At 35.8% G+C, this 61,798-nt stretch overlaps 1 protein-coding gene across 5 annotated transcripts; it reads left to right on the top strand.

Annotated features, from left to right (window-relative positions):
* The first annotated feature begins 1,174 nt into the window (after positions 1 to 1,174).
* On the top strand, positions 1,175 to 51,809 carry LOC132544144 (transducin-like enhancer protein 4). 5 transcript variants are annotated; one of them, XM_060207717.1, is made up of 21 exons: positions 1,175 to 1,564; positions 1,773 to 1,870; positions 2,110 to 2,173; positions 3,076 to 3,120; positions 10,212 to 10,274; positions 13,970 to 14,044; positions 15,426 to 15,618; positions 17,938 to 17,948; positions 27,948 to 28,094; positions 29,036 to 29,086; positions 29,620 to 29,763; positions 30,524 to 30,641; positions 33,745 to 33,946; positions 35,012 to 35,192; positions 37,541 to 37,609; positions 40,252 to 40,353; positions 41,962 to 42,107; positions 42,312 to 42,423; positions 43,121 to 43,203; positions 43,381 to 43,561; positions 47,143 to 51,809. In XM_060207717.1, exons 1-21 carry the CDS (start codon positions 1,544 to 1,546, stop codon positions 47,248 to 47,250), a joined length of 2,214 nt encoding a protein of 737 aa, XP_060063700.1. In that variant the 5' UTR covers positions 1,175 to 1,543; the 3' UTR covers positions 47,251 to 51,809. The 5 variants fall into 5 exon arrangements, with proteins under 5 accessions (XP_060063700.1, XP_060063702.1, XP_060063699.1 ...); XM_060207719.1 differs by having other exon boundaries at positions 29,036 to 29,110; positions 30,524 to 30,620; positions 33,772 to 33,946; XM_060207716.1 differs by having other exon boundaries at positions 29,036 to 29,110; positions 30,524 to 30,620.
* The last annotated feature ends 9,989 nt before the right edge of the window (positions 51,810 to 61,798 follow it).

Here is a 61,798-nt window from a genome sequence, read left to right as displayed (position 1 = left end):
AATAATCTGTTTAAAATAGCGTCGTCTTGTTGTCAAGATGAACATCAAACTATCTGATATCAAAGAGCGCCTCCTATTTCTTTATTTTTGTTTACACACAGCATTATCTAATTTTAATTTAAGTTTTTCCCTCATACATTTAAAAATAAGAATACAATGGTTTCCATTGAATAACATTTATATATATATACATATCTCACTAGTATGGAAGAATGTACAAAGCATATATAATATTTAACAGGATACAATTAAATATCGTCTATTTATTGAACAATTTGGAATTGCCGCTGCCAGAAAAGTAACGCCTGTCTCGCTTGGCGTCTGCGTCGCACGCGAGACAAAAATCGTCTTTCTGACATAGGTTGCATGTCTATTACCAAGACGATCATTGACGTTTCCTAAACTACAAAGTGGCTTAGAAAATTTCTTTTATCCGAAATTAAACTCTTATTTAAAATGCCAGTTTCAATGAAAGATAATCAGTTAACTAGGCATTGACTATGCATGTGCATTTCTGTTACAATACAATTACACATTTGATTCCCCTGCGCACTTTCATAATGTTGTCGGCAAGAATTTTACATTTTTCTTTAAACTTGAAGTCCTGAAAGAATTAAATTCAAGTTATGAATTGTTTAATATTTTTTGTCAAATTGGTTACAGTCGAGTGCTTCCTTGCTAACTTCAAAGCAACTTTCTTGATAACATGCAATTCATTATGTAATTTCCAATAGAAAAGACGTGTCGATTTTAATGTCATAGAATCAATTAACTCTTCAAAGAAAAGTCTTTTATTCGTATATTTTTTGAAAAAATCTCTGAAATATGAACTCCGAAAAACACAAAATCGCATCCCTCGCAATTTCTCGTCATTCCACGCCCACTCAGTTGACAGACAGGTAATGTATGCACACTATGCTATTTACTATTCACACATTCTCATTACTTATGCACACTCAAGCAAATACTCGATGTTGATTGGTCAAGTGGCGTGTGAATTGTGCATAACTAATGACTCCACGTGGGGTTCTTGAGTCGATTGCCAGCTGTTGAGTTGACCAATCACTCGCGCCCAAATATGGCAAATGTATTTGCCTCCTGCTTTTGTTATTTGCGGAATAATAACGCGTGTTGAATTATACTGTGTGTGGCATTTTACAAGGCAGTTCACACGGGCACATACACATAGAGGTTCAGACTGTACACTCGGAAGGAATTTTACATCATATATCGTCAAAATACCCGGATTTTCATCGTCAAGTTGTGGTTCAAGTTGTTCTCAAGACTGTACCCGGTTTTAGGGTTCGTGTGGATGTTATACACTAAGGAATTATTTGATGGATTACCGATAAATGCAGATTCGCGGGTCGACCTCGAGCCGAGCTGTGCTGTAGCGACTGGTCGATGTACACACCATACACACCTCGTTTCCCTATGTTTTTGCTTGTGTAGATTGATTCTTGTGTGGAATTATATGAACAGTACAGTCTAAATGAAGACTGGTGTAATTTTTGGGATATAATTTATACAAACGAACCCAGCGATGTATCCTAATCGTCATCCGGTAAGTGGATCCACTGCGTTGTTAACACAGCGTAGCACGTTTTTCGCTTTCTGTTTACTTGCGTCTTCTCTTTGTTCATGAATGGCGGGTCTAGCCCTGCCTCGGCGCGCTCGAGGACCCTAGGCTGACTTCTTATATATATATTTCCTACCCATTGTGACCTCGTTTTTGTTTTCATTTTTCTTATTATCGTGTACTGTTGTTTCAGACGCCGCACCAACCCGGCCAACCGTTTAAATTTACGGTGGCGGAATCGTGCGATCGAATAAAAGAGGAATTCAGCTTTCTACAAGCCCAATATCACAGGTACCCCTACAATTTAATTTGTTATTGTCGATTTTGTAAGTTGGCGTATATCTCGTTTCTATGACTATGCGTTCTGCGTTTAACTGGGAATCAACAACATTATCACAGGCCATACATAAATGACACTTAGCCACGTAACAAAAATTAGGTCAAATTGAAAAAGTAATTTTAATGTTTGTAGATAGATCATCAGAAGGGGTCGGTGTAGCTTAATATTGTTGTTTTGTTTTCTCGTTCAGTTTAAAAATGGAATGCGAGAAACTGGCTCAGGAAAAGACAGAAATGCAACGACACTATGTTATGGTAAGTTCACACGCAGTCAGCCGTGACCCTGTTAAGAATATTTTAACGATTTCGCTTTGATCTAGACTAGAGAAAATCGCTACTCTGATGGCTGTAAAAAGTCTAGATAAGATTTTATACAAATTATCTAACAGCATTTTTAATAGTGTCTTTTAACACGGAGGAAGTATTCTACAACATAAATGACGAGGACATGACCAAGTATACAACCAGACGGTCGAAACGCCTGAAAAATAAAATTATTTTATGAAAGGTAACTTGTGTATTGTCCATGTAGATTGCGCGTGTAAAACTTGGCTGCATAGTGGAGGCACGTTTAGTAAATTGATTCGTTCTAATTGAATTAATTTTAGTCCCCTGTGATATCGCTAGGGTCATGCCCTGTTAACTGGCTGTAACCTGAAGTGATGTGAGTCATACACATTCTAGGAGTGATGTGTTTAATTTTACACACAGAAAAATCACTGTGGACCCGGCAAGCTAGACTTAAGCTGAATTACATACAATACAGGTACACAGGGGCTAGCTAATGTATCCCTTATAGCTAGCTCATGGTTATGTAATTGCTTGGTGCTAGCCGACTACCAGGATAGATAAATGTTTCAAGTTTCACTACCCTGTTTGTTATTATGGTATAATTTTTAAGATCAAGAGCAATTTCTGTTGGCAATGAAAAACAATGTAGAAAATTACCTGCACTAATTCTAATGTTTAGACAAAAACGCACCAGAACATTGGTTTGGCCTTATTCAAGAATTACAGCAAACATTAATATTGATCGTTAAATTCATCGCTATGTTGAACAGATCAATGATGTCCGCCTATTAAAAAACTTCTTTTTAATTGATCAATAAAATTTTAATGTATGCTAATTATAAAGTGTATTATTATTTATTTTGCAGTATTACGAGATGTCGTATGGATTAAATGTGGAAATGCATAAACAGGTGAGTTGTATGAAGATAACTAATCGGTAGAGGTTTCACAGGTGTAACGTACACAGGTAAACAGAGATACTAAGTTGCTGCATAAATAGACTGAATAACCAAAGGTGATACACATTTTTTTGCTGATAAGGGCTCCCCCATACAAACTAATCGTCATCTAGGTATGCAGTGGGTCACATGATCTAGGTATACACTTGATAACATTGTGGGGTAATGTGATCTCTAAATGACTGCACTTAGCGTTTTGTAACTAGTCGAGTTAGGGCTGTTTTATCAGTATTTGAGCACAGAGTTGAGGAAACCAGAGATTTTAACCCCCTCCGCTTCAAATCAAAAAAAGACTCGTTTAATCCCAAACAGGTTTATGGAGACTTCTAGAATTATTATAAATCAAAGAGATTTAGAACCCACCTATGAGGACTGAAAGTGTGATAAAATTTTCAGAGGGATTTTGCAGATGCTGTTGTGTAGGGGTCCCTAAGGGTTTCAAACGTTGGCTCCTCCCATATTTCAATACTGCCCTTTGTGTGTCTTGACAGGAGATCACACAATGGACTCTGTTCTCTTGGGGACAGACCTCGTTTTTTTGTGAGGGTGTGTCACTTTTTTTTTTATTTGTAAAGAGGTGATGAAACTCCTGCTGGCTTGCTGTGAGTCACATGTTTCAGAAAAATCTCCAGACAACATACACATGTATATATATATACCAGAGAAAGAGATAATTTTTCTCCTATCTTGCCTGTGATTACATGGAGGTATTTGTGTGTAATGGATAGGCCTGACTTCTGACTGTGGAATAGCTGTAGATCTCTTGTACAAGTGTAATTGGGCTGTGATAAGTTTTTCAATATCTTGAGGAGGTGTGGCCTAAACCACTGGGAGGCGGAGCTACAGTCTGAGTGCTTGATACAGGAAATTTGTACACAAACTTGCTATGCTGTCTTCATCAATCAATATACAGGGTCCAGGCAGCATAAAGCTGGACATTTGAGAGGGTAAGCTGGTAGATCTGTCTGTGAAGTGGGTTCTGAAACACAGCTGGTGCCCACATACCTCAGGATAACAGACACTTATTTACATGACTATTACTGTAGAAAATTTACAAGGGTGCTTACAGCGGAAACATCAATGCTTACAGAATATTTTTCTGTTGCCTTAAACTCATTTACAATAGAAGTTTACAAAAGACACCCACATGTGAACAGCAGTACTTATAGATATGATTCTGTAATTAACAACTATACTGTATACTGAATGATCAAACAATTTCATAAAACTGTTCTGCATATATAGAAATTTCTTTGCTTTGAAGGAAGACTTTTTAACTAGCTTGAGATCACTGCTTCTAGATCAGTCACTAATTTTAGTGACAAAAACTTGGAATTTCCCATTAACGTTACAGCTTCGTCATTAAAAATTTGTCAGGATTGTTATGAAAAAAGGAAAAAAATATGATTGTTAGTTCATCATCCTGATGGATAGTCACAATCATTTTATTGGGTAATGTTGTTTATTTCATTATTTATTGAGATAAAGTTGGATTGGAGGTATGTCTGTATATACCTTTATGTAGGAGTTTCTGGTTATTATACAAGATACAATCATGCATAGGCAACCAATAGCAAGACTTTTGAGGTCAAAGAGCCATATGTTATGAAAATGGGGGACAAAATTGCATCCATGTTTTTTTTTGCACTATGAACAAGTCCCACATATGGGGTAATATTCCAGAGAAATTTCTGATATTACTGGTAAGATCTTGGTACTTTGGATCAATAAAACTAATGCAGCTGGAGAGTGTTTAGTCAAAGTCATTCATTAAGCCAGCCTTGTTACTGGCAAGTGCGAACACATCAATTCATTGGCTGGTGTCGTGTCTACTGGGAATTGATGTAGTCAACTGGGCAGTTTCAGGCAGATTGTGCCTTTAATTGGATGTGGATTCATTTCTTAGTGACTTGCAGGAGACATTTGGTGTCAGAGTTGTTGATCAGCAGGGGGTATAGTCAGCTGGACACCTCAGCAGGATTGGACTGGCTAGGAAATTGGTCAGCAATGCCCATCCTGTCCTATTGGACACCCCAGCTGGATCGGGTTGATCTAGAAAGGGTCACTAATTCTTTCCTGTGCTGCTAGATATTCCAACTGGACTGGACTGACCTGAAAAGGGTCAACAATTTTATTGTCCTCCTGGACGCTCCTACTGGATTGGACCGACCAGGAAAGGGTCTGAATGTCAGTGCGCCGCCCCCCCCCCCCTCCTCCACCCCCCCCACCCCCCTCCCACTTTCTCTATACCATCAACCTCTGTCATGGATTGTAAGTAAAAGATATTAAGAGAACTTTATGTCAGTTCGTCATACTTATTCATGATAAATGAGAGACTTGCGATACAATAGACAGATTTTACCAGTCGCTTGAGATTTTCACAGTGGGATAAATATCGTTGTATCTCTTCCAAAAACTACTTCATTTGTTCAAGGACCCAAGGGCTGATCAGAGACGCCTTTTCTTTTAAAATTTTCAGGAAAACTGTATGAAATGATGGAAAAGTAAAAGGTAGACCATTTTACCATATCTACAACTGGCCAGAGATTTTCAATTGGTTTTTGATATCGCCTGAAATAGGGAACTTACTGGCTCTAACATATTGATTTTCGATGACATTTTGACAAGACACTGTGTCATATCCTGCTGAACTACAGGCAGGATAACTCTTAATATTGGAGATTGACATAGTGATGCTTGTACAAACATATTAAAAACTTGACCTTTTTCTGTACATTGAAATCGTTTAAAGCTTTTTTCTTCAACTTTATATTGATGAATTGGAGAAGGCATTTTGTTAGACAAGTATCATGAAACCATGCTCATAACTGTGTATGTTCCTGGTCTTTGAGCAATCAACGAAAACAATGTAGATCATTTGTGAAAAATGTTAAAAGAAATAAAACTTTATGAGTGAATCGATGAATGCTTACAAGTGAATGGCTCACAACAATAACTCGACAAGCCCAGACGGCCAAACCAAAGACCTAAAGTGTGATGGTGATAGGCCCATTGCAGGACAATGGAATAGCTTTTGTTGGCAAATTTGTTTAAATACTTATGGGTGGGCTTATTACCAAGCATGGGCTCATTGCTGAGTTGATACACTGAAGGCTGCGATGTAAGTAACAACTATAAATAAGAAGTACTCTGACATCCATACAAATTTTTTTCTGTAAAAAGAGCGTTGGAAATTTTAGGTACAGTATAGTGGAACTTTATTGTATTTGTTATCGGTAGATTCCACAGGGATTTCATTGTTCATCCATTTGTGTGTATTTAGATGGATCTACGTGGGCCCGATTTGTTTGTTCCTGCGCTGGATTAGCTGTATCAGTGTGCATAGTGTGTATAGCATTAGGATACATGTCAAAGTCATTCCATTAGGAGTATTGATTCTAGAGCATGGCTTCCATCCAACCTATTTCATTTTATTTCTGGAAAAAAAACACTTCTTACAGAATAAATCAACTGTTTTTGATTGAACAGGCATTAAAAACCCAATTCTCAAAGATCACATTTTCAACCACTGTTAGAAGAATGAGCTATATAAAACTTGTACGTTTCCACTGAAAGTCTTGACTTGATCAAAGCTACATCCATTTAACCATTACCCAAGGGTTAATGAAAATGTTTTGAAATTCAATGCAAGTAGCTTGTAGGTCTCCCTGAAGGAGGTAATGCAAACCATTCCAGTATTTGATTAAGATGGCTGACTGTGCTGTTAGTCCATTTAAGACATTGCAACCTAAACGTCGCTACGCATAAAGAAGAACATAAAAATCAATACAAGGAAATAGATTCCTCCATTTTACCGGAATTGATAATCTTTTAGAGCAAATACGATTTCCATGGAAACCTAGCCCCTAAGAGGTGGCTTGTATGACAGGTCGCTAGGCCATAGATTGCGAGCCAGCCAGCTTGCATTTTTTGGTCAATAACTTTATTTAATGAAAGTTGTAATGGAAAATCGATAAGAATTTTATAGCTAATATCTGAATAAACTAGCTCTCGGCCGACATGGCATTGTTGACTGGAATGTGGGCAAACACTCAAGGGGTAAGAAGGCCAGATAGACTGCAATCAATAGACTAAGAAAACAAAGGTGGCCCTCTTATCTGGTTGTAAACTTTCAGATCTAGTATGTGTGCTGTGTCAACATGGTGATGCAGACGCTACTAGTAATCCCCTTTAGGGCTCCGAGAGGAAATATAAGGGTGTCAATATAACACCCTTTCACTATTTACATTTCAACTGTTTGCTGAAAGATAATAACTTTTTTTTTTTTTTTTACAAATGTTTGGGTTTTTTTAATGTAAATATTTCTAGATGTAATCTCACTATTGCTTGAATCTGATAAATGGTTTAAAAGCAGATTTTAAGTCATTTGCCTGAAGCCTTTCCAAAAAAAGATAAACAGCCTTCAAGGACTGGCAGCAAGTCTGAATAAGGGAGGTTATGCTCACTGGTGGTATGGTTTAAATTGAAAATATTGAGAGAAGTTAGGTTTTTACTAAAGGTGATGAGTAGGGAGTGGTTGAAACAGTTTGAAATCTAGTTTTATTTCTTAATTACCTACTTACTGAACTCCGTTTTGTCAGTTACGAATTATAGTAGGGTAATATGGTAATTGAAAATGCACATACTGTAATCATGCATACTAAATACATATTTAGTCTTTTTTTTCTAATTACTTAATTACCGTAGTGTATATATATACTTGCTGTCTTACCTGAAGGATCCCATTACTTAACTATCAGCTTGGCATGCAGACTGACTTGAGTTAACGACCTTAATTACCCTGGAAATTTTAGAGGCCATACCAATCACATGATCTTATTTTCGGATGTTTAGACTGGGATTTGATTTCTGTTTCAGAATAAAATTTCAATCGGAATAAAATTTGGTAAATATTGAAGGCATTACTTAGAAGTTAATTTTTCAACGACGTCTTGTATAAATATACGGGAAAAAGGTAGGAAGTATGCAAATGAAATTATACAACTTGGGCTAATTTTTCATCTAACCAGTTTTGCATTGTTGCATATATGGAACTTAATTGCCATTAATCTTGGTCATAAATATGCATGTTTAATGGCTTCGTGATACGGTGATAATTCCTTGTGGTTAAGCCATGAATTATTACATACCATTAGTAATGCCAGTACTTCCTTATAGTTTCACCACACCAAACCAGGCATATATTGTTTTCCTTTTTGCTCTCGTCAAATTGGTATGTGCCACAAAAAGACCTAGACAGAATTAAGTACAGCCTGAATAATTCTTGACAGAACTGAGTACAGCCTTATCAAACCTTGATGGAAACAAGGGTAGTGGCATCAACAAAACCTTGATAGAAACAAGAAAAGTACCAATAAATAGTCTCTACAAACACAGACACAAGGACAGGATAGTGGGTCTCTACAAACACAGGCACAAGGACAGGATAGTGGGTCTCTACAAACACAGACACAAGGACAGGATAGTGGGTCTCTACAAACATAGACACAAGGACAGGATAGTGGGTCTCTACAAACACAGACACAAGGACAGGATAGTGGGTCTCTACAAACACAGACACAAGGACAGGATAGTGGGTCTCTACAAACACAGGCACAAGGACAGGATAGTAGGTCTCTACAAACACAGACACAAGGACAGGATAGTGGGTCTCTACAAACACAGACACAAGGACAGGATAGTGGGACTCTACAAACATAGACACAAGGACAGGATAATGGGTCTCTACAAACATAGACACAAGGACAGGATAAAGGACAGGATAGTGGGTCTCTACAAACACAGACACAAGGACAGGATAGTGGGTCTCTACAAACACAGACACAAGTACAGGATAGTGGGTCGCTACAAACATAGACACAAGGACAGGATAGTGGGTCTCTACAAACACAGACACAAGTACAGGATAGTGGGTCTCTACAAACACAGACACAAGTACAGGATAGTGGGTCGCTACAAACATAGACACAAGGACAGGATAGTGGGTCGCTACAAACACAGACACAAGGACAGGATAGTGGGTCTCTACAAACACAGACACAAGGACAGGATAGTGGGTCTTTACAAACATAGACACAAGTACAGGATAGTGGGTCGCTACAAACACAGACACAAGGACAGGATAGTGGGTCTTTACAAACATAGACACAAGGACAAGATAGTGGGTCGCTACAAACATAGACACAAGTACAGGATAGTGGTTCTCTACAAACATAGACACAAGGACAGGATAGTGGGTCTCTACAAACATAGACACAAGTACAGGATAGTGGTTCTCTACAAACACAGACACAAGGACAGGATAGTGGGTCTCTACAAACATAGACACAAGGACAGGATAGTGGGTCTCTACAAAGAACAAGGATTCAGAAACTTTCCTGAAGAACTTGGACTTTCCTCAGTAATTTCAGCCTCGGTGAAGTAAAAGTTGGACGAGATGTTATCTTGTTAAGTACTGTAATATCGTTTGTTATGCATGGTTTTAGTCGTGTTCCCATGAACACACCACTTCAGAGTAACTTGGAAAATTAATATAAAAACAGCCGGAAATTTCTCAAGTAGCAAATGAAATTAGAACTAGATAGTGATGATGTGTACTTATGATTATGTTTTAAAGAAACTCACGAAATGATCCACACTTGGCTTTTCCATTTCAATGGTGATATTTGATAGAGTATCGGAAACAGGACACAACATGACTTTTATGTCCCTTTCACACAATCTCATGAAATAAAAGTATCATGGGTTCTGGGAAGGATTTTGTTTTTACCTCAATTCCAGTAAAAGTTGATGGGGGAGAGATTGTGAGTGGGAGGAGGAGGGAGGGAGGGAGTGGGAGGTTGGGGGTCCCTGCAATGCCATAACATTGAATTGATATCTGTATTGATTTAGGTAGAATATGATTATTATGATCACTTGATCTAACCCTCATTTCACTTGTCAGTATCAATGCAATCTTTGGATCGAAATATTACCTGTAATTTCAGTGTATTTAGATTTTTTTGTTTTCTTGTATTTTTCAGACTGAAATTGCCAAGAGGCTGAATGCTATCTGTGCTCAGGTCATTCCATTTCTTTCTCAGGAGGTAAGTTATCATGCTCAGATTTTCTACCTAAAAATATAGAGAAAGATATGTGAGGTTTTGATCTATTAAAAAGAATGAAGGCTGCAGATGTGTGTTATATTTGATACAAAAGTAGACTTGGGCAGACTGATATAATTATGAATCATGTTTTAAAATGCCTGATTAGTGGACAAATTATTGAAGTTTGTTCTGTATATGATCAATGGCGGTGCTAGATGGAGACCCTTGAGATTATTGGGGGTTGATGATGAGGAGCAGGTGCTTGGTTCTGTGGCTGGTTAATGGCAAGGCAAAATCTGTCCAGACCAATTCATGTCCCTTCCCCTAGACATCCAATCTAGTAACCCCTCCTCATCCCAGACGTGTCCAATTAGACTTATCACCCACCGTAATTACTTAGGAATGCTATATGGGGTACAATGTTATAGTGGATAGCAATATGTAAATTTGTTTTGGTGCTAGCTACGTTAAAAGACATATTGAGTAACTTAGTAATAAAGGGTTATTTGGGGAGGGAGGGGGGAGGTTAGAAGGGTTAGAAAACAGATGGGTGGGGCATGTTGAGTTATAGTGAGGGTAGAAGGGTCAAACAGAAATACATCACAGAGGATGGTTTAATAAAGCTGTGAGAAATGATCATTGGAGGTTGGGAGGAGGGAAGTAGGAACTTCAGCCTACAGATATGATAATCTGGCTCTTTGTCTTTATGTTGTAAATCTACGTTATTAATTGAAATGTTCATAACAGGTTGTTTACAAAATAAATCATCATCTGTGATATATTTGTCATTGATGTTAGTAAAATTTAGTTTAAATGTTTCCTTCTGGGATCACAGCTGGGCATTTTGGAAAGAACTGAACATGTGAGATTTGTCTTTTACACTATGACAAGTGATTGGTGTTATACTCTGACATGTGAGATTGGTATTATACACTGGGACAAGTGAGATTGGTATTATACACTGTGACATGTGAGATTGGTATTACACACTGACAATTGAGGTTGGTATTATACACTGTGACAGATGAGATTGGTATTACACACTGTGACATGTGAGATTGGTATTACACACTGTGACATGTGAGATTGGTATTACACACTGTGACAATTGAGGTTGGTATTATACACTGTGACATGTGAGATTGGTATTACACTGTGACATGTGAGATTGGTATTACACACTGTGACAAGTGAGATTGGTATTATACACTGTGACATGTGAGATTGGTATTATACACTGTGACAAGTGATATTGGTATTATACACTGTGACATGTGAGATTGGTATTACACACTGACATGTGAGATTGGTATTATACACTGTGACAAGGGAGATTGGTATTACACACTATGACAAGTGAGATTGGTATTACACACTGTGACAAGTGAGATTGGTATTATACACTGTGACATGTGAGATTGGTATTATACACTGTGACAAGTGAGATTGGTATTATACACTGTGACAAGTGAGATTGGTATTATACACTGTGACATGTGAGATTGGTATTACACACTGTGACATGTGAGATTGGTATTACACACTGTGACATGTGAGATTGGTATAACACACTGTGACAGGTGAGATTGGTATTACACACTGTGACATGTGAGATTGGTATTACACACTGTGACATGTGAGATTGGTATTATACACTGTGACAAGTGAGATTGGTATTATACACTGTGACAAGTGAGATTGGTATTACACACTGTGACAAGTGAGATGTGAGATTGGTATTATACACTGTGACATGTGAGATTGGTATTACACACTATAACAATTGAGATTGGTATTACACACTATGACAAGTGAGATTGGTATTATACACTGTGACAAGGGAGATTGGTATTACACACTGTGACAAGTGAGATTGGTATTACACACTATGACAAGTGAGATTGGTATTACACACTATGACATGTGAGATTGGTATTACACACTGTGACATGTGAGATTGGTATTATACACTGTGACATGTGAGATTGGTATTACACACTGTGACATGTGAGATTGGTATTATACACTGTGACATGTGAGATTGGTATTACACACTGACAAGTGAGATTGGTATTATACACTGTGACAAGTGAGATGTGAGATTGGTATTATACACTGTGACATGTGAGATGTGAGATTGGTATTATACACTGTGACATGTGAGATTGGTATTACACACTATAACAATTGAGATTGGTATTACACACTATGACAAGTGAGATTGGTATTACACACTGTGACATGTGAGATTGGTATTACACACTGTGACATGTGAGATTGGTATTACACACTATGACAAGTGATATTGGTATTACACACTTTGACAAGTGAGATTGGTATTACACACTGTGACAAGTGAGATTGGTATTACACACTATAACAAGTGAGATTGGTATGTATTATACACTGTGACAAGTGAGATGTGAGATTGGTATTATACACTGTGACATGTGAGATGTGAGATTGGTATTATACACTGTGACATGTGAGATTGGTATTACACACTATAACAATTGAGATTGGTATTACACACTATGACAAGTGAGATTGGTATTACACACTGTGACATGTGAGATTGGTATTACACACTGTGACATGTGAGATTGGTATTACACACTATGACAAGTGAGATTGGTATTACACACTGTGACAAGTGAGATTGGTATTACACACTATGACAAGTGAGATTGGTATTACACACTGTGACATGTGAGATTGGTATTACACACTGTGACATGTGAGATTGGTATTATACACTGTGACATGTGAGATTGGTATTACACACTGTTACAAGTGAGATTGGTATGATACACTGTGACAAGGGAGATTGGTATTACACACTATGACAAGTGAGATTGGTATTACACACTGTGACAAGTGAGATTGGTATTACACACTGTGACAAGTGAGATGGGTATAATATTCTGTGACAAGTGAGATTGGTATAAAACATATTTTTCTGAATTGTTCTTTCAACTTGTAACATCATTTCAGTGAGTTGAATACAAGAAAAAGTCGGCATGAAACATACAGAAATTTTAGTTTTTTAACATTCCGAAAATTATTAGGTTTTTTTATAAAGAGAAATGATCTTGAATGTAATTATATGTGACACCAGAGAACAAAGTAATAGAGCAGTTGTATTGGGGAGAATTGATTGAGTTATTAGATACAGTGCCATGTCAATACAAGGATTTAGTACTGTGGTCTGTGTAAATATAGCCGTTACATTGTGTGCTCACACTAACATCAACCCAACACTTGTATCAATATTTACACTTGTCATATTTAAACAAACTTTATTACAGTGCTGTATAATTACGCTCGTTACGGGAATGAAGCCATATAAATGTCATTTATACCATTTAACATAGCACTATGAGTAGTCTGGTTTTATTTATGTGTAATGGTGATTTAGAAAGTGCACTTATAGTGAATTAGTAACAAATGCATTGTGAAATAATTACTTTTTCAGTTTGAATTGCTGCAAAAACAAAATTGTTACATTCTCTATTCATCTTTGAATTGTCAACAAATCTTGTAGCTTACCATTGAATTTTTTAATTTGAAAGTTTGATAACTTTTCTTTTTCCTTAAATTAAGTGTTATCATGCCTACTAGATTGGGTTGAACGGGGTGACAATTTTGAAAAATTTTAAACAAAAGAGCTAATTAATTTTTATTTGTCATTGCAGCACCAGCAGCAGGTTGCAGCAGCAGTAGAAAGAGCCAAACAGGTGACTATGACAGAACTCAATGCTATCATTGGGGTAAGTAATCTCCCCTTGATATTTGAGTTTATACCGTAAACATACTTGTATTAAAGTGATCCTGTTTCATGGCCACAGACAGATAACGTAAATTAACAGTTTTTTTTGTATCATTCAAGTGAAAAATGAAGATCAGTTTAAATTAAAGTTTAACACCTAATATTTACCAAAAGCAGTAAATTTGTATCAAATATGGGTTCGCTTTGTCGAATCGGCATATTCATTTCTGTGTACAGTCATTACCTTTGGTATTTGGATTATTTAATTTACAAACTCAAGTCTGTGCTAATAAATAAAGACATGTGTTGATGCAAGTTTGTTTACTGTAATGAGCAAGTTTTGGCCATGCACTTGTAAACAATTATATAGATGCATGTTACTTAAGAATTTGCTGTTGTACATCCTACTTTACTTGTATGGTAGGTGTATGGTAGAAACTAGGATGCAAACCTGAATTCTGTGAAAAAGTATGCATTTTTTTTATAACCATGATTTTGATAGGTATAAACCAAAACACTTGAATTTCATTGATTACATCAAACTGGAAGTATCGTTTCTAGACAATACAGGAAACATATAGATATAAATATAGGTAGTCCAATAAAAATATCAAAATTTATGTAGTAATGTGGAATGCCTATTTTGTCTCTGTTGCATCTGCTTTAAGGAAGTATACACTTTCAGATAAAAATATGTGGTTGTCGGAATGCCATCATTCCAATATTTTAAGTGTGAAGATTAAGGCAGATTTGTACATCACCAAAGATAATGATGACCTATACTATTGGTGTCTGGATCTATTTTGGGTTTTTTTCCACAAAATCATGGGAAAAGATTAAATAAGCAATCATGATGGAAGTTGTTAGAGAAAATATGTGATAAAAATGTTTATCGATTTGATTAATATTGTTTATTTTTTAAGCTAAAGCATGAGAATCTAAGTGAATTACATCATTACTTTGGTGATGTGGTTGAATAATTTTTTATCATATTGTTTGATTAAGGGGAAATATCCTTGTTGACTTTTTATGAAGTTTATTTGAAATTGAACACCCTCGGGTCCCTCTATAATAAATTATTGTAGAGATTTCTATCATCCTAATAACAAACCTCTTTCATTTGAATTGATTTCTATAACATTTACGAGAGCGAGCATTGATTTATAATGCACAATTTATAGAAATTTTATTTTTGATCAAAATTCTCTTTTAATTTGACAAAGAAAACAATATATATTGTTCCTGTGTTTGTTTAATCGTCATTTCTTTTCTAGGCCAAAGGTCAGAGTTTTAGTATTTCCATTTAGTTGATAACTCAGAATTGTTGATTTCTATGGTATTTCCTGGTGTTGATTGGATTTTATTGGTTTGATTACTTGCAGCAACAAATGCAGGCTGGTCAGCACCTGGCAGGTGCCCATGCTCACGGGGCCCCACCCTTCCCAATGCCTCCCCATCCCCCAGGACTACAGCCTCCAGGGCTGCCCTCAAGTACTGCATCTACTCTCCTCGCCCTCACTGGCCACGGTGCCCTTGGGCTTTCCTCGCACCTCAATTCACTCAAGGAGGAAAAAGGTTAGTAAGAGGCCATGCAAGGTGAAGCCTTGGATCTTATTGCACTGCTGCAAATTGTTCAGTGAATCTTGCAAAGTATTTGATATACTAAAGAATAGTTGTTGTAAAAATCACAATTTTGATTTAGAAAATACCTTGACTTTTGTATTCTGAATATTGAATACTTTGAACTATACTTAACATATTTTGCGGGTTTTAAGCTATATTGGTATGTAAGCCACAGTGATTTTACAATTTCATCCACATATTAGTTGCACCAGAATATAAGCCACACCCTTTCTTACGAAGTGGTAACTGTTACAATGACCAAAGTTCATTGATATAACAGACAACGGAGGGCATTTTATCAAGATCGCTAGTGACACATTTGATATAAGATTGGAAATGAATTATACGCAGATAATTTTTAATTTTATTGATGTATTTAAAAAAAGCTGTAAGATAGCAAATATCAAACTCGTTTGACTTTGGTACCTCATAGATTGTCTATGCACAGATATAGAGCCTGACATTGTATACAGTTTACTAAGCAATCTCTCCATCAGTGTCTGTACTGTAAAATATTAATGAAGGCCCTTGCATGCTGACCAAATTCTTATAGTCCCCGATTATTTCATGTATGTTACACAAAGTCATCCATATCTAAAACAAGCAATTTGACCTATAACTTGATGACCCATCGATCCCAGGATGAAAATGGCAATTGTATACTTCTGTTATGGCATCCAAGTAACTGAGAAAGTGCAGAATATGTTTTGATTTGTATTAAGAGGTATGATTCATTAAATCCATGAGAATATCATGTTTATTTCAATCTTCAAATCATCCTGTATGTGATTGCAAATGACAGTTCTAGACGATCATGTTTATTTCAATCTTCAAATCATCCTGTATGTGATTGCAAATGACAGTTCTAGACGATCATGTTTATTTCAATCTTCAAATCATCCTATATGTGATTGCAAACGACAGTTCTAGACGATCATGTTTATTTCAATCTTCAAATCATCCTGTATGTGATTGCAAACGACAGTTCTAGACGTTCTGTTTCAGTCACAAACACCCGATGGGCAGTAGTCATAAAAAAATTGGTACCGTCTCATACTGGTGTACTGTTTCATACTGGTGTACTGTTATACTTCCTGGGTTTTTTTTTTTAATTTTTTTTTTAGTCCTGCAGTTTTTTTTTTTCATCCACAAATAAGCCACATCGGCATTTAAGCCATATGCCCGACTCGTGAGGAAGAATAAATGTGACTTCTAATCTGGAAAATACTTTACTTTGAAAGATATTTGTGATTCTAAGTGGATCCTGCTATTTAGTAGTGGAATATAAATGATTCATATAAATATTAAATGCATTGGCCTTATTGACATTCATAAATGTATGTAATCAGAAAGTATGTGTTCCTTAAATAGGAAAAGATGCTACATAAAATAGTCTGTCAGCTGTTATATGTATTAGAAGGGTAGGTTATACAGGAGTGTCAACTGTTATATATATCAGTAGGGTAGGTTATACACAAGTGTCAGCTGTTATATATATTAGAAGGGTAAGTTATACAGGGGTCTGTCAACTGTTATATATATCAGTAGGGTAGGTTATACAGGAGTGTCAGCTGTTATATATATCAGTAGGGTAGGTTATACAGGAGTGTCAACTGTTATATATATCAGTAGGGTAGGTTATACACGAGTGTCAGCTGTTATATATATATCAATAGGGTAGGTTATACACGAGTGTCAGCTGTTATATATATTAGAAGGGTAGGTTGTACAGGGGTCTGTCAACTGTTATATATATCAATAGGGTAAGTTATACAGGGGTCTGTCAACTGTTATATATATCAGTAGGGTAGGTTATACACGAGTGTCAGCTGTTATATATATCAGTAGGGTAGGTTATACAGGGGTCTGTCAACTGTTATATATATCAGTAGGGTAGGTTATATGGGAATGTCAACTGTTATATATATCAGTAGGGTAGGTTATATGGGAATGTCAACTGTTATATATATCAGTAGGGTAGGTTATACAGGAGTGTCAACTGTTATATATATATCAGCAGGGTAGGTTATACAGGAGTGTCAACTGTTATATATATATCAATAGGGTAGGTTGTACAGGAGTGTCAGCTGTTATATATATCAGTAGGGTAGGTTATACACGAGTGTCAACTGTTATATATATTATTAAGGTAGGTTTTCGTTTTGCATCTTTACATAAATATTGCATCATTTCTACAATCATTGTGAAACAGAAATTAAATATGTATTGACATTTTTTTTCCTTTTCATTTTCCTCTTGGTGGACAAACAGATGAAAAACATGTAAGTAATCTGCTTCATTTGATTTCTGAATTTTCTGCTTGGCTTGTACACATATAAATTTCAATGAATTTATAAAAAGAATTTGCAGGTCATTAATTACAATATGTTAATCTTTGTTTAGGCTATTTGACACAAGTAATCCCATGTTTAATGATCCGAAGAGTTAATAATCCTATACTCTGGTTCTATATATAGATACTTGTTAGGTTTGCGTCATTTCACCTGTGGTACCTGAACCATTATCACATGATTATAGGTATTGGTAACTTAAGTAATCAATTAAAGTTTTACGTTATTTCCTACTGGAGTGGAACAATGTAACGTGAAGATTTTCAGTGTTTAAAACTAATCAGAAACTTGGTCAGCATTCAAGAAAAGTAAAATTAAGGTGTGTTAGAAATAAGTATAAAACGATCGGGGAGTTCATTTATTTCTGGGGAAAAACAATATGAAAAAAACATTACAATCAACACTATATGATAACAGCTGTAGTTTAGACAATTCAACCAGTATTGGAAACTCTCGTTGTGGTAGAAGACCCTACATTAAAATTTGTCTGCGGATTTGATTGATTGTATGATTTTGATGGTATAAGTATAACGGATGTTGATTTAGAAAGAGCTGACTGGACTCTGAGTCCCTGTTGTTTGGGACAGAGCTAGCTGACTCAAACTCGAGTAAAGCTTGGCTTTAGGTCCTCTTTACATGGATAGGGCAGACTTGGCTTGTTTGACTGGGAACACAAATAAAAAGGATTGCAGCAAGAGCTCTGTATGATATGGAATATGACTTGTTAATTCTGACCTTGTTGGTTCTTAATGGTACAGAATTAATTTCCTTAACCCCGGTGTATCTGAATTTACCGGATTTGATTCAAATCCACAGACTTCTAAATATAACTAACCAAGATTTATCATCTCCCATAAACTTGTGTAATTATATTACTTCAGGCATGGTAGGAAAAATATTGAAGAAAATTAAAAAATGATCCATTTTATAATTGAAGGAAGAGTACACATGTCTTCAGGTACATAGGAAGTGCAGGGGGATAAAATTCTCTGTTTAAAGGTAGAATTTAGGTTGCCTTAATATAATGAAATAACATTTTCAGATAGTTGTGGAACTTTGCATTGCTCTGGTAATGTAACATCTAGGACACAAACAAACCAGATCTATCAAGCATAATAAGTGTGGAGTATCGGGTATTAACAGGGATTATCTGATGTTACGGATATTTGTCAATCCCGAACTCTGATCCTCTTAACATGTAGAGGTATTAAGTATATTTAGTTTGGGACTTATCTGGTCAAGGATTAGCGACTAGAGAGGCTCCGTCATGGCTTGATGCCCAACACACTCGCTCCTTAATAGAATTTACAAGGTAAATATTGCCAAGTGTTAGGATCAACCTTGTCGTTGGAATTCCAGTTGAGAAAAATCCTGTCCTCTTCTTATTACAGTAGGTTTTGGTATTGAATGGATCACTTCAAATATTGATCAAGCGCTATGCCCTGAAATGCTTACTGGCTATAGAAAATACTGGTGTTTGTTAATGAACAATAATTATATTTACATAGTCTGTATGTTGTTTATACTTATAGCAAAAAAAACTTTCTACAAGTTCTTTTCACATTGGTGTGTTTGGGGCTCAGTTAGGGGACAGCTAGGAGGAATTCTTATAAATTGAAAGATATTTTTAAAAATCTATTCAATTGAAATTTGTACCTTTGGTGATTTTTTCCTATTAAGTTTTAAAAGGCAATACTAAATAATCATATACACATATTTTTTCCATGCTGAATATTGTTATCAATCAATTTATAAGATATGCATTATGAAATTAAAATAAGTTAAATTTTAATGGAATAAATTTATTTCTTGTTCCTTTTTTGGGGTGATTGAAGAGGGTGCAAATTTGTGATTTGTTTGATATGAACTATATCTTATATCAACAGTTTAAAGAATTTTGTCAAATGTTGAAATATGTTTATTAATTTCAAAACAAAACTAAAAAATATTACATTAACAATTCAATACTTAGAATAAAAACTTCACATTAATTAAGAATATTTCGATGATCTAGTAAGACACAGGAAAATTTAGATGATCTAGCTGGACATTTGTAAATCTTCTGTAAGATTTTTGTGATAACACATTCAATTTTCATAGCGTTAATATAATTTTTAATTGGTTCTACGAACAATAAAGTATAAACCAATCTTTATTTTGTGTTACAATATAAACACATTGAGGTAGTAAGCATGGGAAACGCTTGGATAAGAAAATACAAATCAAGCCTGTTATAGTCCATTTGTCGATTCTTGTTGATCTTTCTTCAGCTTTTGGCTTGAAATTGATAGTTTTGTGTTTCCTATTCAATTAAACTGTGATTATGTAAACATGTGCCACATCAGGTCTGGCTATTCTTGGTAGTTATCATACCCAAAGAAATCAATGAACATTATGCTGCAGACACCAATATAGTGAAATAGTCTTTGTGAAGGACTTGACCCTCACAGCTGATTGGGGCTTTGCCAATAGTCACATGATTAGTTAGATTTTCCTGCTTATACCAAGACTGTAAGTGATCATTTGGTTTCTTATTGCTGCATACAATAGACACAAAAAAGTAAGAAAAAAATAGAATTGTCCAGATTTTTGAAATGCTGAGACAATTGTTTACTCTTTTTTTTTTTTTTTTTAAGAAGGTTAATAATATGAAAACAGAAGTGTTTTTATTGAGTTGACTATACTTTGTAATTCAGACACAGAGACCCGCAGGGATGTGTGGAGAGTAAACAAAGTGAGACAGCATAGAATGATCGGATATTAGCTTCTTGTCTTGACAAAGGCTGCGGCAATATTTGCATTGGCCTATATGGAATATTTGTTTCATTTTCTGGCTCACAAAACTTGCTACACATAGGCCGCTGTTCAAACAAGGGTAGTCGACTCAGATATAAGCGACTATTTGAACAGAAAACCCTGACAAAACATTGCATCCTCTTGGGATGAGAACAAGTCGATTCCTATGGATTTGTCTTGTCAATTGACGCTTGTGTACGTTTGGTCTTAAGTACACTGGAGAATGGATTGCTTGTGGCCAATGGGACAAGTGACTGTTTGCTGCCGGCAAAGGTGCCGGTAGGCTGTTTTAATTTTATTTGACAGTCCAGTGTTTTGATTGTTTTGTTTAACGTGTTTGTTTCCAACTACATGATATTTTGCAAATAGCTATTGGTGTTTATCTATAGATATGGTCGGAGGACCATTAAGTCATTAGGGTGTGGATTGGTGTGGTGAACCAGAGTATATCCTAGTAAGTTTTTAAAACATCAAAATTCCTAGATAAAAATTTTGTTATCTTTGACGTGCCCGATGTGTATACAAGATGTTGTTTCTCTTTCTGCCAGCCATGTCTAAAATAAATATTGAGTCCTCCAAACTATTCACCCTAATAATGTTCCCAATTAAGTCTTCTGTCAGGAGCAGCTAAAATAAAAACTCCCAAGATGGGTTTTGTGATGGAGCCTTTTTAAGTAAAATAAACACGAATCAACAGAAAATTTATTGTGCTGTAAATAACTAAAATCTGGATGATCTTACATGCTGGTACTAGTGAGAAGGGGAAAAATCTCTTAATCTATAAGAGTACAAAAATCAATGAAAATATGAAACTGTGTTTGGCGTCATTTAATGATAGAATAACCCACAGTGGGAGGTGTGGCTGTGATGTAACTTGTCTCTCTGACTAATGTTACATAAAACCTTTTAACGAGGGAATTGAAAATATGTTCACCACACATGGCCATTTTCCAGTGATTGATGTTAAAATGTTTTCTTAGGAAAATAACTGTAGATAAAAAAGGAATTTTCAATACTGTAAAGAAAAATAGACTTTGTTGTACTCTTCGCTAATGAAACATTCCCAATACTCTTCAGTAAAATTGATTACATGATATAAACATGTGTCATTGATTTCTAATATTGTTCATTAAAAAGAATTTACAGGTTTATTTCTATAAGTGTATATCACATTTTAGCTTTGCTACTAAATCACGTCATTTATTTCTTATGTTTAAAATTATCTTAAAAAAGATGAATTTTTCCTGTAAAATATGATGATCTGTGCAAAGTAAATCTTGTGTGTGATCTAACATACAGATTTATATTTTGAAATTTTGTATATGACATATTTTCCAGAGATCTGTATATTGTACATTCTTGCTTTAACTTGGAATATTAACTTGAAGTATGTGTGAAAAATTACTCCAAATTGTGTGAGTGTACAGAAACATTTATGACAAATGCAGGATTAGGGTAGTTAAACTTTTGACAAAGAAATAAAAACACACTTATATTTCATTAAAGTTTTCATGTAATGTAATTATCTGGAGAATTTTTTTATACAGATCGTTTTTGCATTTTCACAAATATTTGTGTTACAACTTGTTGGTCATCAATCATACTTGTTTAGAGAATTAAAACATAAAAAACCTGAGAGGCAATAATACAAGGTTGTATAAGATCTCAAGGGCTCTTCAGCCCCCTGTCATTAAACGGTCATTAAGCATATGGCAAGAAGTTGCTCCATATCTTTTTTTGATCCTTCGCAAATGTAAGCACATGAAGACAATCAGGCACACGCATAACCACAAGCAAATCTTTTTTATGCTTCTTTTACTCTACATATTTTTCCGGGCTGATTTTAAATTCAGTTCTTTAAATAAAATACCATCCATGTTTCCTTATTGCTGAATGCAACAGAAATACACGCTGCAGATTTTTAACTTGGCAACCCCCACTAGTACAATCAAAATGAGCGAATATATTGACAGGAAAACGGGGGGCCTGCCTTAGCATCTGGCTGCACGAAAATGTAGATAAGCTTCATTAAAAATCATACTGAAAGTTGGTGGATAACATTTTTGGCTATCTTGCATAAGAAACATGGAGAAAGACAAAAACGCCACTTTTTAATCAATCATATTTTGCACAGTAGAAAGATAGCGATCCTTAATGTAATACTTCAATTGGCAAGGGGTTAGGCAGAAAATAAATGAGCTAACATGAGATCTACTGTGCAAGTGGAAAACAAAGAAACTCGCATGATGTAATCGGAAAACATGGTAATCTCAGGAAATTACGCTGTAGTTGTTAAAAGCTAAAGGAACAGAAATCTATTCTTCATTGAGTTGTTTGAGGCGTTTGGCACTGACTGTGTCAAAGATGTCTATCTCCAGACTTGAAACGAGCTACTGAATTTCATTTCAAGATTACTCTGCGAATGGGAAGTTGAGTGCTGGCTTAATGATGACGGCACACCTGTTGTCTGTTGAATTACCATTCCTGGCCTTTGACCTGCTCTGGTTCGTGTTGATATATAAATCTTTCAATCTTCATCCAACTTTTTCTTAATGGAAGCAAAAATATCTGTAAAAAAATAAAAATCTGGTAATCTTTAAGTCATCTCTTTACGAAGGCACAAATATCTGTGAAGAACTCGAAGATTTATTGGTATAGAAAATTGTCTGCAGGCATATCACATCATACATGAAACCTGGTGAGAAATGAGTAGTTAATCAAAAACCAAGAGAATCTTGTTATCGGATAAATGGTACCATCTTTAAGAGAAGATTCTGCTAAAATGCTGTGAAGATAATATCTTTTGGACTTAAATGTTTTACAAAAAAGCAAAAATGCCAAATAAATTGGAATGAATTGGAAGGCAGATATTTTTAAGGAATCCTACCTAGCTTGTGTGGTAGGTCAACTAAAAACTAAAATGTTGGCCTTTTTACCATCATCATGATCTCTAAAAGAGCTTATTCATATCTTGATACAGATTAATTGTTAAATGAGTATGATACGTTGGGTATATTTGCATGCAAGCTTATTGGCACTTGTTTATCATCTGTTTGGCCAGTGTTTGTGGCAGACAAGACCTATTGATGAGGTTTACTTGATGTAAAGATAGGCTATGAAGAGGCCATAAAATATCAATCAGGTTGGATCAGACTTCACGGATGTTGCTTAGGATCGTTGCTTAGGATCGGTTGAAAGTGTAAATCCTGTATCTAGACAAGTATCTGTAATGAAGTTTTAGTGGTCGCCAATCCGTGTTTATAGTGAAGTAGCAGAGATCCCTAAATCTTTACACTTCTGGACGTCGTGGAAGCCCCTAAAAATTTGAAGGTGCCTAGAATTAGAGGACTTCATATTCTAATACACCAATATATTAGTGTTTGTATGAACTTTGTAATTAGATCTGTTTGATTCTCAGAACCCTTCTTTGATAGGAATGTCTTTAATCCCTTGTATGAATATTTTGGTCTGCCTGAAACCCTTAATGGCTTGTATGAATATTGGGTTTTTTGAACCCATAAATTCCATGTCTGAATCTCTTGCATGGTGTATTTCTGAAAGCATATACCCCTTTTATGTCATTTGAATTTACCTGAACCCCAAAATCCCTTTTATGGTATTTGAATTTACCTGAACCCCAAAATCCCTTTTATGGTATTTGAATTTACCTGAACCCCAAAATCCCTTTTATGGTATTTGAATTTACCTGAACCCCAAAATCCCTTGTATGGTATTTGAGTTTACCTGAACCCCTAAATCCTTTCATGTCTGTTATATTTAGAGGTGACCTGAAGCTATAAAGATCTTTGAAACTTGTGGAAAGGTTCATATAAACCCTAAATCTATTAATATCGGGGCTGTCTGTGGTTGGAAATACTTGGCTCTTCAAGGCGGCCTATCAGGTGCTTCAATGGACACAGGTACCAATAGTATCGCAACAATCGGCAAACAGCACTGCTTAGCAAGTGTTGAGATCTGGCAGTGTAAACACTCTCCAAATGTTTGCTATGTTGGCTTTAGGTAAGTGTTTGCCGATCATAAACCTTGTTCTTGGTGTACACTGGCATTGAACTCGGGAATACAGGTAGGAATCAAGGAGAGACGCTGATCCCCCACAAAGTTCTCCGTAGTCACTTGAAGCTCTATCTCCTCTGGGCTAAATCCGTGAGTGTTAGTGACCTGAGCGTCACATTTGTATTGTGTTGATGTGATTAAACACATCTATTTCAGGATCACGTTTAGGGAGAACTTTTATCTTTTTTTATCGTGTTTTTCTGCTTTTTTAGACGACAAGAAAAAAATTTAATTGACTTAGGTGTTATGTAATTTACTAACATCAGGGTAAGATTTTTATAGTCAAGACAAAACTGAAATCTTTCTTGTTCCTCAGGGGAGGTTGAAACAGTTCCTTAGGGGAAGTTGAAACATATTCTAAGCTGTAGCAACAACTTAACATTGGTGAATGGAAACACTGCTAGGCCAGATAAAAACAAAACTTAAAAAAAAAAAAAAAAACAGGAAAAATACGATTAACAATACTAAACTAACATTAATTAATGCTTTTATTTCATTTCATGGTGGACTGATATTTGTTGGTTTTTTTATATCATTAATGACTAGAAATGTCTTGAAAGAGGTCAACACTCAAGGTCACTTTATCAAAGCATGATGGAGATTGGGCTGAATGGTCTTCTTTATACTGCAAAGGACACCATCGCCCTAATGTATCTACTACATGTATGGTAAACTGGGTAGGGCACCACATTGGTTGTTCCCATGGTTACTCGCACATCAATATATATTGAAGTACAAACGTATTTGAGTAATATATCTATAAATAGATCCAAAAAGTAATGAGATCTGGGGAGGAAGAATTAAAGCAACCAATGGCATTTAATTTCAGATCTTGCTGCATGCATCAGGACCCTGGAGACTGGATTAGACTGCAATTTCAGGAAGAAATCAATATCCTATTGTCTTTATCTTTTCCCCATAAAACGCGGTCCCAAGGGTATTTATTAGACCGGCATGTCTCCGTGTGTATGCGTTGGCTGCTGTTCCGACATCCTGCCATCAGGCGCCTGCGTAGGTCCTGGGTGGATCAAAACACTATCATTTTAGTTCGCCATGTATTTCCCGTATTTTGTAATCACGGAGAATGACTTAGGATATTTCTCCAAGGTTCAACTAAGTATAAAGAACCCAAAACATACACAAGACATTATCATCTCTTTCCCACACTGGAGGCTCAGTTTTAAGTCAATTTGTTTTATTTTGTATATGATTCTATATAATCTTGATGATGCACGAGACGTTTTATCAGTAATGGGGATTATTTCACTGAAAACATCTTTATTTATTTGAAAGATATTGCTTTACACAATTTGAAATGTGTGTCCAGTTTCCTGAAGGTTTTGATACTATCTATGTTAGATTTGAATTTTACAAACCAGGTAATTGTATTCCATTAAAATAACTTTCTGAACAGAAAATCACCAAGTGTGATCAGTGTCTTTTGTATCCAGATTTTTATACTTTTGTGTCAGATTTTGCATTATACACCTAATTAAAAATTGTTATATTAGCATTCATATTTTGGCAGGATTACTTGAAAATTGAAGGGAAAAAGATATGCATTTTGTCTAAAGGTGGAAAGTGCAAAAACTACATACGAATTAAAAGGAAATTCGAATGATATTTTACAATTTTAAAAAAAAACTCACTTGAGCATGAAAATTGAAGATAAATATCCTTAATTTTGCCAAAAGATAGAAAGTACAAAATTAAAAACATACAAATTAAAAGGAAATTTGAATAATATTTTACAATGAAAAAAACCCTCACTTAAACAAGGATTACAATACCAGAATGTGTAGTCTATTAATCAATCTACCTTAAAATAGACATCTTTTATTCAGACAACACTCATTGAATGTAAAATATTTGAATTGTGTAACCTTTTTAATACAATTTCATCTGACATGAAATTAAGTTCTGCACATTCTGACACCCTGTCTAAACTGACTTCTTTATTGGTTTTGGTAAGGTGTCAGATTAGAGAGGTTTTCTGTTGTCAGTAATACCCTCTTGTACTGTAAATATACATACACTTTATGTGAGCAGGAGAAAAGCTTTTAAAGATGAAAATAATGAATTGTTCTAGTGTAGGATTTGTGTTCAGTATTTGCAGAGAAAGTTCATTTAAACAAGTGATTATGGTCCTCCTGATGTTTGAGCTACTTAGCAAAGTACACTAGACTGTGCAAACAGCTGTCTGATGTTGATTTCAAAGGTGTACTTTTACATTGCCAAGCAACATGAGGTGATGTGGTTGCAATTAACGAGCCGTGGCATTAATTAGCCTCGTTAGAGTGAGTAGACTCTTGTTCTGTGATAGTGTCGTGTACAATAGTAGGTCACAGTGCATTTAGTTAAGCTATAAAAGTGGTGTATAGATACATGGTTAGACAAAGCTGAGTGGGAGTTGATGTGAGGGTATGTACAGAGACAAAAAAACAGCAAGCATTCCAGGGTATATATCCGACACAAAATGTAGAATATCAAGGCACATTGTCAGACAATTAATTTGTAGGATATTGCAGACTTTTAATTTCAGCATACCCTTTTTTACTTAAAGCTTATAACAAGCTCATTTTTGGATATGGCAGAATTAAAATCACAGGATGTTTGGGATATGTCTAACCCTGATAAATACTGGTCACAATACATTTATCTTGGCTGGTTCAGCATCAGTCAAATAAGCCAGAAGTCTCTGATTCAATCTCAAATGGAAACATTGAAATAAGCATGACCTTCTGTAACAGATGGAATTTCAAAAATCAAAAAGACAGAAAGAAGGATGTGCCAGAATGTTGAATAATTTTTTGTATATCAGTAAGATGTAAAATCAAGTATTTATAATTTGACACCTAATGTTTAAAAACTTAATAATCACAAATAATTTAGGAAGGCAATCCAGTGCTTAAGGTGGTATATTGAACTACTGAATACAACTGAAATTTTGTGTTTTTAGCACCATTGTCATCAGGATAGCATACAGCATTTTGTTATCGTAATTCATATTTTACATGTGAAGCGGTTTAAAAAAGACATTTTCATAATCATATTTTCCAGAGATCTTCCACCTCACCAGGAGATAGAGACAAGTATGGTGAAAAATATGCAGATAAATTCAGTGAAAAATACCCATCACATCGTAGCCGAACCCCAGAAGTAAATGAAAATGCAACAAAAAAGCGAAGAACGGAGGAGAAGTCTGTGGTAGGTAACACAATAGGGAACCAACATTCTGACCAGAAAGATTCTGGAACATTACTGTGTGTCATTAGTCATGGTAGGTTCTGAAATACAGCTGTGTGTGTGATTGTTCATGGTAGGTTCTGAAATACAGCTGTGTGTGTGATTGTTCATGGTAGGTTCTGAAATACAGCTGTGTGTGTCATTGTTCATGGTAGGTTCTGAAATACAGCTGTGTGTGTCATTGTTCATGGTAGGTTCTGAAATAAGCTCTATGTGTCATTATTCATGGTAGATTCTGAAATAAGCTGTGTGTGTCATTATTCATGGTAGGTTCTGAAATACAGCTGTGTGTGTCATTGTTCGTGGTAGGTTCTGAAATACAGCTGTGTGTGTCATTGTTCATGGTAGGTTTTGAAATACAGCTGTGTGTGTCATTATTCATGGTAGATTCTGAAATAAGCTGTGTGTGTCATTATTCATGGTAGGTTCTGAAATACAGCTGTGTGTGTCTTTGTTCATGGTAGGTTCTGAAATACAGCTGTGTGTCATTAGTCATGGTAGGTTCTGAAATAAGCTGTGTGTGCCATTGTTCATGGTAAATTCTGAAATAAGCTGTGTGTGTCATTATTCATGGTAGGTTCTGAAATAAGCTGTGTGTGTCATTATTCATGGTAGGTTCTGAAATACAGCTGTGTGTGCCATTGTTCATGGTAAATTCTGAAATACATGTGTGTGGTATTTTGACAAATGACAAATTTGCTAATTAACACCATGTAATTCCACATGGTGTCAGTAGATACCAGTAGCTTACAGTTTGGCCTGGCATGAACTTTGTCTGCAAGCTCAGGGACGTCAGTTTGTCACAGTATCTGTTATGTAACATACAGGAAATTAAATGTTTCAGAAATTATCAACTCAAATTGTTTGTGACAATATCACAGTTTGTGTGATATATTTTACAGGATAGTGATGCTGAGAAGAGTGACTCTGAGCTGGTTGTCGACGTAGGGGAGGTGAGCAGCCACAAACCAATCGCTGTACGGCTTCTTGTAATTGCATTCATGATAATTTACATTATTGATCGCCATGTAAAAATAAGAAAATCGTTTGACGGTCTTATGAGTTAATTAAGTATGCTATACATCCTTTTGAAGTTGTTTGGATCCAATTTTATTGGTAATAGATTTTTTTTTTTTTGATAATTTTTAAACACCTGTGCCTGATCAAATTATTTTGATGTAATTACTTAATGTCTGGAAAAGTTAATAGTGTATTTCTAATCATCAGAATGTATGTTCATAATTAGGAAATTGATATTTTCATTGAATATAATTTAGAAAGGAAGCAAGGCATTCTTTCTCTCTAAATTTCGCTGTTTTTTGGGGAATCAGTCAATTGTCTGCCATTTTATACTTGTTAATGCTTCAAGTACATTTTGTATTTTAAATTACTGATGATACACTTTGATAGCATTACTTGTTAAAACATGTTGATTGAAGTTACCCACTATAATATATGTCTATAACAATATATGTTTTTTATTTAGGATTCAGCTCCACCTATGAATGGAGATCTATCGCCAAGAGAAAAAGCCCCCAAAGAGCTCCCAAAGAAATCAGAAGATAGAATAAGCCCTCGTAGTGATGCTTCCTCCCATGGAAGCGTTGCATCAAACAAACATGGCAGAGAGGTAAAATTACCAAAGTTTTCTTAAAAGTAACAATGTCACTAGACTGGTCAATATTATTTATAACAATCTTAATCTGTGGAGTTATTTTGCTGTCTGAGTACTACTGAGTTATTGAATTGACTCCGCTACTGAGTTATTAAATTGACTCCACTGCCCAATTATAGGGAGGATTCAGTTGTCATGTTTTTTGGGATGACTCGGCTACCGAGTTAATGAGATGTTTAAAATCAACAACAGAATATCAACAAAGTTTTCATAGTTAAAAAAACACAAACTATGAACAAAGGAAAGGTTTATAGAGACTTAAAGTCCACTGTAAGAAAAAGCCAAGTGTTCCGGAAGGATGAGCTTATTCTGCTTGATCAAGGACACCCTCAATATTAATTTGAGTCAATAAAAATCACCCGAGGTATGATTATGAAATGGATTTCAGCCATTTATCGACTTTTGGGTTAACCTTTATGATGCAGGTTTTATTTATATGGATTCAGTATTGATAACAAACCAAACAAATTTTGTCAGAGCTCTAGTAAACAACTTTCAACATGACAACTATTGAGTATTCCTGTTTGGAAGGAATATCAAGTGATCACTGAGGTTGTTTAAAAAGATCAGAAGGATTTGTTGAGAATATAAAATTGGAAAAAGAGAGATTTTAAGATATGTTGTTATGTAGTCTACTGTTAGGTACATGAAGTAATCTATTTATAGATGTCATGTCAGAATTCTGTTTACATGTATGTAAATGTTTATTTTATAGAATGAAAAGGCATCAACTCCTGTTTCCAAGCCAGCCACCCCAACAAGTTCTGGAAGCACTACACCAGGGCCCTCTGGAGGGAGTGCCATGAAGTCAGGTGGGAAGTTCCCCCTTGCAGGTGAGTGAGAGAGTTGTGTTGATTGGTGGATTGATTTATATCGCAGTGCTTTGGTTTATTATTAACATGAAGTAATCCGCAACAGAAAGTAGTCCCTTTTTTTATCTCTTTTCAATTATTAATTTTGTTTTTGAATATATTTTTACACCTAATTTAGAAGTCGATTTGAAAGTAGGTTTGTTAGGACCATGTTGTGCAAAATGAGATATTTTCTATCTTCACTTTGTTATCAAACTTAAACTTACCCCGTATTTTCTTTCTTTTCTTTTTTTTTCATTAAACTCTTTAAACCCCATCGTATAGTAAATCTAGATTGCATGGGATTTATTTTTAAGCTTAATGTTTTGATAGACATCAGTTTGTTTAGAAATATACCGCTTCTTTTTCATTATCACATGATAAATGCAAATGCATAGATATATACTTTTTAAGATTTATGATTTGTCTCAGAGGCTAGACAACGGTACAGCTTTAGTGTTTGTTGATTGGGGTGTAAATTAGATGGTTATGAAACTAGCATGATATTCTTTTGATAGCCTCATTGTGGCTTCCATTGTTCTTAGAAATACTATTGAAATAGAATTAGGATTAACATTTTAAACATGAATGATATATGTTCATGTTTGAAATAATAGGAAATTCCATAGATTCCTTACCTCACTGCAACTTATCAACCCAACATTCCACAGCACTACTCTCTCACTCCAACTCATGCCTGTGTCACTGGTATAACAGGTAATTTTACCTGTGACAAATTTCCTGTGAAATATCATTATAACCTTGGCTGACCACGATATAAGTCACCCGTGGTTCTGGATAGATTTGAGGAATACCTTTCATATTTCTATGCAAACCCTGGAAAATTGACAGTTTTGATGAATGATCTTGTTTTTCATGACCTAATATTACATGTCATTGTGATTAGCTTACCTTTACTATCAAGTAAAAAACATCTTTTCAACTTTCACACATTTTGGAGAAATGAAAAAAATTCAAATGACTTGTTTCAGATTTTGTTGTTTTTTACATTTCTTGTGTCTGTAAAATTTGTCACGGGTAGATAACTTTTTCTTGTGTCTGTAAAATTTGTCAAAGTAGATGTCTTTTTTTCTGTCTGACTGTAAAATTTGTCACAGGTAGATGACTTTCTTGTGTCTGACTGTGAAATTTGTCACAGGTAGATGACTTTCTTGTGTCTGACTGTAAAATTTGTCACAGGTAGATGACTTTCTTGTGTCTGACCGTGAAATTTGTCACAGGTAGATGACCTTTTCTTGTGTCTGACTATAAAATTTGTCACAGGTAGATGACTTTGCTGACATAAATATGCATGCCAATCTAGTCACATGATTTTATTTTAGAGATTTTGAAGACAAGTTATCAATAAGAATTAATTCTACTTGTTACTGTGTAATAAGTTATGAAAGTTTGATGTTTTTCCTCATTAACATTGCATTTCAGCAGAACATGTTGTTAGTGAGAGATGGTAGAATCAAAAACATCCTCGAGCTTTATCCTTTCATGTTTCCTTATCCTCTGTGTAATGATGAATTGGTATTTAATTTCTTTCTGTATTTTGCATTTTGCTTATCTTTTAATGAATCTAATTAAGCAAGCAAAGACAATAGGATGGATTTATGTAAAAGGAACCAATTAGTTTGAGATAAACTGTGATATTTTTGTAAATGTTATTGAGCATGACTTGCTTTTGAATCGTAAATTTTGAAAATCAAATTAAAAATGAAAATTATTTCTAAGTGACATTAATTATGTAATAAAGGAAATAAGTATGGGGAATTTCGAACTTTTGTATATAGATATAAGTGTAATAACCAGGACTGTGGCTTATATAATGGTTCGATAACCATCTTAATTGTGGACATTTTTGTGGTAAAACACTAAACAGCGGTTAGATTGTCTGTATGTATATATGTACATATGCATTAGTGTTCCCTAAATTGTGACCGTATGATATGTCTTGTCAAAAAAGCTTTGGAAAGATAGAGAGAGAAAAATTATGAGGAACTGTAAAAGTGGGAATTGCTGTCACCCTTCATCATTATTATGTTATAGATATCTTTGTGTAGATCCTTATTTATCATCAAGATTCATATCAAAATGGATTAGTGGTAAATGATTTAGAGGGTAAACGTAATTACCGTTTTGGTAAATAAATGCTGTGTAGAGGTACAATCTTGATACCAAGTGGATTTTTGGTTTATTGGTAAAATAACATTATGTGGTGTATGAGTATCATACTTGTATCAGACAGGAAGTAAGAGGCAGGTTTTTATTATCATTATAGGTCTGATCATGACTTTATTGTTTTAAGAAATGAGGTGGATTCTGAAATGACTTTTTAAAACAGGATGTGATTTTATAACTAATCATGCTGAATCTATTCTCCTGAAAATTTCACATTTTCTCCTCAAATCTTAAGCTTTAAATCTACATTTGCCTGAATTTTTAAATCTGCATTTGCCTGAATTTTTTGAAAGAAGTAGTAAGATGTTATCATTCATAGTGCCATATATGGAATGTAACCAGGTGATTTATTGCATGAATGTTGTCTGCTTGTGTTTTATCCTTTTTCCTTTACTTTGCTTTATTTCATTTCAAAGACAAAGTCAGAGAGAATTTAGAGATTGCCTTCGATAGATTGGTTCCTAAATCCAATCAAAGATTTTTTTTAGTTCAGTTTTAAATGACAAAGCACTACATACTTTTTACTATACAGTATAATCAGCAAGAAACAAATGGCTTTTCATCAATAAGAGCTTTGGGATTAAGATTTCAAATGATCAGTATATTGATTTGATATTATTACAAATAATGAGAATTTTGTTATAGAAAAGTAGAAAAAAAAGTACCAGTTTCCATGTCATGTTTGATTTGAAGTAAAAACACAAAATCCTTAATTCTTTCATTTGATTTTCCACTTTTTTTTCTGAATTCTTTTCTGATTTTCTTTTTTTAAAAACAACCTTCCTTATTTCCTTATTTTTCCTGTTTATACTTGCTTTGTGTTGTGTATTTCTGTTTGCTTTCTATCTTTTTGTTTGCTGGTACTTTTGTGTAAGACGTATGTGGCCTTTTCTGGCAGGTTCCTATCCCCCTTTTATGCCCCCAGGCGGACCCCATGGCCTGCCAGCGGAGATCCCTCCAGCCAGTTACAGCAACGGAATCCTCCACAACAATATTTCCCCAAATCCCGCCATTGGCAACTACCACCGACCTCTTTTCGATCCTCACCCCCCAGCGATGAGGCCCGGGGCAGGCATGGGAGGAATCCCCGGGGGAAAGCCGTAAGTTCCTATTCTCTTCTTGTAAATTCATGTTGAGGTTTTCATATATACCAATCAGTTTTACAAATTGATTTATAATGATTATGTATGTACTAGAATTGTTTCCTTTACTGGGTTTTATATCTAGTATCACTTTTAGGGACCTAAGATGGTTTTGGAAGGAAGACATGTGGGTCAGTTAAATAAGTTATGACAAGGATTTGTCTCGATTATTTTGTAAAAAGTAATAAATCACTATCTAAAAAGACCAGCATGTCAATTGTAATACATTGCAAATTGAATGTAGAAATGAATTGTGTTAGTATAAAACCCCTTTACCTTCACACAGTTAAATTTGAATGCTGTACCGGTATTGGCTGGCAAGGGATTATCTTAATTGACATGTATATTATGGAACTGTCTAGCAAAATTCTCATCATCTATAGTTTCTACCTCAGACATTTTTATTGCTACAGATAAATTGGTTGTAACCATGCATATTCATTATTGTTCAACGTATTTAGCAATTCAATAGGTGCACATTAAAGTCAAGGAAATCAATATTTGGCAATATAATTTTCTGGGAAAGTCACTATGGGATATTTTTCTTAGAACAACATAAAAATGAAATAAAAGATAATGTATTTAACCACGGTATAGAAAACAATCTCCCCAGAATACCATGGCAGTGAGACTTTCGTCACTGGTGATAGAAGCGTTCCATGTCTGTATTATATTAACGCTTAGATAAATAGAAATTGAAATAATAGAGGAACATCGCGATAAAGGATGATCATGTGTCATCAACGACTTTGTTCTTAAAATATTTTAGCACGAAGATTGGGTACTTGACCATTTTTTTTCTGGATATTTTTATTCGTTTTATGTACTGGTCGTCAATCTTCTGTAATGGACGTTATTTTTTTTATGTTTCCTGGGAGATAGTCATGCATAAAAACCATTACAGTTGATGCCCTTTTTTAAAATCACATGCAACAGAGGCGTTAGGCTTTTTACTGGTAAAATGTTTCCGTGCTTTCAGGACAGTGTTTTTTAGTAGTACTATGTTTCTGTGTTTTCTTCCAGAGCATATTCCTTCCACGTTAGTGTTGACGGCCAGATGCAGCCTGTGCCGTTTCCACCAGATGCCCTGATTGGTCAGGGCATCCCACGCCATGCTAGGCAGATCAACACACTGAACCATGGGGAGGTGGTGTGTGCTGTCACTATTAGTAATCCCACAAGACATGTCTACACCGGAGGCAAGGCAAGTGTCACCGCCCTGGTAGTGGCATATCATAACGAGTCATTAGACTGCTTTTTCCAAGTCTAATTTCGATGAATTGAAAGTGCTTTCATTGAAGACAAAAGTACAACATTTTTGTATCTTATTTCTAATGTTGGCTACATTTGTACAAGAATATTGATTGACTTTGCCCAATTAGTTCACATTAACTATTCAACATTGCTTAGATAAAAAATAATGACTGCTGGTAAAATCACAAATTGTGGTGTTCATTGGTGAGGAAATTTAGTTTACCATTTGTGCAGATATAAATCATTTATTGACGGAAATAGATTTTTTATGATTATTATTAGTTTGTATTCTATTTACTTTTAGTCTCTGTATTTGTATATAAGAGTGTTGGTAAGTGTTAAGACTTGTTGGGTAGTGATCAGACTTGTTTGGTAGTGATCAGACTTGGTGGGTAGTGATCAGACTTGTTGGGTAGTGGTCAGACTTGGTGGGTAGTGATCAGACTTGGTGGGTAGTGATCAGACTTGTTTGGTGGTGATCAGACTTGTTGGGTAGTGTTTAGACTTGTTGGGTAGTGATCAGACTTGTTTGGTAGTGATCAGACTTGGTGGGTAGTGATCAGACTTGTTGGGTAGTGGTCAGACTTGTTGGGTAGTGATCAGACTTGGTGGGTAGTGATCAGACTTGTTGGGTGGTGATCAGACTTGTTGGGTAGTGTTTAGACTTGGTGGGTAGTGATCAGACTTGTTGGGTGGTGATCAGACTTGGTGGGTAGTGATCAGACTTGTTGGGTAGTGATCAGACTTGATGGGTAGTGATCAGACTTGGTGGGTAGTGATCAGACTTGTTTGGTTGTGTTTAGACTTTGTGGGTAGTGATCAGACTTGTTTGGTTGTGTTTAGACTTGGTGGGTAGTGTTTAGACATAGTGTGTAGTGTTTAGACCTGTTGAGTAGTGTTTAGACTTGGAAGTATTTAGATTTGGTTGGGTAGTGATCATACTTGGTGGGGAGTGATCAAACTTGTTGGGTAGTGATCAGACTTGTTTGGTTGTGTTTAGACTTGTTGGGTAGTGTTTAGACTTGGTGGGTAGTGATCAGACTTGGTGGGTAGTGATCAGACTTGTTTGGTTGTGTTTAGACTTGATGGGTAGTGTTTAGACTTGGTGGGTAGTGATCAGACTTGTTGGGTAGTGATCAGACTTGTTGGGTAGTGATCAGACTTGTTGGGTAGTGATCAGACTTGTTGGGTAGTGTTTAGACTTGGTGGGTAGTGATCAGACTTGTTGGGTAGTGTTTAGACTTGTTGGGTAGTGATCAGACTTGTTGGGTAGTGATCAGACTTGGTGGGTAGTGATCAGACTTGTTGGGTAGTGATCAGACTTGTTTGGTTGTGTTTAGACTTGTTGGGTAGTGTTTAGACTTGGTGGGTAGTGATCAGACTTGGTGGGTAGTGATCAGACTTGTTTGGTTGTGTTTAGACTTGATGGGTAGTGTTCAGACTTGGTGGGTAGTGATCAGACTTGTTGGGTAGTGATCAGACTTGTTGGGTAGTGGTCAGACTTGTTGGGTAGTGATCGGACTTGGTGGGTAGTGATCAGACTTGGTGGGTAGTGATCAGACTTGGTGGGTAGTGATCAGACTTGTTGGGTAGTGGTCAGACTTGGTGGGTAGTGTTTAGACTTGGTGGGTAGTGATCAGACTTGTTGGGTAGTGATCAGACTTGGTGGGTTGGTGGGTAGTGATCAGACTTGTTGGGTAGTGATTAGACTTGGTGGGTAGTGATCAGACTTGTTGGGTAGTGATCAGACTTGTTGGGTAGTGATCAGACTTGTTGGGTAGTGATCAGACTTGTTGGGTAGTGATCAGACTTGTTGGGTAGTGATCAGACTTGTTGGGTAGTGATCAGACTTGTTGGGTAGTGATCAGACTTGTTGGGTAGTGATCAGACTTGTTGGGTAGTGATCAGACTTGTTGGGTAGTGATCAGACTTGTTTGGTTGTGTTTAGACTTGGTGGGTAGTGATCAGACTTGTTGGGTAGTGTTTAGACTTGTTGGGTAGTGATCAGACTTGTTGGGTAGTGTTTAGACTTGTTGGGTAGTGATCAGACTTGTTGGGTAGTGATCAGACTTGTTGGGTAGTGTTTAGACTTGGTGGGTAGTGATCAGACTTGTTGGGTAGTGTTTAGACTTGTTGGGTAGTGTTTAGACTTGTTGGATAGTGTTTAGACTTGGTGGGTAGTGTTTAGACTTGGTGGGTAGTGATCAGACTTGTTGGATAGTGTCTAGACTTGGTAGAAATGTTTAGACTAGGTTTTGACTTGTCTTATAAATATATGTTTGGTTGTGTTTTTTACAGGGATGTGTAAAGGTGTGGGATATAAGCCAGCCTGGAAACAAGAGTCCCATTTCACAGTTAGACTGTCTGGTATGTACATTATTTTTCATCCTTCCCTCACTCATATCTGTCATCTTACTTATCTCTCTCCATCACTCATAACTCTGTCATCTTACTCATCTCTCTCCCTCACTCATAGCTCTGTCATCTTACTCATCTCTCTCCCTCACTCATAGCTCTGTCATCTTACTCATCTCTCTCCTTCACTCCTAGCTCTGTCATCTTACTCATCTCTCTCCCTCACACATAGCTCTGTCATCTTACTCATCTCTCTCCCTCACACATAGCTCTGTCATCTCTCTCTCCCTCACTCCTAGCTCTGTCATCTTACTCATCTCTCTCCCTCACACATAGCTCTGTCATCTTACTCATCTCTCTCCCTCACACATAGCTCTGTCATCTTACTCATCTCTCTCCCTCACTCCTAGCTCTGTCATCTTACTCATCTCTCTCCCTCACACATAGCTCTGTCATCTTACTCATCTCTCTCCCTCACTCATAGCTCTGTCATCTTACTCATCTCTCTCCTTCACTCCTAGCTCTGTCATCTTACTCATCTCTCTCCCTCACACATAGCTCTGTCATCTTACTCATCTCTCTCCCTCACTCATAGCTCTGTCATCTTACTCATCTCTCTCCTTCACTCCTAGCTCTTTCATCTTACTCATCTCTCTCCCTCACTCATAGCTTTGACATGTTACTCATCTCTCTCCCTCACTCATAGCTCGGCCATCTTTCTCATCTCTCTCCCTCCTATCACTTTCTTCCTGCTTGTCTTTCTATAACTTACAAACGGTTGGTTTACTATTTATGTGTAATTATGACTGGTGTTTTAGTTTGAATGACTTCAAGTTAACAACAAAGAAAGAAATGTCAAGATTATGAGAAATGTATGGCATTATAAAACCTATTCAAAAAGAACATTTTTCTTGATGATAAATATCTACAATTAAAACATGATGTGCTGTTTATTGGAATAAACATAGAAGTGTCTGCAAAAGTCAGAAGCAACTAATTTATTTCGTAAATTGAGGAATTCTTTGACAACCGGAAGTTATTTGTTACCTGAAAAAGTAGAAGTTCTGTATCTATGTGTAGATTTATAACAGTAAAGAAATTACAATTTATTGAAAAATAATTGCCTTAACTCTTGCCAAGAAAATTATTTCACTTGGCAAGTGAACTTGCAATGATAGATATTCATTTCAAGTTTTTGCAAATTTATAAAATGTTTATATTTTCAATTCTCCCGATGTATGATTAAGGAGAATTGATAGACACCTGGTATTTCAAACTTATCTTTGAGAAAAGTTGTGCAAATGAGTCAATATGTTTTATTCAGAAGAAATTTTGAGGTAACATGAAGTGATTTATTGCTCCTAAATATTAGGGGTATTCAGTAGCATATCAGTCATTTTGTTTTCTGTTACTTATTTAACAAGTTAACTCAGACCGTTTTATTTAAGTTAGAAAGTCTATTAATATAATAGTGATGAAAATGCTTGAATATGTAAAAGAAAGCTTGATATCATTTTTTTTTCTACATTCATTTGAATTCCCTGTATTTATTGATAACTGTTGTTATTTAAAAAATTTAATAATCAGAATTTCATATGAAAATTTAAACATTTAAACTGCCACTCAAAGTACTTACAGGTCAAAATGCCAATAAAAGTTTATTGCTAAGTACAATAAAATTTTATTTGTTCATTTTGGTAAATTAGCAGATAAATTGAACAGCAAATCTCATTTAAACGTACCAAAAAATAAATAAATCTGTTTAATTTTTTTTCTCGTTTGCAAATATTGATTTAAGATGTTTCATGTTTGATATGGTGATGATGATCAGTTATTTTGTTCCATCATAGTAATGTCTTACTTCCTTGTTGTTTCACCCCTCCACCCCCTTTTTACTTAATGAGCGACTGGTGAATAGCTTTGTCCAATCAATCCACTGATTCCCCCACTTAATCATTGACTCATGAATAGCTTTGTCCAAACAATCCACTGATTCCCCCACTTAATCATTGACTCATGAATAGCTTTGTCCAAACAATCCACTGATTCCCCCACTTAATCATTGACTCATGAATAGCTTTGTCCAAACAATCCACTGATTCCCCCACTTAATCATTGACTCATGAATAGCTTTGTCCAAACAATCCACTGATTCCCCCACTTAATCATTGACTCATGAATAGCTTTGTCCAAACAATCCACTGATTCCCCCACTTAATCATTGACTCATGAATAGCTTTGTCCAAACAATTACCATTTTTCTTTACTTTGGTACCAGATTCTCCTTTTAAAGTTGTTCAAATTGTAAACTACATTATAGGTAAGAAAAGGGTGCACACATATGAAACTGAAGTGGTTTCCTAAGATGGCTTCCGCACCAACAAAAACACTGACTTCCTTGTCTATCCTTGATGTACTCTGTAAATGCTGGGCAACAGTCATGTCCTCTAAATGGGCCATCCTGCATAGTGCATAGATATAAAAACTAAATTTATCATTTGAGCAGCTTAGGTATTGGCTAGAAAAGATGGAACAGTATCACAGCATGGTAGATTTTTCTAGATAATAATCTGTCATTCAGTGAAGCAGAAAGCTTGGAGAAAGATGAAGGAGAAATGACTTGATTACATGCAAAGTCCCTCGTTCATTTTCAGCAAAGAGATAACTATATAAGATCCATTAAGCTTCTTCAAGATGGGAGGACATTAATCGTTGGAGGGGAAGCCAGTACTTTATCCATATGGGACCTAGCCGCAGTGAGTATTTCTTAATTACTATGTAGTACATGAACGGGTAATTATTTATAGCAGGCAATACAGGTAACTAAGACATAAACTATATGATATAACTGTCAATATATTTACTGGTAACCACACAGTGCTTCTGTACAGGTAACTGCCTTTATGTACACAGGTAGTTAATATTATATACAGGTAGCTACCATTATATATAATTAACTACCTTTATATATACAGGTAGCTACCATTATATATAGTTAACTACCTTTATGTATACAGAATACTATCATTATATAAAGTTAACTATCTTTATATATACAGATAACTACCTTTATGTATACAGAATACTATCATTATATAAAGGTAACAATCTTTATATATACAGGTAACTACCTTTATGTATACAGAATACTATCATTATATAAAGGTAACAATCTTTATATATACAAATAACTACCTTTATATATACTATCATTATATAAAGGTAACAATCTTTATATATACAGATAACTACCTTTATGTATACAGAATACTATAATTATATAAAGTTAACTATCTTTATATATACAGATAACTACCTTTATGTATACAGAATACTATAATTATATAAAGGTAACAATCTTTATATATACAGGTAACTACATTTAGGTATACTGGTAGCTACCATTAGATACAGGTAACTATCTTTATGCATGGTAGCTACCATTAGATACAGGCAACTACCTTTATGCATACAGGTTATAGCCTTTATATAATTACAGCACCATTACAGGTAATTACCTTTATATATACAAGTAATTACCTTTACATAATTACAGGTAACCTTTATATATTCAGGAAACTGCCTTCATACATAGGTAAAACTACCTTTCTACATACAGTAAACTTCCTGTTAGTATACAGGTAAACTGCCATGACATAGGTAAATCCCTTCATGGTACTCTAGGCAGTAGACCTACTTATTAAGTACAGGATGCTGTTGGTTGTTATGTCGACTGACCTTTGTAGTGTGTCTGGCTTTGTAACAGCCAATCTGGTGTGTGAAGAAGGGTGGACTGTATGTAGACAATCTAAGTTGTTAACACAGTATTGATTGGTTGATTAGACCATGTGGCAGTCTGTGTCATGACAAAGACGGCCTGCGTGTCACGACATTTCTTAGTGACTGCACTCGGCTAAAGTGACTTCAGGCATTTGTGTTTTGGATCAAGTGATTTAGCAGCAGTGATCAGTAATTTTGCTCTAAATTTGGTATGTGTTGTTGCGTGTTTGAAGCTGTTAGATGCTCGTCTCCATATATAGGGATGGTGTTGCTAATGTAGTAAGTGCAACAAGGTTTGCACTTGTGAGTTAAATAAGATGGCAATAAAGGTCAACAAGAGTTTTCTTTTTCTTTAAGATAGACTTCCTGGTAACTTGAAATGAAAGTGTCGATAGATGGTACCACAAGTGGTTTGAGGGGACAGAACTATGTATAGGGCACAAGGGGTGGTAGGGAACAGGATCACTCTAAAGTTTCTTCACTGTTTGAATTTGAGGGGACCGAACTGTAAATAAGCTAAAAAGGGTCTGGTTCTCTGCTATGTTTTGCAACTTTTGATTATAATTTTAATTTTTCGTTTGCAGCCAACCCCTCGCATTAAAGCAGAGCTGACCTCAAGTGCGCCTGCATGTTACGCTCTGGCCATTAGTCCAGACTCCAAAGTCTGCTTCAGCTGTTGTAGTGATGGTAACATTGCAGTCTGGGACCTTCATAATCAGACCCTTGTCAGGTAAAATAATATTTCATTTGTCTTGGGATATGTCTGGACCTGTGGCATGAATTCTGTTAGAAATTTGAAATAGAAAAAAATTATGATGTTTATTGTCTTGAATTCAACATGTTTGCACTCTCTATAATGCTGATTCAGTATTTGTCATCAGGTTTGTACTATATTCTGAAATTGATAAGGAAGTGTATCCTTTTTTCATTTCAGACAATTCCAAGGCCACACAGATGGAGCAAGTTGTATAGATATATCTCCAGATGGTACAAAACTATGGACTGGAGGGCTGGACAATACAGTCAGGTCATGGGACCTTAGAGAGGTAAGAATAAAGGTCACTGGATAAAGAGGTCATAGGGTACAGATTTAGAGGACACAGGGTAAAGAGGTCATTGAGTACAGATTTAGAGAAGGACACTGGGTAAAGAGGTCATTGGATACAGATATAGAGGTTATTGGGTACAGAGGTCATTGGATACAGATATAGAGGTTACTGGGTACAGATTTAGAGGACACTGGGTAAAGAGGTCATTGGATACAGACATAGAGGTTACTGGGTACCGATATAGAGGTCACTGGGTACAGATTTAGAAGACACTGAGGAAAGAGGTTATTGGTCAAGTTTAGGGGTCAATAGGAAATTACAAATCGTTGAGACAGGTTTGCAAGGGTCAGAAGTCACTTGGTACAAGTTCAGAGGTCAAAAGGTACTTACAGATCGTTGGACACATTTGCTTGGGTCAGAAGTCACTTGGTACAAGTTCAGGGGTCAATAGGTACTTACAAATCATTGGACACATTTGCATGGGTCAGAGGTCAGTGGGTACATCTGGATGTAGCATTTCTAAACAAAAAGTCTTTCATTAAAAAGTTTATCTTTAGATCAAAGGGTGGAAATTAGGTGGTTCTACACTTAATGATTTGTCAGACGTTTTGTGTTAGTGTTATATTAAATATTGTATGTGAACATATGATTTCAAGAAATCCACAGCATTTTTCTGTTTATTTTGTTTTTTCAGGGAAGACAATTACAACAGCATGACTTTAGTTCACAGATATTCTCTCTGGGATACTGTCCCACGGGCGAGTGGCTGGCCGTTGGGTATGTATTTCATTTTATGTTCCCAAAACCCTGACTTGTACGATATATACAAGAAGAATCTATTGAAATTGGTGTTATACATTACACCTTTAGTCAGGTGTTACACCCAACCCGCTGGACTTAATACCAGGTATATACAGTATGAGTGTATAATCAGTGTTATACCATCTGTTGCAGTATGGAGAGCAGTAATGTTGAAGTGTTACACTGCAGTAAACCAGACAAGTATCAGCTACACCTCCATGAAAGTTGTGTCCTGTCACTCAAGTTTGCATACTGTGGCAAGTGGTTTGTCAGTACAGGCAAGGACAACCTCCTCAATGCATGGCGCACTCCCTATGGTGCTAGTATCTTCCAGGTAAGTAGTTCAACCACAATGACTGTTACATCCCTTACTACCTTCATGTGATCTGGATGTTAAATTCAGCATTGATTTTACAGACTACAAATATTGAGATGTAAAAGCTTTGATGTAAGGTTTAAAATATGTAAGCTGGGATCTGAACGGTTTATTTGTTGTGTATAGGAATATGTAGGCTTGGCTCAGAAATATGTGGGATTTGATGCAGGATGTTGAATGTGAGGGCTTTGATGTAAGGTGGAGGAATATGTAGGCTGGAATCTGAAGTGTAAAGGCTTTGATGTAAGGTGGAGGAATATGTAAGCTGGAATTTGAAGTGTAAAAGCTTTGATGTAAGGTGTAAGAATTAATTGGCTGGAATCTGAAGAGTAAAGGCTTTGATGTAAGGTGTAAGAATTAATTGGCTGGAATCTGAAGTGTAAAGGCTTTGATGTAAGGTGTAAGAATTAATTGGCTGGAATCTGAAGAGTAAAGGCTTTGATGTAAGGTGTAAGAAAGTGCAGGCTGGAATCTGAAGTGTAAAGGCTTTGATGTAAGGTGGAGGAATATGTAGGCTGGAATCTGAAGTGTAAAGGCTTTGATGTAAGGTGTAAGAATTAATTGGCAGGAATCTGAAGTGTAAAGGCTTTGATGTAAGGTGTAAGAATTAATTGGCTTGAATCTGAAGAGTAAAGGCTTTGATGTAAGGTGTAAGAATTAATTGGCTGGAATCTGAAGTGTAAAGGCTTTGATGTAAGGTGGAGGAATATGTAGGCTGGAATCTGAAGTGTAAAAGCTTTGATGTAAGGTGTAAGAATTAATTGGCTGGAATCTGAAGAGTAAAGGCTTTGATGTAAGGTGTAAGAAAGTGAAGGCTGGAATCTGAAGTGTAAAGGCTTTGATGTAAGGTGGAGGAATATGTAGGCTGGAATCTGAAGTGTAAAGGCTTTGATGTAAGGTGTAAGAATTAATTGGCTGGAATCTGAAGAGTAAAGGCTTTGATGTAAGGTGTAAGAATGTGAAGGCTGGAATCTGAAGTGTAAAGGCTTTGATGTAAGGTGGAGGAATATGTAGGCTGGAATCTGAAGTGTAAAAGCTTTGATGTAAGGTGTAAGAATTAATTGGCTGGAATCTGAAGAGTAAAGGCTTTGATGTAAGGTGTAAGAATGTGAAGGCTGGAATCTGAAGAGTAAAGGCTTTGATGTAAGGTGTAAGAATTAATTGGCTGGAATCTGAAGTGTAAAGGCTTTGATGTAAGGTGTAAGAATGTGAAGGCTGGAATCTGAAGTGTAAAGGCTTTGATGTAAGGTGAAGGAATATGTAGGCTGGAATCTGAAGAGTAAAGGCTTTGATGTAAGGTGTAAGAATTAATTGGCTGGAATCTGAAGTGTAAAGGCTTTGATGTAAGGTGGAGGAATATGTAGGCTGGAATCTGAAGTGTAAAATCTTTGATGTAAGGTGTAAGAATTAATTGGCTGGAATCTGAAGAGTAAAGGCTTTGATGTAAGGTGTAAGAATGTGAATTGGCTGGAATCTGAAGAGTAAAGGCTTTGATGTAAGGTGTAAGAATGTAAGGCTGGAATCTGAAGAGTAAAGGCTTTGATGTAAAGTGTAAGAATTAATTGGCTGGAATCTGAAGTGTAAAATCTTTGATGTAAGGTGTAAGAATTAATTGGCTGGAATCTGAAGAGTAAAGGCTTTGATGTAAGGTGTAAGAATGTGAAGGCTGGAATCTGAAGTGTAAAGGCTTTGATGTAAGGTGGAGGAATATGTAGGCTGGAATCTGAAGTGTAAAATCTTTGATGTAAGGTGTAAGAATTAATTGGCTGGAATCTGAAGTGTAAAAGCTTTGATGTAAGGTGTAAGAATTAATTGGCTGGAATCTGAAGAGTAAAGGCTTTGATGTAAGGTGTAAGAATGTGAAGGCTGGAATCTGAAGTGTAAAGGATTGGATTTTATGTCTTAGATAGAGGCAAAGTTCAGAGGTCAAGGCTTTGATAAATAATGTTAGATTATAGATTAACGTAGGGGTAAGTATTCTTTATATAAGGAGTAGACTAGGATTTGTAATGAAATCTGGGATCTCATTTAAAAGCCAAGATTTCATGTACGACCCACCACATGGTTCGACTTACAAAGTAAAGATACAGACAGAGCAGCTGTCACATGTTCTACACATCATTGTTTTATGCTTCATTTCACACTTTAGATACTTGTAAGTAGGACATCTATTCCAGAGAAATGGCATCTGTACAAAGACTTTGTGACAAAAGGTGCTCTGTGTAGAGTCTGTTGCCTTAGAATTGAATGATTTTGAAAGACATTAGACAAAAGAAATTACATGCATAACAAGAAAAGATAGAATTTTCAGGGAGAAAAAGTACAGATCCTTCATTCATAAATATATGTTTGGTGAAGGATAATTTTTACATGATTATTTGAGTAGTGTGTTCACGCCATAACCTTACACAGCTGTCCTGGGTATTGAGATTTAATCAAAACAGAACTGGGGGACTCAAGGTTAATACCTTAATGATTAGCCACTCCAGGTTAGTTTCAAAAATTGAGAAAATTTACCAACATGCTTAGACACTGGGGAGTAGCATCTATCATAATTTGTATGTAGCTCTGAGAAACGAAGGGCTGGCAAATAAGTCTATGGAAACCAGGCATTCCTAATGGGAAGTCGAGTGCTTTTCACTTGGTTTTAAACATATGTACAGTCATAGAAGTTTTTAAAATCATAATTGTTTGTAATAGATTAGACAGCTTTATGAAAGCCTTTTGGATCGAGAAATGAGATTGTAGTTTGATATTTATTTTCATGCAGACAAAATCTTGAAGAAATTGGCATTTTATCAATGGAGAATCCCTAGTATTTACCATATGTTTGTGATATGGCCTCTCTATTTGTCGGTTTCAATGATCTCGGTTGAGAATTACCAGAAGTATATGTTTTGAGGTACATAAGAATTAGGTAATTTTAGATGACCTAGGATCAGGAAAAGACATGTAAAGTGATATTTTTCCAAGATTAGATGATGTGTAATACTTCAAGATAACATCAGATTGTGACCTTACTTTGATTAAAAAAAAGACAATATTGAAATAGTGGAGAAACCTTTTACCTCTTCTCTGTAATATATTGTGGATTTTTCTGAAACAGGAATTTTCTCTTGGAAGATATGTAGTGTTACAGCCTAAAGCATTTGGAAAGCAAATTTTTAAGTGTTAGCAAATGGAAACATCACCTAAATGTTCTGTAGAGGCTGGGTGATTTCACAAGGATGTTAAATTCCTAACATTGTGGGATTAAACCAAAATAAAGATTTGTTATATATATTATCTGTATATACAGCCTGATATTAAGTTAATTATCTGGATTTGGTAATCCTGCGAAAAATTGAACATGTCGCTGGCAACAAGTACCTGATGTGATATTTCTGCTTGGGGGAAATATTAATGCATGATATCTAGGTGTCATGTAAGTATGACATCTCGCATGTAAAATGAAAATTTCAATTATCAGATAAATATCGAAACAATACATTTACAACTTTTCGATACTATTTATATCTTTCCACCCTTGCATGTTTCAGTCAAAGGAATCCTCGTCAGTGTTAAGCTGTGACATATCTACGGATGACAAATACATCGTGACGGGTTCGGGTGACAAAAAGGCTACGCTGTACGAAGTTATATTTTAAATGACACACTTTCGTGTCACACAGATCTCCTAGGCCACCACAAGTGTTTCACTGAGCATACCCGAACTCTTAGTGAAATCCAATGTTCACTTCAAGTTGGATATATGTAAGCTCGTCACTGATTGGTGGAAACCTATATTGTATTCTGAAAGGACAGAATTCGGATGTAAATGTTTTAAGAAAGACACCAGCAGGGCTATGAAATAGACCAATGGAACTGTACGTATCAGTGCATGGTGACATTTCACAACCAACAGAAGAGGCAAATTAGCTTCTTTGGGCATCCGACCTAAGAAATCCATTTCCTGGTGAACACTATGTGTTAACAAGTTAAAAAACAATTTTTTCCCTTGTATTTCTTGATGTGGATTAAATGTTGAATGGCAGATTTCATGTGGAAGCAGTTTTTGTGGTAACTAAGTAATTGCCAAGGCAATAGACAAACCTGCTACAGAGTGCTATAATTACCTCATCAACATAAGTGTAGACGGGAGGAACCCTAGCACTGAGTATGAACACAATTAGACAGAGTCATCTTGCCCAAACTTAGTCCCTGTGATTCAAAATTTTGATCAAATGTGTGTAAATATTTTAGACAATTTTACCCCATTGTTTTCATTTACTTTTTTTTCTCCAGCAAAAAAAGTATATATATAAGTATATAAAGACCTTGATGTGAAAAACAATTGTGTATGGCAATTTTGATTTTGACCTTGTATGTTTCCACAAGGTCACTAGATTGAGACAGTGAAATGGATTGTGTTGTGATTCTTGTGGAAGTGTAAGAGGTTTTATGACTGATACTGGATGGTGCATTGAATCATATTGATGTTTTTTGATGATTAAGGCATAACTTATGACAACAGGTGTACTGTTGTAACTAATGACAACAGGTGTACTGTTGTAACTAATAGCAACAGGTGTACTTTTGTAACTAATGACAACAGGTGTACTGTTGTAACTAATGACAACAGGTGTACTGTTGTAACTAATGGCAACAGGTGTACTGTTGTAACTAATGGCAACAGGTGTACTGTTGTAACTAATGACAACAGGTGTACTGTTGTAACTAATGGCAACAGGTGTACTGTTGTAACTGATGACAACAGGCGTACTGTTGTAACTGATGACAACAGGCGTACTGTTGTAACTGATGACAACAGGCGTACTGTTGTAACTGATGGCAACAGGCGTACTGTTGTAACTGATGACAACAGGCGTACTGTTGTAACTGATGACAACAGGCGTACTGTTGTAACTGATGGCAACAGGCGTACTGTTGTAACTGATGGCAACAGGCGTACTGTTGTAACTGATGGCAACAGGCGTACTGTTGTAACTGATGGCAACAGGCGTACTGTTGTAACTGATGGCAACAGGCGTACTGTTGTAGCTAATGACAACAGTTATACTGTCGTAACTAATAACAACAGGCGTACTGTCGTAACTAATGACAACAGTTATACTGTCGTAACTAATAACAACAGGCGTACTGTCGTAACTAATGACAACAGTTATACTGTCGTAACTAATAACAACTGGTGTACTGTTGTAACTAATGACAACAGTTATACTATTGTAACTAATAACAACTGGTGTACTGTTGTAACTAATGACAACAGTTATACTGTTGTAACTAATAACAACTGGTGTACTGTTGATATACACATTATGACCTAGACTTATTATGATTCATCAATTACTTTTTTTTCTCATTCTACCGGGGAAAAAATTGAGCAGCACTTTCTCTTTTGAACAAGTCCTGGTCCAAATGATAACTACAGGCCGCTTTGAAGCTATTTTCATTCTTGTTGAAATTGTCATCCCAATATATGGAAAATCAGGTAGAATAATTGTTTGCGATGTATTTTGTCAATGTTGTTGTCACAAGTTTTTCTCCTAGTATTTTTTTTATGGATAGACAACACTCCTCTCAGGTCATAGTCCTCTAAGGGACACAACACTGTATGCATGCCCATTTGAGAATCCCATCTGATTTAGAATCATGTTTTAAATTTGTTCATTGACTTTCTCTTTTTGATCAAATTTCTTAGCTCTGCTGTGAACAATAAAATTGTAGCCAGAGGGCATGAAGTATCCCCATAAAGAATCACCTTATTGTGTGTTCACTGAATATATGAATTGGGGAGGAATGATCTTTGGCTCATGTTGTCATGTAACCTGAATGAACACTATTGTTTTATAATGATATGTTCGCTGGGTTTTTATGAACATGAATCTTTATGAGGTTCAGATTGAACATGAGTTCTGATCATGCCCTCAAGTTTGTATATATACCAAATGTATGTGAACTTCACCAGTTAAATTCACATGAAGAATAAAAGAGACCATGTGTTCAGTGTTCACATGCTGTGCATGCACACAAAAAACCTGCAATAATGATCATCTGCACTCCTGTATCCCATCATGTGCACTAGACCTGAAAAGTCAACCAGCATGCATGTTTCAGCCATGAGAAACAACACAAAATCACATCTGTCATAATTTCCATCAGCAGTACTGACCATCTAAGAAATGGTCCTGGAAATTGGTTAATTGAGAAATAAACATTGTTGCTGAACCATGAATTTTTTTTACCAGACTGTAGAGCATGAAACTAAGAACATTGCACTGCCATGTGATTTCAATGTCTTAGATTTAAACAATTTATTAAGGATTTCTTTAAATGTACCATGGGCTTCATTCCTCGAAATCCAGGATTTCTTTTTAAGTGATAGTTAGGTAGTATACTAGTAAAGTGAAAGTAGATGAAAACAATATACCTCTGCCGGGGCCTACTAATGACAGTCCCATCTCATATCCATTGTTGTAAAAGAATTGTACTAGGTATAAATGTTGTGTAAATGGTGAGGAATGTATGTTTCTGTGCTAAGTGAAACCATATGTATAATATTAAAGTTTGTTTGGCAGGACTATGGGATATGTGTACCTGAACATTAGATGGATTAAATAGTATATATGTATAATATAAAAAAAAATGTATGACTGGGGTATGCTTGAGGGTATCTGTACATGTGTTGAAAATAGTCCAATTATCACCTCTCCCATTCATAGCAGATATTGTGCTTGTGGATTCTCATGTTCTCATCCCACACTTGGTGTTGATTGTCAGCTCAAGCTCAGAGCATAATAATGGTGGTGATGATGACACTGTATTACGTATATAAAACTATTTAGGAGAAATTTTTTCTCATCAAGGACATGGAAAGATGTGACATTTCTAGTCAATAAGTTCCCATTCACAAATGTCCAAGGGTATATCTTATCAACAGCTGTTGTACATAGGTCTGTCTGGTTAAATTCTTTCTGTTTGGAATGTAACCTTCTAGTAAAATTTTACTCAACATCAATTATCATTTGTCTGTTTGAAACTGTATGAAAAATTTTTATTCCATATTTTGTTATAATTAAGAAAAGGGGTATTTGGAAACAAGTTTGTTAAAAAAAATTGTCTATCCTTAATGCATTTTGTTCCGCTGTATTTCCATAAAGAAAGTTACCAGAAAATTTGTTTTGAAATTATTTTTAAATGAGGACATCTTTGTTTTCTATCATGGCAAATTTCTCACATTTCGTTAAAATAAGAATAATGGCAGCAAGATGCGTTCAGTAGGGTACTAGCACGTTTTTCTGGCATTTACTCTAAGGTATGTATAAACAGATAGTAGTTTAGATACAAATATACATTCCCCTAGATTGTGCACAACAAACAGTAGCATCATGTCAAACAGACAACTGATAGCTCCTCTCTATCTCAAGACTGGTTCTCTCCCTTTTGGTCCTCCCAACCTTACAGGTGGCACTTCATCTGCTGAAGTATCATTCATGCTGTGGTCATTGTCCCTTATCAGACAATCCAGTCGGCAGTGGCAAAGGTACATGGTGGGATTGAATTATCTCCAGTAGATGATGGCACCTGCTAAGAGGTCAATATCTGGAACTGTTTTTCACATGGTGTAATTCCTGTGTAAACTACTGCAGGTGTTACCATTGTTAAATATCAGATATTTCACATAGGTGGCAGCACTGAAGCATGTTGCAAAACTGGCAAGATCTGTTTTGAAGGGCAGGTTCTACAGATGATAGCACCATTTCTGTAGGACATGTTACATAAATGGCAGCACCGTCTCTGTAGGACATGTTACATAGATGGCAGCACCATCTCTGTAGGACAATGTTACATACATGTAGCTGGCAGCACCGTCTCTGTAGGACATGTTACATAGATGGCAGCACCATCTCTGTAGGACATGCTACTTAGATGACAGCACCATTTCTATGTGACATTCAACATAATTGTCAGTGCTTCATTGGTGTAGTGACTCTATAAAGGTCAAAGGTTATGAAAAATCAGCCTTTCTAATCCCAGTACAAGTGTTGCACTTTGACAGTTTCTATGTGGTGGGAAACTAGAGTTAGGGCCCTTGTATTTGTGGGCAGGTTTGAGAGACAGTCTAGAAACAACAAGTAGATATGATACCCTGTTGAAATTGTTATAACTATTCTCTATTTTTGTAATTAAAAGTTTACAAAAACAACTATGTCTGCAATTTTCATTAATCTTGAATGACCTGGAAGAAATGAATAACATGCGCTTTTCCGATTAATAGGAATCGCCACCATCAACATTCACAATTACTGAACTATTTCAATTAATATTGTAGTTATTTGCAAATAAAAGCAAGAAATGAAATCAGATGTAATGCTATTGTAGAACCAAGGAGGACACTGTTTTACATCAGGACCATATACATGTTCATTATGCAAGAACTTTTGGGGCTATCCCTTGAAATCTCTCCTGACAGTGATATCTAGTACACCCACAAAATATCAGATTATCTTGGAAACTTTGAGTATGACCATCAAATCATACAGAATTATCCTACAGGCCACGTAACGATGCAGATTATCTTACTGACCATCAAAAGATACAGATTATATTACTGACCATCAAATGATACAGATTATATTACTGACCACCAAATGATACAGATTATATTACTGACCACCAAATGATACACATTATATTACTGACCACCAAATGATACACATTATATTACTGACCACCAAATGATACAGATTATATGACCGACCACCAAATGATCAAGATTATATTAATGCCCACGAAATGATACAGACTATATTACTTACCAGTAAATAATACAGCATTATATTACTAACCACGAAATGATACAGATTATATTACAGACCATCAAATGATGCAGGATTATATTACTGACCACCAAATGATACAAATGATATTATTGACCACCAAATGATACAGGATTATATTACTGACCACCAAATGATGCAGATTATATTACTGACCACCAAATGATACAGATTATATTACTGACCACCAAATGATACAAATGATATTATTGACCACCAAATGATACAGGATTATATTACTGACCACCAAATGATACAGGATTATATTACTGACCACCAAATTATACAGGATTATATTACTGACCACCAAATGATATAGATTATATTACTGACCACCAAATAATACATAATTATATTACTGACCATCAGATGATACCGGATTATATTATTGACCACCAAATGATACAAATTATATAGCTGACCACGAAATGATACAGATTATATTACTGACCACCTAATGATACAGATTATATTACTGACCACCAAATGATACAGATTATATTACTGACCATGAAATGATACAGGATTATATTACTGACCACCAAATGATAAAGATTATATTACTGACCACCAAATGATATAGATTATATTACTGACCACCAAATGATATAGATTATATTACTGACCACCAAATGAAACAGATTATATTACTGACCACCAAATGATACATGATTATATTATTGACCACCAAATGATACAAATTATATAACTGACCACGAAATTATACACATTATATTACTGACCAGTAAATAATAAAGGATTATATTACTGACCACCAAATGATACAGATTATATTACTGACCATCAAATAATGCAGGATTATATTACTGACCACCAAATGATGCAGATTATATTACTGACCACCAAATGATACAGATTGTATTACTGACCACCAAATGATACAAATGATATTATTGACCACCAAATGATACAGGATTATATTACTGACCACCAAATGATGCAGATTATATTACTGACCATCAAATGATACAGGATTATATTACTGACCACCAAATGATACAGATTATATATATTCATACAGATAATATAACCACCATCAGATGATACCGGATTATATTATTGACCACCAAATGATAATATATGACCACCAAATGATATAGATTATATTACTGACCACCAAATGATATAGATTATATTACTGACAACCAAATAATACAAAATTATATTACTGACCACCAAATGATACAGATTATATTACTGACCAGTAAATAATACAAAATTATATTACTGACCACCAAATGATACAGATTATATTACTGACCACCAAATAATACATGATTATATTACTGACCACCAAATGATACAGATTATATTACTGACCACCAAATGATACAGATTATATTACAGATTATATTATTACTGACCACCAAATGATACAGATTATATTACTGACCACCAAATGATACACCAGTATTATATTACTGACCATCAATTGATAAATGATATACTGACCAGTAAATAATACAGATTATATTACTGACCACCAAATGATACACATTATATTACTGATTATATTACTGACCACCAAATGAAATATATACAGGATTATATTACTGACCACCAAATGATACAGATTATATTACTGACCAGTAAATGATACAGATTATATTACTGACCACCAAATGATACAGATTATATTACTGACCACCAAATAATACAGATATTACTGACCATATTATACAGATTATATTACTGACCAGTAAATGATACAGATTATATTACTGACCATCAAATGATACAGATTATATTACTGACCACCAATACACATTATATTACTGACCACCAAATGATACACATTATATTACTGACCAGTAAATAATACAAGATTATATTACTGACCACCAAATGATACAGATTATATTACTGACCAGTAAATAATACAGATTATATTACTGACCACCAAATGATACAGATTATATTACTGACCATCAAATGATACAGATTATATTACTGACCACCAAATAATGATACACCACCAAATGATACATTATATTACTGACCACCAAATAATACAGATTATATTACTGACCATCAAATGATACAGATTATATTACTGACCACCAAATGATACAGATTATATTACTGACCACCAAATGATACTGATTATATTACTGACCACCAAATGATACAGATTATATTACTGACCACCAAATGATACAGATTATATTACTGACCACCAAATGATACAGATTATATTACAGACCATCAAATGATGCAGGATTATATTACTGACCATCAATTGATACACATTATATTACTGACCACCAAATGATACACATTATATTACTGACCAGTAAATAATACAAGATGATATTACTGACCACCAAATGATACCGATTATATTACTGACCAGTAAATAATACAGATTATATTACTGACCATCAATTGATACAGATGATATTACTGACCAGTAAATAATACAGATTATATTACTGACCATCAATTGATACACATTATATTACTGACCACCAAATGATACACATTATATTACTGACCAGTAAATAATACAAGATTATATTACTGACCAGTAAATAATACAGATTATATTACTGACCATCAATTGATACAGATGATATTACTGACCAGTAAATAATACAGGATTATATTACTGATCACCAAATGATACACATTATATTACTGACCAGTAAATAATACAGGATTATATTACTGACCACCAAATGATACAGGATTATATTACTGACCAGTAAATAATACAGATTATATTACTGACCACCAAATGATACAGGATTATATTACTGACCAGTAAATAATACAGATTATATTACTGACCACCAAATGATACAGGATTATATTATTGACCACCAAATAATACAGGATTATATTACTGACCAGTAAATGATACAGGATTATATTACTGACCAGTAAATAATACGGATTATATTACTGACCACCAAATGATACAGGATTATATTACTGACCATCAATTGATACACATTATATTACTGACCACCAAATGATACACATTATATTACTGACCAGTAAATAATACAGGATTATATTACTGACCACCAAATGATACAGGATTATATTACTGACCAGTAAATAATACAAGATTATATTACTGACCAGTAAATAATACAGGATTATATTATTGACCACCAAATGATACAGGATTATATTATTGACCACCAAATGATACAGGATTATATTATTGACCACCAAATGATACAGGATTATATTATTGACCACCAAATGATACAGGATTATATTACTGACCAGTAAATAATACAGGATTATATTATTGACCACCTAATGATACAGGATTATATTACTGACCACCAAATGATACAGGATTATATTACTGACCACCAAATGATACACATTATCTTACTACAAGATTGTCTTCTCAGGATACATGGTTATCAGGACGATAAAGACCGCCAAAACATGAATTGTCATACAAATAACCACCAGGAATCTGAAGTTTGATTTCTGTCTTTAGGGACATTAGTAATATACCACATGCCCGTTGGAAGCACGTTACTCACCAAGATCACTTCATTAACCTGACGTAGCTAGTCCCGACCAAATTTCACCAAAAGTAGCGCTGGACAATGACTTTATCATACTTAATTCTCCGTCAATTTGGCGGGCACCTTCTCAACTCATGTAATATTAATCTCTGACTGGCCATTCTCGAACCTAGTGCTAAGTAGAGACAATTTCTTTCTGAAATGTGTAAAATATGTATGCATTGATGACTTAGGTATTCCACTGAGCAGTTCGATATATTTGGCCTTGTCGGAGAATCTGGTCATACATCTCTGTATGGCTGTAGTTTTCAGTGTTTTGGATGGAAATATCAAAAATGGAACTTTTAGCCAAATTTATTGAATACAAAATATTTTGCTTTAAATTCATTCTGAAATTGGCATGAATTTGAAAGCAAATAATGTATTAGTACCTCAGGTTCTGTCACCGATTGTCTCGTGATGAAGAAGCCTATCTTTATTGATTGGCCAAGGTGCCTGTCGTCTCTTCAGATTGCAGGGAGAGTGTGCGTGGGTGGGTTGGATTGGGGCCCTCCCGTCTCTTGGGAAGGGGCTAAGTGGGCGTGTACTGTCGGTGGTTCTCTATCTCTTTACTGTATTATTGGTGGTTTCTTATCCCCTTACTGTACTGTTGGTGGTTCTCTATCCCCTTACTGTACTGTTGGTGGTTCCTTATTCCCTTACTGTACTGTCTGTGGTTCCCTATCCCCATACTGTACTGTCTGTGGTTCTCTATCCCCTGACTGTAGTGTCGGTGGTTCTCTATCCCCTGACTGTAATGTGTCGGTGGTTCTCTATCCCCTGACTGTAATGTCGGTGGTTCTCTATCCCCTTACTGTACTGTTGGTGGTTCCCTATCCCCTTACTGTACTGTCTGTGGTTCCCTATCCCCTGACTGTACTGTCGGTGGTTCCCTATCCCCATACTGTACTGTCCCTATCCCCTTACTGTACTGTCGGTGGTTCCCTATCCCCATACTGTACTGTCTGTGGTTCCCTATCCCCATACTGTACTGTCTGTGGTTCCCTATCCCCATACTGTACTGTCTGTGGGTCCTTATCCCCTTACTGTACTGTCGGTGGTTCCCTATCCCCATACTGTACTGTCGGTGGTTCCCTATCCCCATACTGTACTGTCTTATCCCCTTACTGTGGTTCCCTTTCCCCGTACTGTACTGTCGTGGTTCTGGTTCTATCCCCATACTGTACTGTACTGTCTGTGGTTCCCTATCCCCATACTGTACTGTCGGTGGTTCCCTATCCCCTTATACTGTACTGTCTGTGGTTCCCTATCCCCATACTGTACTGTCTGTGGGTCCTTATCCCCTTACTGTACTGTCGGTGGTTCCCTATCCCCTTACTGTACTGTCTGTGGGTCCTTATCCCCTTACTGTACTGTTGGTGGTTCCTTATCCCCTTACTGTACTGTCTGTGGTTCCCTATCCCCTTACTGTACTGTCTGTGGGTCCTTATCCCCTTACTGTACTGTTGGTGGTTCCCTATCCCCATACTGTACTGTCTGTGGTATCCTATCCCCTTAATGTACTGTCTGTGGTTCCCTATTCCCATACTGTACTGTCGGTGGTTCCCTATCCCCATACTGTACTGTCGGTGGTTCCCTTTCCCCGTACTGTACTGAAGGTGACTGCTGTTACCGACATTGGTTTCCCTACTTCTATCTTGGAAATTGGTTCGCATGATAGTGATGATTCCCGGAAACGTTTGAGAAGACAATGCCCCTGTATTTGAGAGGAACGTTTGTCTTGGATAGGAACTCCTGACACTACAGAAACAAGCTCTTGGTTTAAACTCTTTTGGTAAGATCAACCCTTGACAGTAAAACCCTTACAGAGAGTTCCTGTCCTGCGGAAAGGATCTCATGAATGTTAAAGGTCATGCTTTCTATCCCTCGTTGGGATTACAATATATGTACATTCGGAGGACGAAACCCTATCAGACTTTCAGCTTGAATGAGGTTCCTCTCCTATATTTCAGCTTCTTGACACTATTTTGCATGTCGTGTTAGCAGGATACGCCCACTCTGAACTAATATTCCCATTCCAGGTCCTCATTAAGCATCCGTTTCTGAACTGGGATTCATCATCAGTCTGCAGCAACCAACCTAATTACGGAGCAGGGACAGAAAAAAATGATTCATTTTATATCTTCTCCACGTTCTGATTTTCACATTCATGTTTTTAAGACAATTAGGGAGTTCCTGTCGCGACCAGGGATTTTTGGCCTTTATCGTTCGAAAATTATTCCGTTGTTATCGGCACAGGCTGATAGATTTGTAATTATCTCGCGGACCCAGTGAATAATTGTTGCAACGAAAAACGAAGAACTAAAGCATTTATTATGCTTCTCGGTTCATTTCTAAAGTTCGTAAATTTTAATTTTAAAGCACTAATATCTTGTATTGAATTAAAACACGGATATGCTGTCGGCACCGCATCCATAATCGTGCATTCTAATCGAACTAAAACGCCATGGCGGGTTGGTTTTTACACAGAAAACTGTCACTTTCCGATGAAACTACACCAGTAGCCTACGGCCCCTATGTATGTATAGGCACGGGCAATCAATTCAAGTACGTGACTTTTTTTTCAAAAGCATCGAATAATGTAGGACTCAAATTCGAGGAAAATTAGTTTAGTACAAAACCAATATAGATGGGTTCTCTCTGTGTCTTATTTCAATGCCAACGGCAATTTTTCCATGACGTACCAGAGACAGAATGTCGTGTGCAGGATATTTCTTGTGTTAGGGAATGGAGTCGCCGTGAACGAGATCTATTATTGCCAAGATACGTACTAGTATGTGGTGTGTACTGGTATCTATTTTACAGGGAGTCTTAATCAGGTTTTAGAGATACAGTGACATGTCTTCTGACGAGAACAAGTCTGGCTTTAGCTATCGTTGACATGTCTTTTAGAGGAGAAATTGAGTCTTGCATCAGACAAGTTTTTAAAAGGAAAATAAAGCATGGATTAAGATATTTCAAGGCGTATCATGTAGTAGAGAAACAGAGTCTTGTTAGGGATATAATTAAACGCGCCCTTTAAAGGCCAATGGACACTTGAGATTTTCTGCGACATGTCTTTTAATGGGGAAATAATGTTCTATTTTGGATATCTTAAGACATGTCTTTTATTAGAAGCTTTAAGTCTTGAATGATATATTCTAAGACATATTTTAGTGGGAAAATGTATTATCACATGGTAGAAATTTGATTTATCGATTAAAGATGGAGTCTTTCATGTGATGTTCTTTTTATGAGATATTTTATGGGAGAAATATACTCTTTTTTGGATATTATTGGGTATTTAATTATTTCAAAATACGAAAAATCGAGTATTGATTGAGACATATATCTTCATGGAGAAATGGACGTTGCTTGTTACATCTTTAGACACATCTTTCAATGGGAAAATGGTGTTTGATTGTGATATTCCAACACATTTTAACGGGGAAATGGGCTCTTGCTTGCAATATCATTATATACGTTTTAATGGGAAATTAGAATATTGATTGAGATAATCTCAGACATATATTTTTGGTGGAGGAATGGAATCCTGCTTTGTAGAGTTGTACAGGAGACACCATATCTTCTTCTCGTGATAAAGTGTCTCTGTCACAAAGAATTACATTTGTAGAAATTGGGTCAATATATCATTAAACATTTGTATTTTTTATTCAAATAATGTGAAATATCCATCTTAACTCAGTAACTATTTATGGTAAAATGGAATTCGCCAAAAGTATTTGGGGGGGAAACGTATCTTGAATAACCAACGAAGTGTTCATGTTTTGAAGGATATGGTTTGAGAAGTATCACAGTGCGCATGTCATTCTTTGGGCAAGTCGACAACTGGTTGCTATGGGGCATACGTGTCACGTGTAGGGAAACCCCAACAGACAAAAAATAAATACATCGGAAATGGACCGCTGCATTGTCAGTGTGTCGTGGCTTCGGGATGTAACAAAACCATTATCTTTCCAATCACGTCTAATAACGTCGGCGATAACAAGTAGACGAGATTGGTGGCTATATTGTGGCAGCCATTGTTATTCAATACTCACTTCCGGCAATTCTAGTAGCGGCGCCACTTCGATGTATCAAAACTCTGGTAGCAGTGGAACGTCTGGCAGCAGAGCTATAGAAAGCACGTACATATCACCAGCGAGGATGACGGGTTTGTAAATTATTCACAAATTTTAACTCGAAATTGCATGGTTTCATGCAAATTCTAAACCCTGTCACACAAGATCGATCGATGTCTACAGTCTGCCTCTAAGCGTGCTTGTGATATTCATTTCTAAATAAAAAGCCATTATTTATCTAAAACAGATCTGTCCAACATAAATTTTACTATAAGGCTATTATCGGAAATGTCGCAGAGATATAGAAATCTCAATTCAGTCAGTGAATACAAAATATGAATCGGCATGAATATTTCAACATTTATAATTGAAGGTACATGAGGTGTGTGTATGGTGCCGTCGATTATGGGTCTATTTTAGAAGAAGTCGATTCGCCAGTAAGTTACCGGAAGTATAAAATTGTTACGGTAATGTACATGCATTACAGACATTCACATCTAACGTTACGGTGTAACATGTACGCATACTCAAAGTTCTAGTGTGTCCCATTGATATCAATCTCTTACAGACTGTCCGGGCTACATGTGATTGTCACGTTATTTCGATTCGCATGTACTTCCATAGATGTTAAGGAAGCTAATCTAGATCAATAGAAAAGTTAATTTCAAAACTATTTCTTATGTGATGTTCAAAATCTATATAATTATTGGGATGTAAGGGACATAACGCACTCAAATACAAGTAGCAGTTATCAAATAACCCTAAACACATTTACCGAATGATGGAGATATTGTGTTTCTGTCACCGATGTTTCTGATTTTGTAACATCCCAGAAATATGTGAAATAATTGGTACGGACGTGTACTTCATGACAATAGATGTCACAAAACATAAGAAAAGGCATGTATATTTATCACTTTTACCAGGAACGTACAAAAGAGGGACTTGAATGCAGCTCGCTCTCCTTAGGGTTTTTATGTAATCTACTGGTGCCCCATTCACTTTTAGTACACAGGGAGTATCGACTTAGCTCTGACCGGCCTGACCAGGGCCACTTAGTCTGCCTGTGAGAAGTTTGGTTTATTTTCTTAAAAAATAGATTGGTTATGTGTTTATAAACACAGCAAGGCTTACACCATCTAGTATTACACACACGACATATATAGGGCGAGTTATAAAGATAGTATCCAGTCCCTCTATGATCGGATGTCAATGTTTCGTTCTTCATGTGTAGGGAAGTGTTTTTGGTTTCTTGGCGAAGATTCGGGTGAGTTTCGCAAAGCGTAGGGCAAAATTTGTGAACGGAAAAGTTCTCGAAATGTAAGTGAATTATAGCGGTTGGTACTTGGCAGTACTAACCTCTCTGGAGTAGCGTCGCATAACGAAGAGAAATGGTACTATGGTAGTTAATTTTCTATCACTTTAACCCCTCTGTTAGATAGTGTGTTACAACATGTTCCTAAATCGATTATCGAATCCAATAATCACACTGTAAGTTATAAATATGATTTTATTACTTAATAGTTAAGCTTTGGTGATTATTTAGTAATCGCAGTCATCTAGCTTATCCTTTACACCATATAGTGTCACATTACAAGCACGGCGGATATAAGATTCGGTACTCTTCCATTCCGAGTAAAGAGGTGACAAGTTCTGATAGAAGGATAGTGTTTAAAATAGCCTTAAAAACCAGGAACGTACTTCCTGTTCTCCAATGGT

This window comes from Ylistrum balloti, unplaced genomic scaffold (assembly GCF_031769215.1).
Source record: "Ylistrum balloti isolate Yb309-2 unplaced genomic scaffold, AGI_CSIRO_Ybal_v1 Utg369782, whole genome shotgun sequence".
In the NCBI taxonomy this organism is placed as follows: Eukaryota; Metazoa; Mollusca; class Bivalvia; order Pectinida; family Pectinidae; genus Ylistrum; species Ylistrum balloti.
This window is presented reverse-complemented; position numbering and strand designations above follow the sequence as displayed.

Bases quoted from the DNA above. Each gene is read 5' to 3' on its own strand.
- LOC132544144 (XM_060207715.1), top strand. From the start codon at position 1,544: ATGTATCCTAATCGTCATCCG. The intron at 29,764-30,523 runs GTAAAATTACCA...TTTATTTTATAG, and splicing joins CAAACAAACATGGCAGAGAG to AATGAAAAGGCATCAACTCC. The intron at 43,562-47,142 runs GTAAGTAGTTCA...TGCATGTTTCAG, and splicing joins ATGGTGCTAGTATCTTCCAG to TCAAAGGAATCCTCGTCAGT.